We start from the raw sequence: 71,857 nt of genomic DNA on the forward strand, positions 1-71,857 counted from the left end.
TGTCTAGCATCCACCCAACTCCAACAGAGTTCATGAGCTGAGAAATGTTGTTATTCAGCTCTGTAACAATTCATGATACCAATAAAGTGCTGTTCTGTGCCTTGGATTTAGCTAACAGGAATTCCACATGCTAGCACTTAGTAGATTGTCATTGTTTCTTTTCAAAAGAAGCCTGTGAGCAGCAGAAATTGATTTCTGGGACAGTTAGGGTTGAATAGCTCTGAAGCAGATGCAGAGAAGAAGCTGTTGGCTACAAGGGAAGTTTGACATGTGGAAAGTTTCCAGGTTTTCAAAGGAAATGTAAGAGTTCAAGACCACAGTTTACTGCACCTGGATTCTTTATCCACCTGTCCCAACTAATCAAACAGTAAGAAAACTTCTGAGATAGGGGCTTGCCCTGGCCGAGCAGTTGCTAATCTGAATCCTGATAACATTCCTCTGTCCTGGTTCCTCAAACTTGGCTCTGTGCGGAGAATGCTGCTCTGTAGAAGTCACTGATACCCCCACCCAGGGGAATTAATTCTATCTATAATCATAAAAATGAATTGGAGAACAAAGTCGAAGGTGTTTCTTTTTGTTTGTTGTGAGGAGGGAAATTCCCACAGAGATAGCGGGCTGAGTTTTCTCCTTCACCTTGCACCACAAGAGAACTGCCTACTAAATCCCACATGGTAGTCCTGCCCTAGTTGCTCTCAGGGTCTGTGTGGATGATAATGGCTTCTTCAATTGTCAGCAGGAGCCTAGTTCAATTAGTAGCATTTTGCTTCTTGACACTGGCTAGGAGGCTCATGCAGGATGGTTCTCCTTCTAGGCTAAGCCAGAAAGCTGTGTAAGTACGCCTTTATTTTCATTTGTCTCCCAAACAGCTTCTATAGAAGTATGCTTTTCATATCAGAAATCACTTCTTATACAAGAACCACCATGAAGAATCTCAGCATGCTTTCAACACGCTCACTTGGGATGTGGTTCTACACTGACCACAGCAAAGAGCAGCACGAGACCCAAGGTCACAGAATCACAGAATCACCCGGGTTGGAAGGGACCTCAAGGATCATGTAGTTCCAACCCCCCTGCCTAACAGGGCCACCAAACACACACATTCAGATCAGGTTGCCCAGGACCCCGTCCAACCTGGCCTTAAACACATCCAAGGACGGGGCATCCACAACCTCCCTGGGCAGCCCGTTCCAGGGCCTAACCACTCTCCTTGTATAGAACTTCCCCCTAACATCCAACCTAAATTTTCCCTCCCTCAACTTGGATCCATTTCCCCTAGTCCTGCTGTTGTCAGCCCTTTTGAAGAGTTTACTCCCCTCGTGGGTGTAGGTTCCCTTCAGGTATTGATAGGCTGCAATGAGGTCACCCCGCAGCCTTCTCTTCTCCAGGCTGAACAAGCCCAACTCCCTCAGCCTGTCCTCATAGGGGAGGTGCTCCAGCCCCCTGATCATCTTAGTCGCCCTCCTCTGGACCCTTTCCAAAATCTCAATGTCTTTCTTGTACTGAGGGCTCCACACCTGGACACAGTACTCCAGATGGGGCCTCACAAGAGCCGAGTAGAGAGGGACGATCACCTCCCTGTCCCTGCTGACCACCCCTCTCCTGATGGAGCCCAGGATCCCATTTGCCTTTCTGGCCTAGGACTGGTGGCACAGCGAAGAGGGAGAGACTGAATCTGAGGAAGATCCCAGAAATCACCTTTCAAGAAGTTTCTATCCTGGGACAGCTGCTCACTAGCATGAGTTTTCCAATGCAGTGTTATCTACCACACCAAGACAGGTCAGACCAAGACACTTATGGTCTGATTTTCGGGTGGTGCTATGCGGAGCTAGGCAGTCAACTTGATGATCCTTGTGGATTCCTTCCAACTTGGAATATTCTACAATTCTATGACCTTTGATCCATTTAAAATCAGTTTGGTTTCATGATTCTCTGGTTTCTCGTGACTTGTAGTGACAATTTTCTCCCTTTGACAAATTTCAGTTCCATATTTGTGATGCAGGACTGCAAAAAACAGCTGGGTTTTATTCTGGGCCTTTTCTTCGGAGCGAGTTTGTCAATGCAAAACTCCCCAAAATCACCCGAACTCTTAAGTGTTACTTTATGTATTATGTACAGCTCCTGGTCATTCTCCTTCCACATCACAAGCTCTGTGAGGCAAAGGTTACTGTGTTCTCTGCGTTTGGGCAGCATGTGTTATATCTGCAGCTTGCCTTTTTTAAAATACAAAAAAATCCCAGGCACCTGAGGCAAGCAGCTGAAATACATGCTCACATGAGTGCGAGCTACTGGCAACTCCAATTTAAAACCAGCCAGGTTGATTGGAAACTGGCCAGATGGCAGCTCCTGCAAGCTAAAAGGATTAATTATTTGGGGATCATGCCTGGAGAGCAGGCGTGATGAATGCAATATATTATTCCTTGTCACGACTGTGTCAGCACTGGGAGATGAGGAGTGGCCTGGGATTCAATAGCAGCCATCTTTGCTCTCTCTGGAGAGACAGCAATTCTTTTAATAAGGCTCAGAAGACAACATAACCCTCATTTTCAGCCTGAAACTCTATGTGTGAACAGATATCTAACAGTCTTCACTTTCCTGCAATTACACTGATGTCATACAGCCTTATTTATTTTATGAAGTATTTCACAACTGTAGTGTTAATTAACTATTTTATTGAGTCTGTGTAATTAACCATGTAATGACTCAAACACCTACAAGACAACTTTGTTTTTTCCCCTCTTAACTTACCAGGTATGGCACTGTAGCTACTCCCGAACGGACATTTCACTGCATAGCCCTGCCTCTCACAGCCAAAGAAGCTGGCCAGCCAACCTCCAAGAGATTGTCCAGTATAATTAAGAGCCAATTTTCTAAAAGGAAAAATCCACTTAGGAGTTTGCTTGCAAGTGCCCCTAACAGAGCTTATCTGTTGCTATGGCTTCTGCTGTGCTGAATGGCAGTGGGGCTGTGGTGTCCTCCTCCAACCTTGGCCATGCTGAGGTTAGACTTGGGGAAATGAGACCTACTTCACACATCCAGTGGGGAAATTCCTCCAAAAACACCTTTTTGACTTTCAATCTATGTACCCTACGTCCAGGTAAAAAAGGAAAACCTCTGACAGGGCCTGTACTTCCCACCGTGCTGTGAGGGCCTGGATGCCCTTCCATCCAAGCACCACCAGTGACCACCTGATTTTAACAACCATGTCTCAGCACTGTTATTTCCAGCACAGTTTCCCTGGTCTGTGCCAGTGGAGAGACACCTCGTTTTTCTGTTTCAGACCCCAGCTGGCCAAACCATGCTGTGTTCTCCTCCTACGCACCAGTGTAGCGTGACAGACAGAGACCACATGTGGGGCATAGGGAGGATGGCAGTGGAAGGACATCTTGACTGACTCTGGCAATTGTGACGTTGCTGGGGGAACCTTGCAGAACAGCTGGATCCAGCTTCAGACCCCCGACCAATGGCACTGCTACCAGTCCCACTTTGATGAGATGCTTCATCTTTGCTGGGCTCAACCCCACAGAGCCCTGCCCTCAGCCCTTCTCCTTTTATTTTTGTGACTTCTTTGGTCTTAATCTGTAATTTTTCTGCTGTGGAGCTGGAGCCAATACGTAAAAAACAGAACAGGATTGTCCTCTAACGCCTCTCTGCAGTGAGGTTTCTCAGAACCCAGCTGGATTTTAGGAGCTTGCCTGCACTCAATGCTGTTTTCTCACCTGAAACCATAATAACCATAATCCTCTCTTTGTGTTCTCGCTCACTTCCATAGCAACCAATTCTGATGGCCCCAAGGATTAGAGCTTCAGGAAGGAAATAAACAGGGATGGAAGAAGAAATAAAAAAGCCCAGAAGAAATGCTTTGATCCTGGTTTTATTATGGTGGAACAAACGAGTTCAGATAAAATAAAGAGCACTGCTAGCCCTCAGCTGTTTTCCAGACAGTCACCAAGCTGTATGGCTGGCTGGTGGCAAAGTTGGGTTTGATTTTTCCTTTTCTGTGAATCACTGTGTTCTGGCCTCTTGCTGAGCCAAAGCAAGATGAGTAACACAAAGAGCCTGCTCACCTTGCTAGGCTGACCATCCACCTAAAACATCTCGTGTGTGCAAATGCACGTTCCTCCAGAAGGACTGCTTGTCAGGCGCTAGTGCACTACAAAATATTTTTGCAAATTCCCAGGATAATACAAATGGAGTAAGGAGAAGGAGATGGATAACGTGCTCAGCAAGATCACAGTGGATACTGGGAAAATGAACAGAAAAGCCTTCTGAACTTTTGGCCAGAATCAGTATAAGTAGCTGCATTAAAGAGAGACATTCAGAGCTCCTAGTAACATCTCATTTCCTCCAGTGATCAGCCAAATCAAACAACTCAAATATCTGCAGGCATAAAATACAGAATGGAGGACACTATGAGGGGAAAGATGTAGCATGAGCACTTAAGGCACAGCCAAAACATCTGCAGGAGATCACTGCCTTGAGAAGAAGGATGAGTACAAGAACCATAGGCGCATTCATAGAATCATGGAATCCTAGGATAGAATCATAAGAGCACAGAAAGGCTTAGTTTGGAAGGGACCTTAAAGATCATCTAGTTCCAACCCCTAGCCATGGGTAGGGTTGCCAACCACAGATCAGTCTGCCCCAGGCCTTATCCAACCCGGTCTTGAATGCTTGGGGCATCCACAGCTTCCCTGGACAGCCTGTTCCTGTGCCATTCCCCCATCACAGTCTCATGTTAACCTACAAGAGAAAAGTGGCAGCACTAGAGCATCTAGTGACCACCAACCCCAGTACTGGTGCAGAATTTGGTCAGAGTTGAGTCCCACATGTGTGGCCCCAGCCAGGAAGGATCATGCCTTCCCATCACCCCAAGTGCTGCCACCTGGAGCTGAATGCCACAAGTAACAAGAGATGGGGTGAAAGCAAGTGAAACCTTGAAAAGTTGGAAAGAGAACAATTTGCTTGTGTATGTTACTAATTATCTCCAAGGAGCTTAACAAAAACTCCAATCTCTAACCACCTTCAAGCATTCAAGGAATGACAAAGAGAAACTCAAAGCCGTGAACAGGGTTGGTGTGCTGAACTAATACATATTCACTAGCACTCACATGGAGGTTGCATCACTCAGATGTGCTTTGTTCTTCAGAGCCTGATCCAAGTCAGGTCATGCATAAGCTTTTTCTTTTAGCTCTGCTATGTGATAGAGGCTGGTGGTTACAAGCTCTGTTTACCAGGCTGTGTGGCTGAAATTGTTTCACTGATGGCTTTGGTGCTGTGCATTAGAAAGGATTAGTTTCTTTGTGCTCATGTGCACATGTACACAAAAAAAAAAAAAGAAAAAAAAAAAAAAAAAGGTTTTTCTTGCTGAGAACCTCTATGGGAAATATATAGAAGGAAGTATTTACAGGAAAATCTCAAGGGAACATTCTTCAGTCTTGGTTTTTCATATTTTGCTAGTCAATTATTTTTCCTAAGATGAAAGGAAAAGGAAAGAAAGACAAGGTGAAAGAAAAAGACAAAAAGGAGGTAGCAGACTTTGCTAGGATTTGTAGAGAGGAAAGCATGCAAACCCAGGGCTGCAGAACCGCATAAAAAGGAAACTGGAAGAGACATATCTAGACTGCCGCAGTCCCACACAGCAGGACATGAACTGCTGTACTGAAGATTTGACATGGCTCACATCTGTTGTGTCCCTCTACTTCCCCGTGCCTCCTTCCCACAAATAAATGCTTTTTCCATTCACCCTTCTCAGACCCTTTAATTACACAATGGCACAGGTTGAGAACCATTGGTCACGGAAATACAGCAAGCTTGCAATGCATTCAAAGAAAAGAAACAAAAGAAAACAAACAAAAAAGTAACTAAAGGTCTTCACACAAGTTTCTTCCTTAATTAGTGCCTTCAGCACTGCTATCATAATCATTAATGTGTTGCTGTGACTGCTCAGTCAGCCATGACTGACTCGGCACATTCCCACTCCTCTCCATGCTCCCTGAAGCCTTTGTGATTGCATCCCTCAGCTTCTGACCCTGCGGCCAAGGGAAGCAATCAAGGATGGATATATCTGCATGTTATGTATGCCAAAATGGATAATGTTGATATGCCCACACTATAGCAAATACCTGCAAGCCACACAAATCCCTGAAGCTGAAACCAAGCTGGCAATCTTAACCTTGGCTGTTTTTGCATATTACAGTTCCCAGTGAAGTAGATCCCTTCCTGCCTCTTCTACTCTAGCATGTATAGCTATGCTACCACAGCTGTGACCATCTAGGTGTTTAGTTTTGCTCTAAGTGGTCTCAGACAGTTGGACTAGATCTAAACATTTTTACAGATCTGCAATTGGGAGTGTTTTGTGCAAGCTGAGCCAATTCAGAGCTCTTGTTTCAAGCACACCCCACAAAAGCATTGGGTTGGCGCATGGGGGGCTGCAAGGTTTGAGGCCGAGACCAGTGGGGAGCATCTAGGGGAAAGAGGGTAGGGATCACAGGGGACAGCAGCACCTGCAAAGGAATCAGTGTCACCTGTCACTTAGTAAAGTAACACCTCTGCACGGCAGAGATGTGACTCTGCTTTACTGAGATGTCTTTTCCGCCTCTGTGGCAATGTAAAACATCTTCAAAGGGACACGAGACATTCCTGTTTGTTTTAAAACTAATGCCTGGGCTGCTAAGGTCTATAGTTCTGCACAAACATGAAGGCAATAACAATTCTTGTTGTGACGTGAAGTACTCGGGCTGTGGAATAAGGCCAAGTTTGTGTTGTTTGGGAAACCCCGTTATTATTACACTCCTTTTAAATTTCCTGACTTCCTGGTTGCTTGTCTTCCAACTTAAACTTTGCATTCTTTTTTCTTTTTCCCATCGCTTAATTATAGCTACTGAAAGGTGGAGGAGGAAAACATTAAAGAAACTTTAAATAGAGCATCAAAATTCCTTGCAAATAGTTGTTATTTTCCAGGTTTCCATGCGGCTTTAACAGTTTCACTCTCAAATATCATTGCAGATGCAATGAGATTTGCTCAGAATGAAAATGAGGTGGAAAAAATGCATCTGTGCAGCCAAATGCCTCCTTTCTGGCCCCCTCCAAAGTTCATAGGCACCTATCAGCCCATTTCAGTGGAAGTTGGACTATACTTCCAAGAGTGTGAGGTAATAAACACCAAGGAAAACAGGGTAGGACAGGGTCATCAAAACTGTTACGATAGGCATTAGATGAATAAGTAAGGAATTGATGTCATGTTCCTGCAGTCCTGTTCCTCACCAGTGTTCTGCAGAAAGAGTAAGTAACTAAATTAAGCAGAAGAACCTTTCGAAGGAATATGAAGGGGAACAAAATCCTGATGGCAAGGTCTGTCACGCTCCAAAACCGTCCCTCAAGGGAAGCAACGGACGCTTGAGTCATTCGAACAATAGACTGGAAAATATATAGTAGGGAATAAATCTGCGTTAGCAGAGGAACATCTCAGATGACCTAATAGGTTGTTTCCATCCATAAATCTGTGAATCTATGACAAGACCTTAGCCAGAAGAAGGCTGGGTAACATCAGAAACAGATACACCCATGTTATGTACATTGGAGCTTGGAGTGACCACAGTGACCTATGTGTTACGTGAATGACAACTCATTTTTGGAACATTTTAGTACCTCAATAGTTTTCCATTGCCCATAGATTCTGCATCTGTCTTATACGTGCATCTCACCATTCAGTTTATGTCATATTTACAGGGCAAAGGAAGGAGGCTTGGATATTTGTGCCTCTTAGTTGTTCTTCAGAGTTAAAATACTCACTCTGGGCTGAGAACACCAGCTGTTGGGAACTTCCAGCGTCTCTGTTTTTTTCTTCCAATGATTGACTTTTTGGGGGACTCCACCTAGGAATTTTTGTGGGAATAAAGTGCACAAAGGTCTATTGATCTTAATTTAGGAATGACGAAATGAAAGCCTTTCTCCCTTTACCAGAAAAAAAAAAAAAAAATAGTAAAGAAATAAATAAAGAAATAAAACAGATTAAATTATTTAAAACAGAGATCATCTTGGTTCATAGTAACACACACTAACTACATCTTTTAATACTCTTACTACCAGCATCATCTCTTCAAGGAGTTTAATTCTTAAAGAAACCATTCTCTTCTCCTCCCTGTAAAGCTCTGTTGTGTTTGACCCTCACACTCATTTAGTGGCATCGGGGAGCAAAATAGTTTTCATAGAATCAGAATATCCTGAGTTGGAAGGGACCAGCAAGGACCATCGAGTCCAACCATGAGCCCCACACAGCACCAACCAAAATCAGAGTTTCTGAGAGCACTGTCCGGACGCTTCTTGAGCTTCAGCACTTGGGACCATGCCCACTGCCCTGGGCAGCCTGTTCCATGTCCAGGGCCCTCTGGTGCAGAACCTTTCATATCTTCTTAAAAATAAATCTCTCTTAAAAATAAACCCATCTATGTACATGTCGATACAACATTTCTGACAGCTCAGCCAAAAGTCAATCCTCTAAACAGAAACGGGGGTTCAAACTGGGTGCTGGCTGCAATCCATCACGCTTCAGTAAAGGGCAGCAAGCTTGAGTTCTGCTTCCTCTGTCCTGGTGTAGCCTGCCAACAGGAAGAGCTCAGTCCTGCTGCCCACCAGGAGAAGTTTTCTGTGCTGTTAGCGAGTTCTGAAAAGCCTTATTAGCCCCTCATTACCGGCATGGCTGACAAAAGGTAATCATCAACAAAGCCATTTAAGCAAAGGAAGAGCTTCAGAGAGGGTCATTATGAGTTCTAGGAATATGATTTTGTGCAATACTGAGAAATCACACTGATTCAGGCTCTGAATGGACCACGCGCTGTTCAAAGCACACTGTGTACGTGTGCATTCACACACAAAGGCACACGTGTGCACGTGTGTGCCCTCTCCCAGTGCCTATCAGGTGGAAGAAGGGATGTTTGAGATAGTCTTTGGGTGCTGGTTTAAGCAGCATCCTGCAATGACTGTCCCTATTTCCCTGCACCACAATTGGTTCCTGATTGCCAGGATACAAACACTAACTTCCATCTTTGCCCCAGGGACAATGTGCAGAAGGATGAGGGCAGGGAATCATAGAATCATAGAAGGTTGGAAGGGTTGGATAGGGTTGGAAGGGACCTCAAGGATCATCAAGTTCCAAACCCCCTGTCACATGCGGGGCCAACAACCTTCATACCTAATGCTAGACAGGCTGCCCAGGGCCCCATCCAACCTGGCCTTGAACACCTCCAGGCATGGAGCATCCACAACCTCTCTGGGCAGCCTGTGCCAGCACCTCACCACTTTCTTGGTAATGAACTTTCCCCTGATACTCAACCTAAATCTTCCCTCCTTCAACTTAAAACCATTTCCCCTTGTCCTGCTCTTATCTATCCTTTCATAGAGTTGACTGTTTTTAGGCTCCCTTTAGGTACTGAAAGGTTGCAATGAAGTCACCCCGCAGCCTTCCTCTCTCCAGGATGAACAAGCCCAGCTCCCTCAGCCTATCTTCATAGGGGAGGTGCTCCAACCCTCTGATCATCTCAGTGGCCCTCCTCTGGACCCTCTCCAACAACTCTGTCTTTATTGTGTTGGGGGCCCCAGACCTGGACACAGTATTCCAAATGGGGCCTCACAAGGACAGAGTAGAGAGGGACAATCACCTCCCTGTCCCAGCTGGCCATCCTTCTTCTGCTGGAGTCTTTGTGGGACCTCTCCCATGTTCCCACTCCATCATAGCCCTGGCATGGACACTTGAGACCAGGAGGAGGAAGGCACCTCCTCTCTGAAAAGAAGAAAAGCTTTGCTTTAACACTGCAGCCCAGTCCTGTTTTGGTGATGCAACTGGGTTTGAGCACACAGGGAATGACTAGGGCAGTCTTGACACACAAGGTCTGCTGCTGAGTGCAATAAGGTACTGCTGTGATTTCCTCATGAACTTTGTGAACAGCTCACGTGGCAAAGAAGAAACTGGTAATGCTGGCAGCTTTTATACTTTTATTGGTGTTTTATTCCTCCAGCAAATAGCACATACCTGAAAGTATGATCTCAGACCTCAAACCCAGGTGAAGTCAGTTCAGCTCGCAGGGAGGCAAGCGTGGCTCTGGGGTTGGAGGCCACGTGCTGGCACATCGAGTTGTGGTGAGCTCTGGGGCAGCTGATGATCTGGCCATGTATCGGGCCACGTGAGCTGGACACCGGGAAAAGGCCAAACAGTTCACACTAGGGGAGAAAAAAAATACTTGTGCTTGCCCTACTGTTGCAAGAGTCGATGCTGAAGGCCACATCCTGCCCCAGGAACTGGTTAATCCTGCTCACTGAAGGGATGGATGCGCCCAGGGGCTTGGTTGCACTTAAGAGTTCAGCCAGCTGTTGGATCGTATCAGTGACTGTGGGCTGCTGAGGTGTCCTGTGCAGAGTGATGGGTTCACCCTAAGACCAAAAGGACACCTGGTCCTGGTCTGGGGCCCTCAGTACAAGAAGGATGCAGAGCTGTTGGAGCAGTCCAGAGGAGGGTCACAGAGATGATCGGAGGGCTTCAGCACCTCTCCGTCCCCCGCTGGTACTCTGGGGCAGACCTGGAGCTCCTCCTGCCTTCCCTCTGAAGAGGGCACTCACCTCCACATGTCAAACTCCTACCAACAGGTCCTCCTTCCAAGCAAAATTCAATGTGAAGAGTGAGAAGAGTGGCCTAATGTCACCTGGCCCCTTCAGACCTCCTGCTCCTCTCTGCTTCTCACCACTCCCGTGGGAACACCACCCACTGGACCACATAGCTGGGATGCCTGAGGCTCATCAGGTCTGCTGTTCGGTGATTTATAATCAAGAGCAGAGTAATTAAGAATTAAAGCTGCCTTTCTGTGTCAGAGCCATTACAAAGACACCACAGCAGCCTTTTGAAGCCATTTTACCCCTGCTAATGCAAAAAAGAAACCTTTTCCACTCCAGGACAAAGATTCATCATTTCACTCTCATATCTAATTGAATTCTAAGTGTTCAGACTCTTTCTTGCTGAGAGCTATTAACCCTCCTACCCCAAAATTGAGACCAATACCTCAGTTTTTCTCAGACCAAGCGCTACGAGGAAGGCAGCTTGGGCAATGCAACTGCCTGACCTGTCCAGCTTTGCAGTTAATTCGGTGGTTCTGCGTCCTTGTTCCTGCTGTGCTCACTTTCCATGAACAGAAAGCTAAAATGTTCATGGAAAATGCATTTTAAAGGCGTGTGCATAAGTGTTCCTGGAAATCTAATTTTATGTTTTCAGTAAAAGCATTTGCTACCATACAAGGGGTGAGCAGGAAAAACAAATAAGATGCTTAGTTCACCCCTGCACAACTATCTTCACTCAGTGCAAAGAACAGAAAGTGTGGCTATATATCCCAGCAAATAGAAGAGCTGCTTGCAGATGTTAGGCAAGCAGGACAAAGCTGCTAAAATCAGATGGTTTGCTTATTTACCTTTGTTTTCCATCTGGCATGAACATAGGTGTTTAAAGCTCGATTTTTTGCAAGATGCAGCTTGCCAGAGGAGATCTGTTTGTAAGTGCAGCAAGTGGCTGGGACATGGGCTGTGTGACAGTCCAGAGCACTGCATGCCTCCTGATGGTGTAGAAGAGCTCACCAAATCACAAGGCTCCTTTACCAGCAAAAGTGACATAAATGATCAGCAAGGATAGCAGTGAGCTCTTGGTTAGGAATTCTATGATCCTTCCTGGCTCTTGACTAAGACCATAGAATCATTTGAGTTGGAAGGGACATTTAAAGGTCATTTGGTCCAACTCCTCTGCAATGAACAGGGACACCTACAGCTAGAAGATATTTCAGTTGTCACAAAATAAGCCAAGGACTGTCAAAAAGCAGCTGACCGGTGTGAGTGAATAGGGAAGTACGGCACAGGAGAAGTAAAGATGAGACCTAGCCTGGTTTGGGAAAAGTTCTGTCAAAAACAATGCATCTAATTCTGCTGCCTCAGTGGCTGAAGAAACAAAGGATGAGATTGTCTGGCTGTGGAGGTCAGAGCTTTAATGTGCTGCTAATTGCATTTGTATCATAAAGCAGTGCTGCTGTATTCATTTTGATTTAGCAAAGCCAGCTCACATCACTGAGGAAGCAATCCATAAATTTAGTCTGCTTCTCTTTCAACACAGCAAAGGGAGAAAGGCCTTGCCATTTGGTCCCTCTGGTGACAGTCACAGGGCCCGAGGGAACGGCGTGGGGCTGTCAGGGGAAGGCAGCTGGGGGTCAGGGAAAGGGGCTGCACCACAGGCCGGTGGGTGGGGAACGGGATGCACAGGGCTGTGGGCACGGCCACCAGTGCTGGAGTTCAAGGAGCATCTGGACAGTGCTCTCAGACATAGGTTTGGGTTAGGGTAGTGCTGTGTGGAGCCCGGAGCTGGTCTTAATGATCCCTGTGTGTCCTTTCCTACTATATGATTCTGTGATCTTGTAAGTGCATGACGCAGGGACCATGGCACTGACCCAGGTACTCACTGATGTCCACCCTTGTTGGTCACTGCTTTGTTACCCACTTGCAAGGAGCAAAAAGGACAACATGGTCTGCATGGCTTGGTCAAGACTCATTCATCCATTTGAGGGTGGGCCACTCTGTCCCACACCGGTAGCTGGCTCCACAGGCAATGGGCTTCAGAAACTGTCCAAAACTGAAGTGTCAGTATAGCAGATCTGGGGATAAAGCAATAAAAATAACAGTAGCAGATCACTAAGAGCAGACACTTTCACTTGAGAACTCTGAGGGAACAAAGACTTGAAACCGCTGACCTATTCAGTACAATACCACAATAGCTGTTGAAATGGCGTGGCACCATGGGAGCTGAAGGTGAAACGTCACATTCATTTTTAAAAAGGGCTTTTAGAGGTCATCCAGAGACCTGTGGGCTGGAAAGCTGGGCGTCCGTAAAAGGCAAATGATACAAACTGTCACGAAGAGCAGAATAGCTGGATTTGCAGATAAATGTGATACAACAAGAGGGAGTACATTCTGCAGAGCAAGAGGTCGAGTATCAGCAGCCCATTAGTATCAAGACTTGGGCAACTTGGTGCAGTCATAAGTGATCCAATTGCAAGGAGATGCAATGAGCTCAGAAAATTGAATATAAAGTTAAGAAAATGACTTCTGCGGTACACCAGCAGTAAATACAAAGTGAGTGCCACAGAGAACACCAACCTTAGCCATAAAAAGTCCATCAGGGACTCTAAATCAACATGCCTGGCTGGAAAGCTCAGTGTCACTAAGTTTGCTGAAAACTCCAGCTCTCTGCTCAACAGTTGTCAGCAAGGCAAATAAGAGCTTTGGGGATTAGTGTAGAATGAGCAAGGAATACAAACAAGACCACTTCTGTGTTCATGCCCCAGAAACAGGGACAGCTCTGCACATTTCGAGGATGAAGAAGAATTGGTGAGGATACAGAAAACATTGCACAGAAACGTGCAGCGTTTCCATGGACAGACAAACTAAGTATAGCAGTATTCTTCTTGGTCACCTCACCTCTACAGTGATGGGATGGATACAAGAAGTCCCATCAGCTTATGAGCAGCATGCAGATGTGAACAGGAGAACTTTACTCTTTGTATCTTCTACAGCAAGAGAAAGGGAGCACAAGCCAATCTGTTGGACTGCAGGCCTAATACAAAAAGTCTTTCACACCATGGAAAATTGAATGATGATACTCATTGTCACAGGGCACTCTGGAGGCCAGAAATACAAAAGAATTCCAAAAAGGGTTAGCCAAATCCTTGGAGGCTTCACCCATCTGCAGCTGTTGAACACAGTGACTCAGATGCCAGTCAATTCCTTAAACTGCAGTTCACTTGCTACTGGGCTGGTAATACCATGGAGAGATTGCACTGTACTTGCCCTTATCCTAGGAGCCTGCCTCTAAAATGAGCTGAGTAGCTGTGCTTTTGGTCTGGGGCACTGACACTGCTTAATACGTTATATATGACATAAAATGTATATTAAGAAGCCAAAATATATTGCAGGTGATGGTCAAGTCTGTTTACCCTGTGTGAACATTTTGCCTTTGGCACACACTAATATCTGATGCCTTGGGAGAAAGGCATTTCTGTCCCAAAAATCTATCTATCGTGCCCCTGGCAGGCTGTACCAAAGACCAGCCCTTTCTTGATCTCGCACAGATGCACTGCGAAATCCATAAACCATGACAGTGGATTATCTTTATCATTGATTTAACTGTCACCGCTGAAAGTAGTTAGCAGCCATGAAATAAGCCAGCAGCCATACTTGAAGCAGTGTCCTCCTGGGGCACACATTTCCTTCTGTTAGTTCTTAAATTAATTCTCCTTCATTGCATGAGGTGTGCCTTATTCTCACTTTGCAGGATGAGTGAAATGGAAGCACCGATCGCTTTCCATCTCATGTACCAACATTTTGTGAGCTCAGCTGCTCTCCTTTCTGATACATCTCCTTTTCCAGCTGACACAGACCAGGATCATAGAATAATAGAGTCACAGATTGGCCTGGGTTGAAAAGGACCACAATGATCATGTAGTTTCTACCCTCCTGCTATGTGCAGGGCTGATAACCACCAGACCAGGCTGCCCAGAGCCACATCCAGCCTGGCCTTGAACGCCTCCATTCAAGGGAGCTGCATGGGGCATCCATAACCACCTTGGGCAACCTGTTCCAGTGTCACCACCCTCTGCATGAAAAACTTTCTGCACAGCCAGCAGGAAGGTGGTGGCTCTGGGATGGATCGTGCTTCACGTGGCAGTGGGCAGGAGGAGAGGGGCAGGGGAGCTTCTGTCTCCTGTGGCCGGATCACAATGGCACCAAAGATCTGGGCTTGCAACTTGTGCTCAACTTGCTCTATGAAAAAGTAGCCTGTGTTTTTCACTGCTACCAGCCTGGCATCTCCTGTCAGCTCCAAGCACTTCCTTTAAACAAACAAAAACCACAGAAAACAAAACAACAAGGTTTGGTCATTCACTTTAGGGGCTGTGTTAAAGCTCCACCTGAAAGAGGGGGAACAAAACATCAATTCCAGACAAGAAAAGAGAGGAAAACACTAGGTATGGAGTTGCATTGTGAGAAACGAAGCAAAGCAGTGCAACATCTGGAGAGAGATTGAGGACAAAACCAAACATGGTAAGCAGGATCAGAGTCAAATGTCAGAGGAAAGGCTGGAAGACGGTGACTAAAGCACTGAGAGTGAAACTATGTATACATGGAAACTGAGTCCAGAGTTCCACGTTTTCCTTGTTCTGATTTTCCCTGCCATTTCCAAGAAATCACGATGCTGTCAGATCCTTCTATACTCAAGGGTCAGTTATGTTGGCACAAGCTGATGGAATTGCGTTGATTTTTGTCCATTAAGAAGCAACATTCTAAGAACTCACAGAATTGCCGGGGTTTAAAATAGCCCTGAGAACCTTGTGAAAATAGCAGCTGGTGTAGTTCTTAAGCCGGGTCATAATAAAAGCAAGGCAGAAGTAATTAAAAGCATCTCTGTTGTTTTTCCATAGTTGTGAAAATCCTCACTTTGGATGCAGCCATGCAGAAAACACAACCCTAGGAAAACACATGCAGAACAGCCACCTCTCTGACAGTACCTGCGAGCTTCCTAACTCTGCTTTCTCACCTCCTGAGGGAGCAGACTGATCTTCTATTTAAGTCAGGAGGTTTTTCAGTTTTAGTCTGTTGAGTGCATCTGTGCTGTAGCCTGCAAGTAGGCAGCCTGCTGTGAAGGCAATGCAGGGCACAGCCTGGCTGCAGCAGGTACCCCTGCACTTGTCTTTGCAGCTGGAAGGAGAAATGCCATCACCCCCAGAACCTCTGCTTCCCTTGCTGTAGTTTTTTCCCCCTCAGTGCCTTAATCTGGCTGAGGCCTCTTTTAGATGAAGGTGACATGGATGGATTGCTCATCTGGTAATGACTAAACTATGCTTGACCATTTTCACTCCATAGACCTCTCTAGCTGTCAGATTTTATAACCCGATTACTACAGACTTGGGTTAGATTCAGACAGATTGCCTACCAGTGAAAGGCTCAATATCCCATTATCAGATTTTTGAGCCAGCCATTCCTCTTCATTTAGTACATAATAGGAGGTGCCAGTAATGTCCAGTGCCAGTAATGTCCTGTGGACTCAAGCTTTAAAATGAATCTTAACTACGCAGAGCTGGAGCTCCTGCTGCAGTGTAGAGAGCAGCAGGAGAAAGAACTCCATCCAACCATATGCAAGACAGCGATTTTAAAACATTTTTTATTTAAATATTAAATAAAACACAGACTAATCATTTTGGTGTACATCTCTCATTTTAACATAAGAAATAAAATGATTGTTCAGTCATGATAAAAAATAAACTATACATCTTAATTAAACCAATCATGTAGTGTCATTAAATACCCTATTGCATTGCAGTCTGCAGAACAGCACTGTCAAGATATCTACAAAACAAACAAAAAAACCACCAAAACCCAAACTTTTTAAAATGACCTCTTTCTGTTCCAGCAAGAAATCCAAAGAGGTTCTACAGCAATTGGAAAAAAAAAAAAAATACTATGAAAGTAAAGTGCTTGTCATTGCTTAGGACAGGAAACAAAAGAATCTGTGGCCTTTTGATCCATGGCATTTAAACAGAACAAACATCAAAGAGGAAAAAAAAAAATCTGTGTTTTCAGTCTGTGCGCTACCCCTTACAAAACTGAAGGCAAAGTTGCTGCTTCTTCTCACCCTCCTCTCCAGCCATCTCCATGTTCATTTGGTTGGGTTTTTTTTTTTTGTTATTGTTTGCTTTTTTTGTTTTTAAATCACTATAATTTAAAAGTGAGACTTTGGTGTTTTCTCTGCTGCAAGGCACCGCTCATTCAGATATTCTACTCAAGCAATTTTCTCTCATGTTGAAGCTTCCAGACCACGTAGCTGCAGCAGCAAACTGGAGATGCACCAGTATAGACACACTGATACTACACACAGATAAAGAGGTTGTTTATGGAGAGCCACAGACAGAGCCACGTGACATCTTCAGCCATTCCTACTCCCGTTAATTAATCTGGTCAATCTTTGGCTTTTTTTAATTAAAAAACAAACAAACAAAAAAAAAAAAACAAAAAACAGGTATCTATATTATTTGTAAATGCGTAATACTGCAGGTTGCACGAAGCCAAGGTAACTTGAAGGCACCCTGTGTCACACGAGGGAGATGGGTCCTTGAAGCATTTAGACAAAATGCAGCTATTTCCTGAATGCAACTTCCAGCTGAACTGGCTCACTGTTTGCTCACCTGCTTCCAAAGCTGGAACACCCTGCCCTACTCACTGCTGTAAGGGCATGGCTTGGGCTCCCCTCTACACCTAAGCACATCTTCTATTGACAGCAACAGAAGTCATGCTCTGCATTGGGAGGGAGGTGGGGCTATACCAGAAACACAATAGAAGCTTATTACAAAATATAAAAAATAACTAGTGTTACATAGTTTTCTGCTTCCTATTTATATACATATACAGCATTAAAAACCATACAAAAAAAAAAAAAAAACAAACCTACCTAATCCAAAACCTCATTTTGCTAATATGCTAAAAACAAACCAGCCAAAAACAAACACCCAAAGATTGTGCTGTTTTACTTGCTTTTAATACAGTTTTGTTCAGAAATAGCTGTACTCTGTTAAAGCAGAATTCTGTTCTAGCCTATTCCTTTTGTCTTTGTCAGTATATAATCATAACCTCAATATTGCACATTTCCCCAAGAGTCAGTTCTATTTGGACCCTGATAATGAAATGCATAAAAACATAATTAGCAGCGGAAATAACAATGTGCAGCGCTAAGAAATACCCTTCAGACAACTCTGTAGGCAATCTCCAGGAGGGCTTTTTAAAAGGGAAATGCTTCCCATCACCCCACCGGTAATAAGAGCTCCCTCCTCGGTGCCTCTGCAGGAATACAAACTCAGCATTTATCAAAAGAGACCAAAAGATTATTTAGACCAACAGAATACATGCATGTGTGCATGTGCTTACACACACACACACACACACACACACACACACACACACACACACACACCCCCCCAGCCCTGCAGAACACCAGACAGTCTGTAATTTAGATCCTGATATCAAAGGATGCATTTTCAAGAGATTACTTGCTTCTGTGCTAATTAGAATGCTGTTTGGTTGTTGGCTTTTCTTTTTCTTAAAAAAACAAAAAAAAAAAAACAAAAAAAAAAACAAGGTTTTCTAGCTGACATATCAAGCAGAAAGTTCACAGTTTTCATTTAAAGTATACATATCTGGGAGATGCGGAATGGGGATGTTGGTTCCTTTAAAACAAAATGAGTGTTAACAGGAGGAAAAAAAAAAAAACAACCCCACAAATGGCAATGCTTCCATTTTTGTCTTCTATGAATGCATAATGTTGCATGCCACTGGTTTTCTGTTTATTTTCTTTAAAAGAGGTAATCATCTTCACAAACCCATAAATGAATATTGTGAAAGAGGGAGGCTCTGGTCCCTTCTTTGAAAAGCCTCTCCCTGCTGTGTCACCACTACCGACAGCTGCTAATCTTGCATAACAGCAGAGCTGTATTGGTCTGACTTGAGTACAGTACCGAAGACTTCTTCCCCAACCACATCCCTCCCTGTCCCCACAAATGCCCCACCCATCTTCCCCCATCATTATTTTTCCTTTTAAAAAAAAAAAAAAAAAAAAAAGTTTCTATTCGTATTTGTTCAGTGCAAGAATAGTAGAAGCAAAAAGACATACATATTGCTTGTTTCAGTTCTATAAAGTTTCTAGCTTTCGGAGCCAGACAGCCTCTTCACATACTTCAAAATTTATTGCTTCTGAGAGTCACTCATCCACACAACACCAGCCAGCCACGGACCTATGCATGCCATGGAACAGCGGTGCAAGTTCTTTGTAAAAAGAGCAGCGTGAGCTGTAGCAGCCAGAGCTCTCATTTGACCAGGACAAACTTCCCTAGCTGGTTGGAAGTCAAGTCCTCCATCTCACAATCCCCGTGCTGCAAAGCGACAGCATCGTAGCTCGGAGACTGAGCAGAGAAACTCTGTTGCTGAGAGAAGGTGGTGCCGACCGGAGAGACGTTGCTGCTGATATACAGGTGAGTGTCTAGGAGGTGAGCTGCTGAGGACACCGGTGACACGCTGACACCAAAGAAATGAGGTTGGAGCAGTTGGCTGTTGCCAGCAAAGGCCAGCTCAAATGAGTTCTCTCTTTGTAGCTCTGACAACAGAAGAGAATTGGAGGCTTTGCGGGTACCTGCGTTATCAGAGGGGGGGAGGCCATTTGTCGCAGATGCTTGAGAAGTCTGGGGACAAGCTGGCTGGAGTAGCTGGTGATGCTGAAGCTGGAGTATTCTGAACAAAGTCCAAGGATGGAAGATGTTAACTCGCAATGCTAGAAAGGCTTCAAGTTTTCCTTCCCATATCTCCCCCCCCTACCTTTACTCCCAATTCTAACTTTCCCCTTCATTTCCTCCTTTCTGAGGAATCTCACCCTACCCAGACAGTACGATTAAAGTGACTGCCATGCCAGATCAGCATGTTTTCTCTTGGTTTTTCCCCACACTGAAGCTGGAAACTACCACTAGAATTTTATCTGGCCATAATTTGTCCAGCTAATAGTAGATGTTTTATAGACAACGTATGCAGATAGACCGGATGCTCTATTTTCCATCTTGCTTCTATGGGAATGAAGAGGTGCCATTGCACACGACATTTGAGGCCACTGGACTGTGCCTCTTTTGTGGGCTGTAACTTTTCCAAATTACAAGGTCTCATTTCCTTGCCATGGGACAATTACAGGAGGCAGAGGAGGAAAGAAATAATTCCCAAACCTAACAAAGAAAAACACAGCTTGCAATGGAGAAAAGTAATGTTTTCCCCCACATCACCAAACTGCTTCTCTGTCCAGTGACCTCCAAATACTTGGACATGGAGCTTTTTAAGCGGAAACGCATGTTCTATGTTACATGTGCCAGTGCAGGAACCCACAAAGAAAGCTAAACAGTTTATCTGCTGCCACACAGCAAAGCTGAGAGGAAAGTGACCAAACTCCCCAATCCATTTTGCTGCATTTACTCCTCCTCCTTTGCCCTTAACCAGAACAACCCCAAGGAAAATAGCAAAACTCCTCCAGGTCAGCTTCTCACCTCTGCTGTTGTAGCACTTCCTCCAGAAGGTTTCTTCCCTCTCTGTTGCTCCCACTGCTGCTATAGATGCAGGTGTTCGGCTGTGCGTGTTGGAAAGGGCTCATGGCACTCCTTGCTGCCCGAGATGAGGAGGACTGACACACCTGCCGAGCAAAGCCTTTGATTTTATTCAAGCCGAGAAACCCTTTGGCTCGAGCGTTCTTCCGCAGCTGCTGCCTAAAAGCCTTCAAGCCTGTGGGACATGAGGAGAAGAAATGCACTTTAATCCTTCTTAGCATTTGACTGAGAGCCTACTTTACAGATCAGCCTTTCTGGGCAGCTGCCTTCATTTACGTGAGCACTGCACTAGAAGAAACTGTGACCCTTCAGTTCACGTTTGCTTCTCTGCCTGATGGACAGAGTAAAATTGATGTGATGGAACAGGATTTGGGACAGCTGCACTCTTATTTAGATGGACATATACGGAGCAAAGGACAAAGCTGCTATAAAACACGATGAGCATTCCATATTTTAGGAGAAGGGTGGAGCTTGCCATCCCACTCACAGCAGCAGAAACATCTTCATGGGCATGCCAAAGCTGTATGCGACAGCCTCCCAATCTCAGCACCCTCCTCAGGAACCACAAATACATGAGGCAGAATATCCAGGCGGCCTCAGTGTAATCCCAACACAGGCAAGAAAGCTACCCTTTTCTAGTAGCAACTACAAGGGTGCTTTATTGCTGGGATATTGCAAGGAAGGAGTTACCTTGAGTTAATGAGGTATCAGATGCTCGTCTTCCTTCTTGGAAGCTGACAGGCAGGAGAGAAGCACCTCCCATGCAGCCCTGGGCTTGTAACACCGGAGCGTCAGACTGAGAAGCTAGGAAGGGTGATGTCATCCTAGCTGTGGCTGGGCTCCCCGTCATTACTTGACCTGCCAAACAGTTGCTCAGGGCCACTGAGCTGTCATTTGAAGATGAAGTAAGGCAGCTGTCTGAACTAGTTCCCTCTGTGGGGCTTGCTGAGGAGGAAATGACTATACCTGCAGAGGGGAAGGAAGGACAGAAAGAGCATTCCCAAGATGAGTACAGGAAGGAACAAACGTGACATCAGAGCATTCTGCCCACCTACACTGGCACTAATAAGCAGCTGCAAGTCAGAGAGATGTCCAGCAACTTACGCTGTCACAGGGCCTGACTCCAGTACATGGTCACTGACAAATAACCTATGCTGGGCTCCTGCCCAGCTGGCAGAGCTCTGCCAATAACTCTCAGACATGCAACATTTTCTAGCACAAAAGTTCCAACATAAGATACTTCTTTTGTGAGCATTTTTGTTTGCTTATTTAGTTCAAGGGGTCTGGATGTGTACCCAATACAGTTAGATACAGTTAGCCATGACTTTTTTTTCCCCAAGTCAAGCATACACACCATACACACAGTAAAACAGCGGAAACAAACAGAGAAGAGTTATGTCCTGCTTGTGAGAATGCCCCCTCTGAAAGATCTAGATGAAATATAACAGTACTGTGTCTCCTCCTGAAGGGCCATGCTTATTTATGAGAAGCCAGAACTAGAGGGAGCAGAGTAGAGACCTCTTCTCTGGGTTTTCCTACTTCAGTCAAGTTAAAATCAGCACATACCCTCAGGAATATTTCTGCTATGGCACACCTTCTCCATCATTTTCCTCTAACTAAGGACAACCTTCATTGCTCCCAGACTTACATGGAGGGGCATGCTGATAGAAGTGAGTGACTTCAGCCAGCGTGTGCCTCCGGCTGGTGTTGCTAGGGATGCGGATGGGGTGGTCATACGCCTTAATTTCATCTTCCAGCTCCTTCTCTTGCCTCACTTCTTCACTAATGGTGGTCTCCAGAAGGCTGCTGGGGGAGATGGAGCGATTTCGAAACAGCCCGTTGAAGTTGGGATCCACAGGAAAAAAAACAGGCTGCAAAACATGTCAATTCAGAGATTTATTTTCTCTATGTTTTGATGCTCTTCAGAGCCCTGTGCTGTGTCCTCAGAAGGCATACTGTTTGAGAAGCTACTACAACACCATGCCCAAGTGCCAAAAGATTCAAGGGAGAGAACAACTATCACGACCTCTATCTTTTTAAAATCAACAGAACAATTTAAAAATAAACAAAAAACCCACAACAGAAGAGGCAGTTACACACAGTTCAGCTTAGAACACCTACCTGTAATGGATTATTCACATCACAGTCCATTTCTGCCTGCAAAGATGGTTGAATCAGACTCTGAGGTTGCTGGTAAAGCAGAGATGATCGCAGGGTTTCACTAGTGAGACCGTCCTGAGGCATCTGAAGGCAGAGAGAGATGCACAGTAGCCATCACACACACTGCTGTTCCACGTGATTCTTCAAATATTGTAGGTTCAAGGAATTTTAGAGACACCTTCTGTGCCAGCCTTCTCCATGCACTTTCTATCAAAATTAACAAAGCTACTCTTTCAGTGCCAACATAAACACAAAGTATTTCTCTTAAGTCAGACTATTAAACCGCCAGGACAATTTGAAAAGGCACCCAAGCACAATTAAAAGGGGGTAGGGGCTAGGAAAAGTCAGAAGAAACACACAAACTGAATCATGGAGTATTTCTGAGGATCCTACAGGGCATATAACAAAAGAGTAACTGATCCGTGCCTGAGAAGGCAAATTTCCACGAGAAGCCTGAGAATCTGGCTCATTACTGACTTGCACCAGAGGCAAACTATTCTCTGGATCATGCTCTACAGACAGTTAGTACTCAATCAATCAGCATCCTGCTGAAGAATAGTAGCCTGTCCTATCAAAGGACACAATCGGTTCTCAGAAGCCTCAAAGCTGCAATCTTTTCTGCCATAGAAAGTGGCAGAAAAGAGCCCACAGATACACCCTCCCAGGTAAACAACGTCCTTCCTTACCTCAGCATTGCTGATCTCGGAGCTCCTTGGCCTTTGCTGACGGCCAGTTGCTGGACGACTCGATAGCTGGCTGCTTCGATACTCCTTGAGGCGCTCCAAGAGCAGGTAATAAATGGCAGCAAAGTGGTTGTAGCTGCTGTTCTGTAAAGACTAGAATACAAAGAACCCCAGTTACACATAACTCAAGATACGCAGCCACAACTCATTATTAAGACTTCATAATTGTGTACTCAAAAAAACAAGTAAAAACTCAGAAGGGCAGTGAAGATTCTACTACACTGTGAAACTGCATCAAGGCTAGTCACTGAACAATATACATGACTGCACCACTGGCATTCTGGTAGTCACTGAAAACACTTTGGAAGGACAAGCACTGCTCACCTCAACAGTTCTCTGCCTGTCAATGCCAAGCGTTTGCATGATCCCAAGGACCTGCTCATTGTAGTCACCCAGGTTGGAGTTGTAGTTTTGCATGGAGAAGGACAAGGACTGTTGCTGTCGAAGGGATGGGTCAGCTTGCATCCACTTGTGCTGCTTTATTTGGGAAATGGTTATTCGCTTTGTCGGGTCTACGACTAACATCCGTCGGATTAGTGTTTCACAGTCTAGATGACAAAGATAAACTCATGAGCAAGGAGTAAAAAGGCCAGTTCAGACCCAGGCATTTGCTAAGAAACTTTCCCACCACCAGGATTTGACGCCTGTGAAAACAGGAATTAAAAGTTTTCTGAACAGCTGATGCAGAGTCTGACTGCTAAATATCCAAACCAGCACAAGAGCAGTACATATTTCATAGAAGCAACGTGTCACTGAACAAAATGGCACTGTATTGGCTAAAAGTCGGTTTCAGTTTGCCCTCTACCTTGCAAGGGGGCTAATTTTGAGTGGATGTAGGTTTAACTATGGTACATCCACTTGAAATAGGTTAGGATTTACAAAGAACTACTGTACATGTTAAAATATGAACTCCTGGTCCAAGCATACTGCTTATTTGTTTACTGCCAGGGAATTAAAGCCATTCATAGCTAAAACTGATCAAGATCAGACTTTAGAAGATATTATTCCATTGAAGAGAGGCAGATTCATTTGTTTTCAAATCCTAATTGGAGAGAGCTGATAATGCCTCTCAGCTCCTCTTTCTCACCGGACTGTCCAAGTGCAAGCATTCAAGAAACAGTGCTAAGCTTCACTATTTCTGCTCTCCTTGGCAGCAAAGCCACACTGAAACGTACCCTTTCTGCATAGTTTGAATATCTCAGAACTACACCCACCTGAGCATTGCAGGCTAGTCTCATTAAAAGCTTGTTTTCTCTCTTTTGTGAGTGATTGTTTCTACAGCCAGGGCTTCAATTTTTGTAATCTAAAGCAATACTCTTAAGAAATGAAATGAGAGCTTTTTAGATACACCGTGAAGTAGACCTCAGAAAAAGAAACCACCTACAATCAGCCCCTGATCTTAAGTGCTGCCCTACAGAAATTACTGGACACAAAGACAAGGTGATTGCCAGCTGCAGAACCATCTGGACACTGCCTCAAGAAAGAACAGGACAGCTATTCCTTTACTCTCAGTTCCTTTTCTAACATTAAGAATCTGAAAACAAAGTACCTTCAGACATGAAGTATGGGATGCGGAACCGCCCCTCTAGCACTCTTTGCCTCAGAGTTGGCAAATTGGGTCCATCAAAAGGCAGAGAACCACAGACAAGGACATAGAGCACCACTCCAAGGCTCTGTCAACAGAGAACAGCACAGAGTATGAGTGATTCCAATAGAAACAACGGTTTTCAAAGCTCACAGTCCATAACAAAGTGTGAAATGGAATTCCAAAGGAATATCACACTCACCCATATGTCAAGGTGAGGTCCTTCATACTCCTTGCCTTCAAAAACTTCTGGAGCTGCATAGGGTGGGCTTCCACACCATGTGGAGAGTGGCTCTCCTGACTTGTAGAAGTTTCCAAAGCCAAAGTCTGGAAGGAAAGTAGAAGTCTGGTGTAAGACATCATTCAGCCACATGCAAACTGTTTAGAAGTAGCAGAAAACAGAGGGAAGGAAGCAGGTGTTCTGCTTTGCTTTCTGCATACCTATTTGAGCTATTCTCTTTTGTCTAGAGGATATATTCAGAGAAATATCAGTAACGTTCACTTTCAGTTACTCCAAACACATTTATGAGATTATGCTAAGGAGGCTGAATTTGACCACATGCCTAACGCCATTTATAGAGTAACCAGGCATTTCTCATTACCTGCTAATTTGATATTCATGTTAGCATCCAGCAGAAGGTTCTCTGTTTTGAGATCCCTGTGCACTATGTGGTGGCTGTGACAGTATTCCACTGCTGAAAGAATCTGCCAGAACTTCTTCCGCGCTTCGCTTTCGCTCAGGTGCCCATTGGAGGTCAGATGATCTGCAAGACAAAAGAGTCCCAAGAGTTAGAAATACCTGAAAAATGATTCTGTAGTCTTCCAGATGCTGCACTTGCTGTTTGACAGCTGACAACAGCGACTCTGGGTTTTTAATCCAAACAGATATTGCTCAGGAATGACAACAACATGGCCACCAGCTCTAAATCTAAAGAACTGCGAGGTATTGCCATGAGAACTTACCAAACATTTCTCCATTCTTAGCGAACTCAGTAACAATGTAAAGCATGTCCTTTGTCTCCATAACCTGCCAAGACACGAGAGGACATGCTTAAAGAAACACAGACCTCTGCAGTTACTTTCATTTCCCTAAAACTATTCTCAGATATATTGGTTCAGTTATTTATTTGCCACAGTAGCTGGCAGTAAAGACATCTAATTTTGCATTGCAGTGTTCCTTCCTAGCAAACTGGTAATGAAAAAGATAACCAATCAATGCTTCTGTGCCTACAACATACAATGGCTTCCCATGGTATTGTTCCTCTTACCATTATGATGCCACGTAATCTCCATAAGATAATTGACGAGCATTTCATGATTTTATATACTTCCCTGAATTCCCTTTTTGGTTAAAATATGCATGTGCAGGTTTCCAACTCATTGGACTTATTTTGAACACACAAGGACACAAAGCTCACTTAAAGCCATCTTTGTTTCACACCTAGCATGCACTCAGATCAGGAGATACCTGCAACTCAGACAATCAGCAAGTGTTACCAAACACCCCACTCCCATTTAGTGCTGGCTGGGGGCACAGCAAGCTTCCCATGCGAGTGAAAAAAGGTAGTTGTTGGTGTTACTGCAGTGCTTGAGGCACATCAACAGCTATCACTGGGCTGTTCAACATTCAACTACCAACCCTGTGCAAAACCATGCAAAACAGTAATTGTCAGAGGAAGCTGACACATCTTTGGAGGAAAAAAAAAAAAAAAGCAAAAGAAAACTGAGCATTTTGGAATTCATCTTCATTTACTAAGCCACATCTCTTAAATGTCACATTTCAGCTTTCAGAAATATAACCTTTCCCTGGAATAGGACTCACAGGGAATCAATATTTTGTTTGGGAAGCAGGAGGCTCGCAACATATTAACAATCAAACAAGAGTCGATACTACTTCAAAGGCTGCAATTTCCAGCTTCCTAACACATAACCCTTTTTGGATACTCTTGTCCTTCCCTCTACAAGTACACACAGACACAAAATGAAAACAAACAAGAAGGGAGCAAAGGAAGAGAGGTTCCCAGTTTAAAAAACCGAAGGAAAGTGTTCTGGGATAAATGCCAGCTGGATGAAATTAAGACGCCGTGCTGAAACTAAAACAATGATGAAATAATACAAGAACACACACCCTACGTTGGTATGTCATCTAATTCCATCCCTGCTTCTCAGCCTCCACCAAACAGGTAAAGTATCAGTTACAGCAACAAAGAGAAGAAAACTTTGCTGAAAAGAAATTATGGTCCACTACCAACGTCATTTGCTCAATCAAGTGAAGTGGTTCAACTAGATGGAATTTAACCTGCTTTTCTAACAGCTTCCAAACAGTATTTTCACCCACATCATTCCACCGAAATGAAATCAACAGAACTGTTAGAATGTTTTGGTATATCCTATGGGCAGCAATGACGTCAGACGGCAACGCAAAAATCATTTTTGTTCGGATGGTTTAATACTGTAAACAGCAAAGCAATTCACGCGTGTCAAGGTGTTGAAAAACAATGCCTTGCCTAAACACCTGTTCTACAGGCTCCTCAGCCTTACACGTTTCAAGCAAGGAGAATGTTAATTAAGCCAACCAACCCAACGGTAAGATAACAGCTTGACAGTTGTGCGCACAACAGCGCACACAATTTCAGACCTGCTGCTTCATTTCTTAATCCATTCCTCTCCCCCTCTGTCCTTCTGGCCAGGTGCAGAAAGACCGTGATGCCTCATCTTCTTAAATCCGCATGGCGTTATTTAAGATGATTAAGAGGAACATACACCAAACGCTAATTGGATCAAAGACTCCAAATTTGCAAGGCAGCCCTCGCTCACTAGGCAGCTGCCACTCTGCCTGCTGCACAACACCTTTGTGCAGAAGCTTACTTTTACTGTTCTAATACCCTCCAAAAGGCAAAAGCAAAAGCGCAGAAACTGAATGAATCCAAATCAGAATTCAACACCTTGAAACTCCACAAAGGAAAAGATCTTTTAAACTTATTTTCAAAACTATGCGAACTGGAACAGAATAACCAAAACGGGTCATTTCCTCATATATTCTACAATATTGATATTTCCAAGTCTTTTCTTTTTGAGTTTATTCATTGCTGAATTTGCGTTCACTTACGGCAAGCCCAGCTTTTGTGCCTGCTACTCTGCTGCCCTTAGAGAGTTTAAGTCCTTCTCATATCAAAAGCACGCGAGAAGCCCCAGTCTTCCAAACATACAGAAGAGGAGCTTGGAAGGCAAGTTAACTCTACAAGTTCTGACAACCTGTTCCTTGATCTGAAACAAACTTCAGTCTTTTTTCACTGTTCTGTCAAGAAACTGACAAGTGTACCAGAATGATAACTTTAAACGAACAAAACCCCCACTTCAAATGAACTTTAGTCTCCAAAAACTCTTTCAGTTCACATTCTCGCTGCAAACACTTCATGCAAAGCCAAATGCAAGAGGACAGGCATATCTCATCTGCATGCCGTGCTTCAAAGCTGACCTCTTACCTGATAGAGTTTGATAATGTGGGGGTGATTCAAAAGCTTCATTATCTGCACTTCTCTATAAATCTTCTCCAGATTGCTGGGGTCTAACCTTGTTTTGTCTATTATTTTTATCGCGACCTGCAGGTTAAAAAAAATAATAGTAATCACATCAAACAGCTGCTGGCATTACAAAGAAGGTACGCTTCTTACGATGGGGAGAGAAAGAGCACGACCCCAAAACACCATACGCAAAACCACGCACAAGCTCACAGCACACACATAAGGTGGACTTTAGATACGGTCTGGCCAAAGCTGATGGTGTTTTCCCGAGCTGCTCCAATCGCATGCAACACAACGAAGGGAACTACGGAAGGGCAGCGCTGGATGGAATTCGGTAAATCTTTTAATCCAGCGAAAAACACGTTCTTGTAAGGGAGTATTTATTTTTTTTTTTCTAGGAGAGGGCGATAGGGACACGCAGTGCTACACCGCTGCTGCACGGCCGCGGGGAAACGCTCTGCAAACGAACACGGCGAGTTCTTTGTTCTTGGAGCGAAGCAACGGGACGGGGTGGTCCCGCGGGGAGCCAACGGGGGACTCCAACACCCTCGTGGGACCCTCCTGACACGTGCAAAGACTTCAGGGGGTGCGAAGGTTCCCGCAGCTAGGACTCGCAGAGAGGGAGGCACTCGGCAGCGCTCTGCGAAAGGCGGGCTCCGCTTTATTTCTACGCTACATCTATACGTAAAGAGGAGAGAAACCCTCCAGCTCGGCCCCGTACCCACCTGCGTCTTGGTCACCCTGTGGCGGGCCAGCTTCACCACGGCGAAGTTGCCTTTCCCCAGGGTCCTCTCGATGTCGTAGAAGCCGACCCGCAGGGGCCGCGGCTGGGCTGCGCTGGAAGCCGGCACTGAGGCGTACTCTGACATGATCACCATGGTTCAGGCGGGCGGCGGGCGACAGGGCACCGCGCCGCGACTCACCACGGCGGCGGCAGCATCGGCGCCGCCCCCGGGCGCTCGCAGCTCGCACGGGGACGGCGCGGCGGATCCCCCGGAGCCCAGCTCTTCCCCTTCGGCCTCGGGCGGCCGCTCTGCAACCGCCTCTACCTGGCGGGCTCTCTGTCGCCGCCGCGATGCCGGTGGCGGGGTATGAGCGAGTGAGTGAGTGAGTGAGCGAGTGAGTGAAGGAGGGAGGGAGGGAGGGAAGGAGAGAGGGAGGAGGGAGCGTGCGCCGGGGGGCGGGAGGGCGGGAGCACGCGGGATGTCCCCCCGCCCCTCCGCCCCTCTCTCCGCCGCGCGGGGCCCCGCCCACCGCCGAAAGCCGAGAGCGGGGCCCATTGACGTCACTTTGACGCCAGAGAGACGCGCGCCCAGGCGCGAGGCTGAAGGAGAGCGAGACACCGCGCCGTTGCCAAGGAACGGGCGGCGCTGACGCGCGCGCTGATGGAGCCGTCGCCCCGGCGACGGGGGGGCGGTGACGTCAGGGCGGAGGGAGGCAGGGAGGGGGCACCTGGGTCTCCCGCACCCCCACCCCGTCCCCGCCCGAGGGGGGGGAGGAGGGGGGAAACGACTCTCTGCGCTCACGTGACGCCCTCCCGTCTCCCGCCGGGGTCGCCCCCTGCCGGCGCGCGCCTCGGCAGCTGTTAACCGCCTCCCCTCAGCGCCTCCCCTCCGCGCCCGCGATGCCGTGCCCGGAGCTCGACGGAGGCGGCGCCCCGTTTGGGGACCGGGACTCACGGGGTTGCCGTCCGCGGCTCTCTGGGAAAAATGTGGGTCCCCCGGCTGGGCACCAGCACGGAGGATGAAATGAAACAAAGAGCCCCTCCGTCTGCAGTCCTCTGGCCGATTATCGGCGCGGGCTGCCCAGGGAGGTGGCGGAGTCACCGTCCCTGGTGGCTTTCAGGATAGATGTGGCACTGAGTGACGCGGCTCAGAGCGCTCACAAGCACGGGCTGACATTTGGACTGGATGGTCTTCAAGAACTTCCCAGCTGTAATGATTCTGTGATCTGATACACCTGCAGGGCTGTCATCTAGGAACAAAACTTGGGAAGTGATTGCTTCTGCACGCTGAGGCTGTTCAAGGTTAAAACCGGACATCCAAAGACATTCCCCTCAAGGTCCATTGCCAGGCGCTGAGTGGCAGATACACTCTGTTAGAGCAAGTAGACGTTCTCTCTGCACACACATAGTGACCAAACTTTGTACATTACCACTCAAATTCCAGCTTCACCCTGAAAATAAGTCTTGAGTGGTGCCTGCCTGATCAACAGACGTTGATAACATCTGTTATTCAACTTAATCTTGGTGAGAGTCAGCCTAGGTTGTTCTTAGAGAAGTAGTGCTCCAGCTGGTGACTGGACCATACTGTCTTCTCCGCACTCCATCCTGGTGCATTCACTAGGGGCTCCCAATGCCACCTGGACTTGATGAGCTTGGAGGTCTTTTCTGACCTTAATGATTCCATGACTATGAGCGGACATAGTGGTGATAGGTTGGATAGATGATCTTAGAGTTCTTTCCCAACCTTTTCCAACCTTAGTGACTCTATAATTCTATGGTCTCCTGGCCAGGATATAGTTTGTCTTAGTCTGAAGTCTTTGTCTGATCACCACCCTCAGTGGCATTCAGGACAAGTATGCCGGTCTTCCATTCAGAGGCAACTGGATCTGTCAGGCTTCTTGAAATAAAGAGATGCACAGCATGGCTGCAATCAACATGATGGTTTTCACCTCTAGCTGATGATTTTCTGGAACTCGTGATGAGAGATGGAGAGATGATGGTTCTCCACTCCATGAGTGATGTATAGAGAGCTCAGGAGGGACTCACCTGAAGGACAAAAATTTATCGTCAGGTTTTATTTATGGGTTTATTTTGTTTTGTTTTGTTTTTAATTTACACTATGAAAATCCAGGGAGAAAAATGTGGTGGTGAGCTGCGTGTCATAAACATCCATGGGAGAGATCCAGCAGCACGTTTTAGTGAAGCAAACAGGATTTTGTCTGCTTCTCTTTTCAATGAATTATGTATATGTATGCAGCACCAGTGAGGAAGCACCTCAAGTACTGTTTTCAGTTTTGGGCCCCTCACTACAAGAATGACATAGAGGCCCTGCAGTGTGTCCAGAGAAGGGCAATGAAGCACTGGGGGATCTGGAGCACAAGTCTGATAGGGAGCAGCTGAAGGAACTGGGATTGTTCAGTCTGGAGAAGAGGAGGCTCAGGGGAGAACTTATTGCTCTCTACAACCACCTGAAAGGAGGCTGTGGTGAGGTGGGAAATGGCCTCTCCTCCCAGGCAACAGTGATAGGATGAGAGGGAATGGCCTCAGGTTGCACCAAGAGAAGTTTAAGATTAGATATTAGGAATAACTTATTCTCAAAAGGAGTGGTGAGGAAGTGGCACAGGCTGCCCGGGGAGGTGTGGAGTCATCATCCCTGGAGGTGTTAAAGAGCTGTGTGGATGTGGCACTGAGGTTTGCAGGCATGGTGGTTTCCAGCATTTCTGATTCTATGATTCTATATTGCTTTCATTACCTAAAGCTACCTGGGTGCTAGCCCTTTGAGAGGCCAGTTGTGCTGCAGGCTCCTTCATCTAGAAGCATGGAGACGTAACTTCTGAGCACCTGCAGGGCTTGAAATGGAGGTGGGAGAGACCTGTGGCTTACAGAGCTGTTGTCCAGCAGCATGAGGAAGGAGCTGCTAACGTGAAGGCAATAGTATGACCCAGGCAGGTCACGGGGCTGCTGTGCCGTTCTATGGGAGGAGGGAATAGCATAGAACAGGCTATTGCAACATTCAATTAGCACTTACATGGTGCTTGGTATAACTCACACGAAAAGCTGACTTATTATTATTATTATCAAGCTAACAGTGTATTCTCCATGGAGCTTATGAAGAGGAGGTGACGCACAAACAGCATATATAGTAGCAACTGCATGTGAACAGTGCCCCAGGAGTTATAAAGAAAAAATTACCTTAATAATGGTTCCTCTGCTGTGGTGGGATTTTGCTCCCTTTAATTATAGTTGCTGTTTTCATTTCAAATTGATTAAGTGTTTTAGTCTGGCAAACAGAACCAGTCTTTTTAGAAAGAACACACAAGAAGGACAGCCCCAGGTGGGAAAGAAACTTTTTTTTTTTTTCTTTTTAAAAGACTCATGATTTTTCTTCCTCCCAAATGGGAAGAAGCGACCGGGGATTTGGTGCTGTAAGACGCAGCAGTCACCTGTGCCATGGGACGGCCTGGAGACTGTAACACTGCATCAGAGGGTTACACTGAAGAGAATCCAGGGTTTAAATTATCTGCATTAGATGAAAGAGGCAAGAAAACCGGGAATCGTTCCTGTCTGCAGAAGGTATTTAAGTGGATCTACAGTCCCTAGCCCAGAGGACGGGGTACACGGAGCTTCTGCAGTGGAACGGGGGTACATATGGTTTTCAAGAGTAATCATGCTGATGTATGATTCATTGAGAAATAAAGACGTCCTGCATCTATCACACTCAGCAGCCTTTCAGTATTTAACTTCTATTTTCATGCATAACGGTCACGACAGTTTCCGTCGGTGCTGCTCAGAAGTTGCACAGTTTTGGTAGCATCATAATTAAGTTGTTTTTCTTCCACTTTTGCTATGAATCAATACTGTCTAGGCACTATGAACCTGTTACGTGAGCCCATTTTGCCATCCTAGAGACGCTAGTGCAAGGAAAGGCGATGCTTTTGCAATGCCTGCTTTAACACTTCTGCTGCCCTCTGGTGTTTTGGATAGCCTGAGTGAGGAATCATTTCTCAGAAACATCCGTGGTCGGCAGAGGTGTAATTATGGGGCTGGCTTGTACGTAAGGAGGGTAGGAAAACAAGCAAAGTGGACAGACACTTCCCAAAGTGTCTCCACAAGGATGTTCCTCTGAGTTCCCAAGAAAAGGGAGAGTCTGGGAGGACACAACTGCTCAGTTTTTCCATTGCAGTAGTCCTGTGCTCCCTCACTAAGGGTGGCATGGTCTACGGAGGGGAATATGTAAGACTTCCAGAACTCATCTCATAGATATTTCCAGCAATTCAGCTTTTAGTCATTTCACTCAGCATTTTCTATCAGTTTCAAAACAGACAACAATAGGAACTTTCTTCACTTGAGGAAATAAAAACAAACAGAGAAATGAAAGCAATCCTTTCTGCCTGTATCACTCTCCACAGTTACAGTTAGCCTGTTTTACCATTATAGGATAGGGGTGCTGCTTGCAGGATAGCTGTATTTTTCTTTTTTCTTTTTTCTTCTTTTTTTTCAGAAAACACCAGTTGATTATTTTGAAAATCTGGTTTCTTGGGCTATTTCCAGTGTCCTGTCGTTTACACGGTGTAATTGAGTAAAACCTTGCGGAAGTCAATAGAGTTGCTCCTGGTAACATCAGTGTGAATCTGGCCTAGAAAAACACAAAATGGAAGGTGCCAAATTCCAGACAGTATAGTCACATTTGAAGTAAAGGAGATGACATAATCAGCTAAAAGGTTTGTAGGCTTGTTTTAAAGACAAAGCGTTATCTTAGGAGGGGAAAAATAAGCATAAATATTTCTAATATAACTTCAAAGAGTCTTTGAATTTGAAAAAAAGTGTGGCTGCAGCCACAATTATAGCAAAAACACTCTTGACTTTCAAAGCTAGAATATTCTTACTGAGGCAACACAGTAGTACCCAGGAATATATTTCAAACTGCTTGAATGTCTCTGGTCAGAGTGTTGCATCACAGTTACATAATTACCACCACAACAATGAGCTTTTGCCATTAATGTTTATGACATTGCATTATTAATCAGGCATTTTACTGACCTAGTACATTGAGCTTGTCTTGTAGAACAAAGGTACGTGGGGCTCCTCTTCACCCTTCATCCTCGCCTAGGGCCATAAAACAGCTTTTTAAAGGCGCCAGGTATGTAGGGTTCTTTCCCAAAAAATAAAAAGCTACAAAATCCACCAGTAATACCAAGGCTTTGACTGTTCTTGTTTGCACTAAGGGAAGTACAAACACAGAACAAACAAGACAGTTGATGCCCTTGAGATTGTCTTTTATTGTCACTGGTTCCCTTCCGTATTCGTCGTGCTGATAGCGCTCCACTGTGCTGGGGCACGTGAACCTCACTGACGACTGGCTGCAAACAAATGAGACAGTTATGAAAAAAGAGAAGTGAGCCAGGTTATTTCCATCACCCGAGATAAATAAAATGCAAAAATGAAACAGTCAAAATTGTGTTAAGCAACGTATATGAGTTAGGGTTTTTTTCAGTTGTTTGAGCTTAATGATCAGAGGCAGTAACTCCTGCAAGTGAACACGCACCTTGTAATCTAATCATGCCCAATTAAATTGAGCTGGAAGTCATTTTATAATACGTGGGCTGTTTTTCAGGGATAGTGAGCATCCACCATTTCTGCTGATTTTAATGGAAACTGTTATTGCTCAGCATCTCTGAAAATGCATCTGCATCTCCTGCAAGGTAAAGCATGCATTCTGTCAAAGACTGTGACGTACATTTGTACATTTGTGTGTCCTGAGCCTGGGAAAACTGCTTTAACTGCAAAGCCATCTTTCACTCTCTAATTGAGTGACTGATGTTAATTTACAGCTGGTGCAACAATGCTGCATACATGCCAGGTGTCGTACAGTGTGTACAGCAGACAGCTGTTGCATGTTGGTGTTCACACAGGGTGGCCTTTCTGCAAGATCAGCACCTGCAGTTTAATGTCAGTCCCCTACTTCCTAGTGGCATGTGGGCAGGCAGGCTAGTCAGATGTAGTCGGCTCACCTTGTGCTGCTCTCAGGCTATGCCATTTTACCAGCAGCTTCTGTTGGGAACATGTCTTACTTCCGACTGCTCCCTGAAACACCATAGACACAGTGGTACCTCATGTATTGTTTTGTTTTTGGGGGGTTTTTAGGCCACACCTGACAGAGAAGCTTAGCAGTCTGAGATCTGCCAGAAGCTGCTGACTCAACATCCAAAATCAAATAGTAAGATTGTTTTTCACATAGCAAAAAAAAGCCCTGCTGGGACAAGCCACAGGGGCTGCCCCGCATAGGTCCTGAACTGTCATACAGGAGTCAGAAGCAGGTCACCCCATCATCCATGACTGGTGGTTTCACCACCTTGGGGCACTCCAACATGAGGCAGGGCTCTCAGTGGGAGCTCCGCATTCAAATAAGAGCCCGAACTGTTGAGGCCAAGTTCTCTTGTGCCCATCCTGCCATGTTTTGCCTGGGATCTTTCCTTTTTGGCATCTCTATAGACAGGCAACTCTGCAGGCCTGATGGACATGGTGGGAAACCAGCCCCTCCGTTCAGCTAGTTTGGGAACCCTCTTACAGGCAGGCCAGAGGACTGAAGATCATTTCCTGTGGCTTTATGGTTGCTGGGGCTGCCACAAAGTTTTTCTGCTCGGGCAAGGGCTGCCAGTTATTCTCCAGGCAGTGTGGATGCCCTCCCTAGGGACTGGGTGGCCACTGCACAGGCAGGAAGGTAACTCAGCCTCGTTCCTTGGGGCTGACCTTCACCAGCATCCTATTGCTTTTTACAGCTGTGGCATTGGATGCAACAGTGCCCCGGCAGTGCAGCTGTGGGTGATGTTGACACGCGCCCAAAAGGAAGCAGCTTGAGACAATGGGGTTCGTTGCACACGTGTTTTGTTTATAGCCACCAATGTTTGTTGTGCTGGAAATAGTGACCCAAATGTAATGGTTTCTATGTCCTCTCGCTCCATCCTCTGCTCTCCTCACTTGTGTGTGACTCATGCAGAAACCTACATACCCTTCCCAAGGGATAACATGAATGACAGCCCCCTCACATTTCCTCTATATTCATGCAGCAGCTCCTGAGATCCATTGCGCTCTTGCTGCAGTCTGAAGTGGAAAGGCAGTCGCTTTCCTGATGTCCCACATAATTGCTTTATCTGCTTGTGGCTGGCTGTACCTCTGCCCAGCAAGGGGCTATGCACTGCCTTTTTTGAAGAGGGTTTTAGCAGCATTTGGTCCACCATGTGCTGAAAAATCAAGAGCTTCTCCCTTCTCCCTTCCCCCCTCTACTTTGCTTGCTCTGAAAGAAAGCAGAAACAAAATCAAAGTCACCGTTGCAGCACTGTGCCTGTGGTACAGCTATCCCATGGGGAAAACCTGATATATCCACCTATTGTCTGAGCCACTACTGAGAAACCTTAGTGAATGAGCAAGTTACGATAACAGGTATCCTTCCGTACAGATTAACGCGGTATTTGCGTCCGATATTTCCTGCCATGCAGCACAGATTGTTTGTGCTGATGGACAAGTGAGAAACACAACTTTCCAAAGGGGGGAGAACTGCTGCAACATACCTTTACTGTCCTCCTCTGGAACAGCATATTAAATTCATTTTCCATCCAATGCTGTAAACACATTTTCTATAATTCCTACTATGTCAGATGCACTGTAATCTGTCCTTTCCTACGTCAGCCGCATTGTTGTAATCCCCCCCCACTCCGATGTCAGGAAAGCTGTAATCCTCCTCTTATGTTACATAGGAGCTGCTTCTCTGACATTTTCAATTGCATTCATCCAAAGGCAGGCAGAGCGGGGACGGAGAACAAAACACCAGTTTCTATACCATGAATGTAATGAGTTCTCTGGGGTTTTGAGTGTGCACGTGGGTGTTTGAAAGTGAGGTCAAACACGCTTTGCACACTTTGGAGCTTGCTTTTTCTAGTCACAGACCAGACAAAGATTACTACTGCTGCAGAACATGAGAAGTTCAGCAGAATTTTTGCATGACGTTGAATCATGCATCACACATCCTCACATGCTGGTTCTGCCTGTAGGCTGGGATGAAGGGGAAGACAATATATAGCACTTCACAGAACAAGAGGGTTAGCAAAGACCTTGCTTCATAAGCCCCAAATGGCAAAATGACTCCCATCAAGGAGTGGGGGAGGCGGGCTGGCTCACAGTCTGTGAGTGGGACACCAAGACAATCTATTTCCAAGTACGTACGCATATACGTTATGCCTCAGTCCCAGGGCTGAGTGAGAGTCTATGAACAATAACACACAAAAGGCAAATTTCTTACATGCAGTTCTTGGCACAAATCAACACACAGCTTCCGGAGAAGAATACAGGGCATATGGCATCTAAATATATGCGATCATGGGTGACAAAACATAGAAGAACTTTTTGGATGGAGTTGTTAGCATCCTGAAAATATCTTTCACAGGATGGATAGTGACAAGACAACTCAAAACCAGATGGTTCTACAGTGATTGTCTCAAAAGAGCTCTAACTTTGGGATAGAGTAAGCAGTTTGTGTTACTGGAGGAGACTGTGATGCTTGAATAGGAAGCCAGGTGTCTGTATGTGAGGTAGAAACACGCTTCTTGTTACATGACTGATAGAAGCAGAGAGAAGACAGCATTATCCTTATATTCAGCAGTGTGAGGCATCTTCAGAAGCTCTTCACATTGCACTTTCCAGATCAGTTTTGAGTTTCTTTCTGCTAATAACCATCACTTCTCAGAGAATCAGTGGCAAAGCTTTTATTTCCCTGATCAATGTATGCTTTTCTGATTGGCAAATGATGCCCAAGTTTTGTAGTACACACATGGAGAAAGACCCTTACAATTAGGTCTGTGATTACCGGTCTTGTGGATAACATAGACTGACATCTCAATTTAAAGAGATGCCTTTAATGAAGATGATTTTGGATCAGGCATCCTTTCGTTGGATGCTGTTTTCTTTATTAGTATTTTAGTTTTTCATACCATCAAGGTTATCTGATTATAAGAAATGCCACACTCTGTAAGTAGAGTATTTTAAGGAATAACGTTGCTAGATGCATAAAACATAGAGGGTCAGATGAGTAAGAGACCAAGTTATATAGCAATTCCCACTTCAAACCAGGGTGAGAAAATCAGGATCTGAATTCATTTGGAACTTCTGGACAGTGAGTTGCCTGCATGGTCCTGAGCTCTGCGGCATGGATTCTTCCAGCGAGCGTGATCCTGCTTTCAGAAGTCACTCATCCCACCAGGGGGTTTTGAGCTGAAAGCCTCTAAGTTCTGTCATTCACAAAGGAAGCAGGAAGGGCATGAAGAAAGAACACAAAATGGGTATTGATTTGCACTGGGTCCCACTGGGTCCCAGTCTTTCACAGAGTGGCAATAAAAACTAATCTGGTGGCTGAACCTTTTCTGAAGTCTCATTAGTTAATGACAGTAAGAGATAATGTATAAGAACATCAGTATAATTTCTAATTTGCTCTTTGACAGCACAAAAAAATTCCTATTGTATGTAATATCAAATATGGTGTAACCCGTGACTAAAGGCTTTAACCTACCAGTGATGTTGACTAATATTTTCCTCAGGCAAAAAGTAAATTTCTCAGCTTCAAAATCTAAGGGATAAGCCATTAAAGAGACATGCACCTTCTCTGTTAGTGCTGGAGGGTCCTTCTCTGGATGCTTTAAAGGAAGTGGAATCAGCTACCTCACAGAGCACACATTGAAGTGGATGAGCACAAGCTTGCAGTGTAGTACAAGCAAGTACAGGATACAGGAACTTGTCACCACGAGTGGAGTGAGGCTGTGGTGAAAACATCCATTACCGCATCTTCCCAGGACAGGAAGGTATTATAGAGCAGCCTACAGTAGGATCCCCTGTTTTCAGCATCTCCATTTTTATGCTCTTTTTCCTAAGCAGGAGGCTTGTTAAATAATACAGCAGCCACATGAGAGATTGTACTCCTGCAACAACCTTTATGAAAAGGAAATATTGATTTGGGAATTGGGGGCTAGGAAAAAATGCCAAGACCAAACCCACAGAATGAGCAATGAATATTACAGGCATGAACAGCAAAGCAGTTCACCAGTGACCCTGTGCTGGTCAGTACAGCCATTCACTAAGGAATTACTGGTGACAACAAACTATCAAGAACCAAGTGTCCAGTTTCAGAAACAGACAATCTCACTTGAAAACACTGCTAGTGGCAAATTGCCTGGGGCTGGAAGAGAGCACCAGCCTCCACAGTCACTCACAGCCAGTCCGGTGGCCCCAAGCTGTGCTGTAACCCCTGTACCAGTATCAGTTCAAGGGAGCACCACTGCTGAAAACCTCCCTGCATACAGTGTATGGCTGCAGGCTTCCTTGCCTTGGGGAGAGGACAGTGTTTCCCAACACTCCTCTTTTGCTTCAGCGATGCACCACCACTGCCCACATAATAGAGATGCTTACTTGGGATGGGGCAACTCACTCCCTCACCTCCACACACCACCCCTCCCCCCCCCCCCCAAAAAAAAAAAAAAAAATATTTTGGGAAGCTTTAGAAGAAAGGAAATCACCAGTGACCCTACTGGAAGCAGACACAGGTGTTGCTCTTGGGCTCCCTGCTCACTCAGGTGCCAGTGCCTCATGAGGCTGGATGGAGATCTGGGAGAGGAGGTCGCAATAGTTAGGCTGGAATGACAAAAAAAAAGAAAGCAAAAAGTAAAAGAAAGCACAAACTGTAATGTTTTCCCCCTTTCTGCGTATGGTTTTCAGTGCTTTATGGAAACTCTTAGATTTTCCTCCACCGTGAATACAAATTGCCCCTCAATTGCAAGCTTTTCCCTTTCATCGCCTTTTTCTCTCCACCTTCATTTCCCCATCTGTAAAGCTTGTAATGGCTCTGCCCATCCACAAGCAAACCAGATCCCTCAAACACTGTAATTATGTGCTAAATGCCATAATTCTGCCTGCTTGGAGGTCGACGGGCTTTCAGCCAAGGCATCACCTGGAGTGCAGAGGTAATAGAAGGCACACGCAGCCACCAAAGAGCAGAGTTTGGTGGTGTGGTCTTTGGTTTTCGGAAGCTGCAGTGCCTTTCTGCGTAAGCAGCCCCATGCAGTCAGCAATCAGCACATCTTCATTATTCACCCTGTGAAGTATATGAGGCGTTTGTGAATTTTGGCCGAGAGCGTACAAAGGATTTGGACAAGCCGCAGTAACACGCCGGTGATGCCCGCAGAGTGGATGCGGTGAGGCTGGCAGGGCTGGCTGCCCACCCACCAGCTTTGATTTTCTGCTCAGTGACCAGCGTTACATTTTGGCTGTAATTAATGTATGCACGAGGAGAAGGAAAAAAAAAAAAAAAAAAAAGGAAAGAAAGAAAAAAGGAAAAGGAAAAAAAAGGGAAGCTTTTGCATCTGCTCGGGGACCTAATCTTGCACAGTGGGAAAGTGCTGCAGAGGGTCAACTCGGAGCTCTTTTTTCTCTAGCAGGATCTGAATCCCGCAAGCATTCAGGTGCTTTTGGAAGCTGAAATTAATGAGCAGTTTCCCCGTTTACAGGAGCTGGTCCCCAAGGTCTGATCCACAGCCCAGAGAGCACACATGCTGATTCAACGGGCCTTGTGCAGACAGGGCTGACACCTCCTCCTTGCACACACAGCACTTTTAATGTCGACATTGTGTCAAACAGTGAGAATGAATGCTTCCCTAATAATTGCTCTCAGGGAGAAGTCACATTATAGTCAAGGCATCCCGCAGAAACATCGTGAGTCAGAGGAGAGGCAATTCTGCGACAATCATGCAGTTAGCTGGGGGCTGGGATGTGAAGAGCAGGCAGATCCCTATAGGATAGTAATTTGGGTTCTGTCATCCTTCATTTTCCTATTCTGCTGCTAAGGTGCTGTGGCTCTGAACCCCTGGCCAGGATTATTTCACTGTCCATGTCTGCACCCTTTGCATTCTTGGCTTGCATCAGACTTTGGTCCTTCTGACACCATCCTACAGGGTCAAGTCCTTCTGCGACAGGCAAAAGGAGCACTATAATGTTTTCAATAGCTCTTTAGGAGTCTGTTGACCCAGCTGTTGATGGAGATGCTGAAAATATACACACACATACATGTTGATGACATCCAAACACTGCTGAGCAATAACAGGCAGCAGGGCTAGAGTGGTACTCCTGCAGGACAGCAGGGCACTGTCTGATGGGCGGACACCTGGAATGGCTGGTTTTCTGTACCAGGTGAAGTTTGCTATGGGTTGGAAGTGTCAGACAGGTGGGCTCCTGCATTTAATCTCTCCCAGATGGAACGTCCTACGCCAGTGGTTGTGTCTCACAGGCAAAATTGTTAAGGGACTGTTGAGGTTTCATAAATATCGTATTACCAACTGGTACATTCAGTGTCCAGAGTTGCAAAAAGACAAGCTGGGGAATGGCAGCTCTCTGAGCATAGCGAGTGGTGCTGGCAGTCATTAAGGAGGATTCTTCGTACTTTTTATTTCTTTTCAGGCTGATAGCTTGTCTGCAAGAAAAATGCTCTCCATTAGCCATGGCCTGTGCAGATCCTGTTCAGCAGCCAACATGTCAAGGGGATCAGAAAGCCTTCAGAACTCAGCAGCAGCATTTTGTGCTTGGGGCACAGAGCTGGGGTATGGGAAACCCATCTGCTGCTCTGACTGCACAGTCTCTGGGTCTCCCACAGGCACCCTCAACTGAGGGCAGGAGGTGGTAGCACAATGACATGTTTTGTGAGAAGAGCCCAAAGCCAAAGGAAAGCGGACACATTGAGGTGTTGCTGAGGACCACGTGAGGCGCTTCATCCCATGCAAAGCTCATTTCTCTTTATTTTCACAGCCACAACCACAAGAGCAGCTGTCCCCCTCCATTCCAGCTGACTCCAGCTGGGGCATGGCAATTCCAGGCACATCTCAGACAGAGAGGAAACACGAGGGAGAGTAGACTTTATGGCTGTGACCCTTGAAGCTTGCAGCTTGTCTTACTGTCTGTGGCAGGTAGCTTTCTCTGAATGAATTGCTACACTGCAGCAACCTCTTGTGCTTGATAACAGAGGGAGCGTGTGTTTGTGACGAAACAAAAATTGAGAATAAAACTGATGGGAATATATTTTTTTAAGAAGTAAGTGATATGAGAAGTGAGTACAAGCATTTTCACAGGAACTAGCTGCTTCTTGCCATTGGGTCAGTGCCTTTGCCCCGCACATAAACAACGCTACATCTCACAAGGAAATCTGACTGTAGTGGGCTGCCTGAATGAGGAGATATTGCTATCCCAAGGCCCCAGAGAGGAACAAACAATATTGAGCAGGGAGCATAGGTGAAAGACAAGCTGTGTGAGGTGAGCTGGGGAACATGGATGAGTTGCTGGGTGGGTGAAATCCAGTCGCTTCATGGCCACAGAAGCTGCCTGCAGAGATGGGAAGTTGGAAGCATGTGCAGGATCTGGAACTGGAGAGAGTGGAAGGAGAGATGAGGCCCTGGTGCTCCCACATGAAAGGAAAGAGTGGGAGGAAAGCTGAGCTGAGCTGAGCTGTGGGCAGAAGGTTCTCAGCCCACTTCAAATGTCAGGGCAGAGGCTTAGCCAAATGTGGAAGGAAAGGGGAGGGCATGAGAGGGATGGGGAATGTAGGTTTGACAGGAGAGAAGAAACAGATGAGTTCAGCTGCCCTGCTCTGAATAAGCAGGTGAGAATGGGCTAGGATGAGGTTATAAATCAGTCCAGTTCTTGGCGGTCTATTAAGATGGCAGGGATTTGGGTAGAAGGGAGGCAGCACTGTAGAAACAGAGGAAGGAGAGGATTTAAAGATGTTACGTGCTTGTGTGGCCCCTCAGCCTGTGAGAGACAATCTGCTAATGCTGGAGATTTGATGGATGAGGTGAGCTGTGGCCAAGCTCAGCAGAGAGCTGAGAACTGGCTCCATTGTGCCCAACACAGAGCATAGTCTGGAGTGAGGAGACATAGCATGTGGTGGGAGGTATCCTGAAATCCCTGATAAGCACTGAGCACTGTGTGGTAGGAATGAGCAGCCTTTCAGGGCCCTCAGTGATAAACTGAAGAGAGATCAAACTGTGGTTGGAAAGGCTGGTTGGTCCTGATACAGGTTGCCTCAATCTTGAAAAGACTGAGGACCATACAGTCTGAACGGCCAGGCCTGAGGGCTGGGGCTTCTTAATGAAGGACTGGTCATAACCACCAGGTAACTGGGCAAGCATGAAATTGCACTGCAGTACCTTCTGTTGCCTTTTCCCACTGGTTTCCTCTGCCCCAGCTGCCCTGCAGACCCTAGCAGCTCAGGAGGAGAGGAGGTGTCATGGGCAGCCCTCTGTTTTCATCTGATGCCAGAGGAAGCTTCCTCTCATCTGTCACACTGGTGAGACCTGACACCATGCTCAGGTCTCACCTCCATCAGCTTCCGTGATCTCCATTCCCCCAGGCTCCCAAGAGGGTTTGAGCTCTCTTGGCATTTTGATATGGTCCTCACGTGTCCCATCTACCAAAGGAGGTTTCCCTGTGATGGGCTCCTTTGGGGAGCTGCACCCGCATGCAGTGCCTTGTCCTAGCAGAAGAGCAGAGGCTGCTGGCAATGCTACTTTTATCTTGAGCTACCTTCCTCTGCCTGCTCATCCCATCCCATCCCATCCCATCCCATCCCATCCCATCCCATCCCATCCCATCCCATCCCATCTCACCCCACCCCATCCCACCCCATCCCATCTTATCTTACATTTGGGATAGGAGCAGCCTTGGGAAGAACAGACTGTACAAAAGCAGCGGTTATATAAACATGATGCAGGAAAATAAAAAACAAAAAGCCACCATGAAAGCATCAACTGATGGGGCTGCAAAGGCCTGACCCAAGAAAGCACATCTCCATTGAGTCACACCAGTGGCCCAGCCTCCTGGTTCCTGTGCATGGGTGAGGTGTGATAAGCAGTAATGCAAGACTCAGGAAGGACAGTTTTGAAGAACTTACACACCTGGGCTTTCTTTGAGCTCTGGACCACATTTGTTCTCCAACACCTCCTACAGATTTCTGCTGCCAACTTGTCTGTCCCAGACTTTAATGGCAGGGGAAACAGGACAGCAATATAACCTGATCTGGTGGGGACAGGAAGTCCTCCTGCAGCGCTTTCAGCCATGCTGCTGTCAGCAAGCAATGATAATAGAAGGGAAGTTCTGGTTTTCCAGCAAGCAGTATTTTCCTAAGGTTTCCTGTCCCTTGTAAGTCACTGGGGGATTTTTCGGTGAATAGAATGAAATCCTAGTACAGAGATATAAAAAAAAAATGCATGCAGTGGCCAGGAAAGCTGCTTTATCAGCTTATAAGTTGTGATTTGGCTACAAGACCGTGATGGACTGTGAGAGCAGAGTTTTAAAGGCCAGATCTTCAAGTGGAACATACCACAGTGTGGCTCCTCAGTCTGAAAGATCTATAGTATTCAAAACAAAGCACTAATCTGGTATTATTTAGCCCACCACAGACTTAATTAAATCCTTGTGTCCATGAGAAGCACCTCAAGCTGAGTTTCAATGCTGAAGGACCCCAATCTCATCATGAGTTTGCATGTGGAGGTGCCTTTCACTATCTTACAGTGCATCATGGCTGCTCTCCGCTGCTGTCCCCTCCTTCCACATCCTCAGGCATCAGCCAGAAAATTGTTCTCAAACAGGCACCAAGAAAAAGCAAAGTTCTTGGCTTTAAAAATCCACAGCTTGTGTACAGCTGAAGAAATTCTCTCAGAGGCTACTATATCATCCCGGCCATCACACAGGAGGCATTTTCAAACCGCACTAATGGGCAGTGAGGTGCAGGCTCTAAGTGCTGTTTTGGACCTTCTGGAAAAGGTCAAGATCCTGTTTCACCTCCATTAATGTCACTCCAGTCACTTTCGATAATATTGAATATCAAAGGGGAAAAAAAATAAGATAAAAAAAATCTTAAAAGCTTTTCAAAAATACCACATTTTTAAAGGCAGTGGTATTTGATTTAAAGTGGTTTTAAAGAGAAAGAAAGCATGAAAGAACAAACCTTTCTTCTCCAGATTCCCAAATTCTGGGCTCGGAACCAGCTGGGACATAATTTGGTGTCTATTAGACACTGTGGCAACTAGAGCTGCCCATGGTAGCGCTGATGTACAATCACAGAATGATTTGGGTTGGAAGGGAGCTCAAAGCCACCCACCTCAACCCCTGCCATGGTCAGGTTTGTCCCCCACCAGCTCAGCTGCCCAGGGCCCCATCCAACCTGGCCTTGAGCACCTCCAGGGATGGGGCACCACAGCTTCTCAGGGCAGCTGTGCCAGAGCCTCATTAACCTCTCAAAAATTTCTCCCTGCTGTGGCCAGAGGAGATGAAGGTGTCCCCTGTCTGTCCTCGCTTCTGAAGCAGCACAGAGTGAACAGAACAAGAGTTGGGCTCTGCCATTGCCATGGTGTCTCGCTGGATCAAATAAAGCTTGTGAGCATTGGTTAATGGCCAGAAGGAAAAGAAATGGCAGTCATAAGCTCTGAGAGACAGAAAGTGCTTTCCGTCATGCACAAATGCCGCACCACATTTACAGCCCTTGGCCAGCCTTGTTCAGACGACTCCAAACTGATGACAAAAATGAATGCCACGCTGTTTTTTAATGCTTCCCTCAAAGGATTATCTAGCAACAAACACTGCACTCAAAAAAAGTGCTGCAGTTGCAGTTTGAGATTTATTTTAACTCTTCAGGAAAACAAAATCTCTGAATCAAAACAAGAAGAGCCACGAAGGAGTGTGGGAAATTTCTCCCTAAATAAACGTGAGGTGACATCGCTTTGCTCCCTTTGCCCTGACCAGGCTGCTCGGATGCCGTTCAGAGAGGAGAGAGGATGTGTGGTCTAATGAGTAACACAGGATTTGGCTACAGGACCGTGAGTTGAGGAGCATCCCTGGCAGATCATTAATCGCCTGTGACTTACTCATGGTTAAATGGGGGGCAGCAGCTCAGGAACACACTGAGCATTTAATCCATCAGGGTTTGGTCACTGCTCTCAAAGCACAGCACAGGAACAAGCCACTTCCCAAGTGCTTCTGGGCACAGAGGAACCAGTCTGTACTTTCCATGTCCCCCCATGCATTGAGGACGTGGCAGCAGGGTTGGGAGTCAGTCTCCACTGCATGGAGAGCCAAGTGGGATGTTTTCAGGCATCTCGGACTGGAGAAAGATTAACTATTATTACTAGATAAGGCATTTTCCATCCAAATATGACATTTGAAAAAAATAGCCCATTACTAAATAAGCATTTCTGAGAAGCCTGAGAGAAAATAAAGCTTCCCCCTTTGCCTTCTTTCAAGAATGAAACAAAAAATTGTTGAAATTGGATGGCTGCCAGCAGGGCTGAAATTTCACTTTCCAGCAGTCTCTGTGGCCACCGTGCCCCAAGGGTATGGAGGGGTATGCAGCTGGGCTGTACCACTGCCCTGGGGGCTCTTGGATGCAGCACTAAGCAAGGAGGCAGCTTTACCAATGGCTTCCTTTCTTCTGGAGGGCTGCCCGCCCATCTAGCCCATATCTGGCTGAGGTGGCCCCATTTTTGTGTGCACGCACCCCTTGGGCGTGGGGCTGGGATCTCACTGTCAAGCATCCTCTGCAACATGCAGCTGGGCAGTCCTGCAGGCTGTTAAAGCAGAGAGAAACTTCTCCTTGAGAGAGTGTCCTGCATGCTGAGGATGAGGCAAGGCAAAGTGGATGCTCAGCTGCTATGGGCAATTTTACAGCCACAATTCTTCTTTGCACCATCAGGCACTGTAACCATGTGTGGGCTGATGCACAATAAATGCCAGGGCTGCATTCTCCACCTTTGCCAGTACAAGTGCATCACCTTCCAGTATTGCAGTGCTGTGTCCGTGTCAATTCCTGCTCCAGCTGACGTCTGACGAAAGGCTTCTCTGATAACCCCGAAGGTCAGCACAAGGCCTAGGTAGAAAACACTGGCAGGGAGAATGCTTGGTCATTCAATTGCTACAGCCCTCAGCACTCACAAATGTGGGGCTGGAAGGAAATTAGTTGAGAAATATGAGGTCTTGCAGAGAGCTGCAATAGCAGCAGGGGAAGCACTCTCAGTGCAAAGGTCCTGCACAAAGAGCGGTCCTCATGGCACCATGCATGCACCCAGCAGGGACTTATGATATCCCTGGGAGCTGGCTGCACAGCCTGGCTTCCCTCGTGATTTCTGAGAGCTTTGGGCTGGCTCCAGCTGTCTGCAGACTCGTAGGCAGCCCCACATGCAAAAAACATCTCCAGAGTTGTCTGTCAAGGGAGGTGACGCAGCTTCTGCATATTTAACATGTCCTAGTGAGCAAAGGGGAAAAACAGTTCAGTGACAGGCAGCTGTTCTTGGTATTAGTACCTCTGACAAAAATGTCCCAGTTCTTCATTTCTCAGTTCCTTCCTTCTCTTGCAGCTCTATGCTAGCAAACTTGCCCACCTTTTCTGTTTCCACCTCTTCTAGCTGAAGGATTGCCGAGCACCTCAGGGGAGAGGAGATGCTGGGAGTTCTTCTGGAAGGAGTATTCTCGTGGTAGGGATGTACCAGAAGCACAAACTCATATCTGCAGTATGTATTCATATACACATACATACATACATACATATATATATATATACACATATAAAAGGTAATCAAGCATGCAGCTGCCCTTTCCTTCTGCTATAAGTTCACCCCTTCCACAGTGCCTCCTACAAATCACCCTGCATCCTTTATCTCAGCTCACCCCCTCCCTCTCTTAGCCTCGGGCTCAGATGCTTAAGCACTGTTGAGTACAGCTCCTGTTCCCCAGCAGTCTGCAGAGGCCACCCTTGGCTTGCCTCCTCAGTCATGAATGCTGAGAGATGCTCACCAGGCTACTCTGAGACAGCCAAAATGCTTTTAAAGGTGTTGGAGAAGTATCAACCTGCAGTTTGCTGAGGACACACAGCCTTCAGAGCTTTGAGACACAGAAGTGGTTGCATAAAGCCCCTTCCCAAACCCCAAGACAACGAGCTGTGCTGTTCCTAAAGGTGCTGCCAGTTTGCCCATCAGTGCCAGGGACATTTCACACACACAGCAGAAGACATCCCTGCCTCCATGCTGGAGGTGTTCCCAAAGCGTGCGGGAGGCAGCACCCAAAGTCACATCCTACCCCTCGGGTAACCTGCCCAGGATGGGTAATCCCACTGGAGACACTGCAAGAAGCAGCCTGCCACGCTCCTGGGAACAGCCCACGTTCCCACAGTGCCCATGGCAGCTCTACAAAGCCATTCCTGGGGAAGTTAGGGACAGACTGAAGCCTCTATTGTGTATTGAGTAAGCTCTCGCATTTGCTTATCACGACAACGTCTGAGCCCCTTCCTGTAATGCATTTCAGCTATCTGATGAACATTTATCATGTTTGTTCCTTCATCCTCTACCCCAAAAGATAAGGGAGAGCCCGCCTGATTGCTCAGACACTGTTCACTAGATATGAGAATGGAACATAGCACTCTAGGGAAGTCATGAAGAGGAACTACTCATGGTCCATTGAAAGCTGAGAAGAGAAACATGAACCCTTAAAAAAGGTTTGTCAGTTGGGTGGGTATCTCTGCAAACTGGGACATTGTTACACCCATGCAGAGCACCAGAGCAGATTTACACTTTCCATTTTTTGGCAGTGATTCTTGGAACTATTCTGGAAGAGCTTTTCCTGAGTGTCCCCACATGTCAGCACCCCTGTTCCTAACCATAACCCTAAACCTGTCCCAGGGTGCGTTCGTGACTCAGCTCACCCATTTCAATCAAGGTATCCAGGAACAAATTCCGTGCTTTAAAATCACAGCTGTCATTAACACCAGAGAGATTTTATGTTTAAAAAAAAAATGTTCTGAAACTCTTAATCATCTACATAAGTGAAAATGTGGATTATTTTCAGCATCTCATTGCAGGCTCAGGGGTATTAAGTCGTACCACAGGTTGGGAGCAAGAGCCAAGCTTTAAGCTTAGGCACACGCAGAGGAGTGAGAGGCACTTACCTTCCATCAGTTAACAAAGGGACTGCCACTCCTATGCAAAGTGCTTTGTAAGAAAGGAAAGAATGGTTGAAATATAACTTCATCTCCGTTCTGCGTACTTCATGAAACCAACACACTGACAGATGCCTTCTGAGAAGCCGTGAAATGGGATGACCCAAAGCTTACAGGAATACGCTGTGCAGCAGGGCCTCTCCATCAGCCAGCAGCTGGGGGCTGGATGAGGGAACGGCTTAGTCACCATTAGGGGAACCCGGAGCTGAAACCTTCTCCTCCTGTTGCAACAGAGAAGCCGTTGTTTTTTTCTTGCCCACCACTTATGTCACCGTGTGCTTGTGGCGGACAACTCTCCCCCACTTCCCAGCAAGTTTTCCATGCCACTGAGTCAGACCATTGATATCCCCGTGGGGAGGAGACAAAAAATGAGCATTTCTCTGGGGACTAAGTGGCTGAACAGCCACTGTGGCACAAGGGGGGATATGCTCCGGGAGGCTGAGATTTGGGGCATGCTGCAGCCTCTGGCTGAAATCGCAGTTCTTTACAAGGAGCAAAGAGGGATCCTCTAGGAGCCTGACTCAATGGCCTTGAGGCAAATACCTTTCATCAGAGACCAGCCTGAAAGGTCCTTGAGATCAAAGGAGGCTTGTACTGATCCCAGTGTGCTTTTACTCAGAGATTAAGGTTTCATATGCTAAGGATAGGTCAGACCTGTCAAAGCATTCCTGGCAGCAGCATCCTCATATCCAAGGGTTTGAGAAGTTAGACCTCGAGTTAAAAGGATTTAAACCCATGTCTCCCATCCCACATGACACTGCAGAGCACGCTGGGGTTCAAAGGGATGATCTCATTCCCTCCTGCTGAAGCTGTTCCACTTCACATAGATTAATTAAGTATTGATGCAAGTATTGATTACTCCTGTGCTACGTATTGGAAAACTTATCCTCAGCCTTTGGTGGGCATTTTTCCATCCCTCTATAATTAGATACCCTGGCAGATACTCTTACTCCAGTGGAGGTGATGCTGGACTGTCACGGCATCCTGTAGGTCAGGACTTGGGCTCGTAAGCAAGGTGGTGAAAGGAGGTAAAGGAGGAAGGCACTGCCTGGGAGGGTCAGCAGCCAGTGCAGTGCCATCAGCAGAGTCCAAATCAAGGACTGCAGCTGCAGGCTTGCATTGGAGAGCAGTAAGAGCCCAAGAGAGGCAGATCCTCTGTGTGCATTCCTGTGCATTGGAAATCACTGACTGGGAGCAGAAGGATCCTGGATAGGGTGTTCCTAAGGAGAAGGCTCCTCTGGCACTGTGATTCTGAGAGTGATTTCTTTCAAGCTGCAGGATGGCCTCCAGTGTGCAGATACAGGCAGCAGTGCAAAGGACTGTCAAGTGCTTGCAGAGAGCATTGAATACCAGCCAGAGAGCTGGTGGAGTCACCATCCCTGGAGATGTTCAAGAGCCATGGAGATGTGGCACTGAGGGATGTGGTCTGTGGGCATGATGGTGGTAGGATGACCTTAGAGGTGGTAGGTGATCTTAGAGGTTGTTCCAACCTTAATGATTCTACAATTCTATGATTCTATGTTTATGAAGCCATCATGTTAGCCACATCTGCAGTGGGAATGTGGATACACCTGGTGTGTGGTTTCTTCAGTTTCTTCTGGTCCTTCCCAGGTTTTGCTCTGAATCACAGGTGTAAAATCACAGAGCCATTTTCAGCAGAAACTTTTGCCTCTCATATCAAAGCAGTCTACAAATGCAATGATTTCATACTTACGAGGCAAAACTAAAAGGGAAATGCTGTTTTGTTTAAAATAGTTACCGGGACTTTTGGTCAGAAGTAGATTTTCCAAGGACACTGCAAGTAAGGTACATCGATACTGGAGGTGAATCTGCCTAGCCTGCTCCTGGACGGTGGCGGTAACCTGAACCGAGGTTCTGCCCCACTGTCACTGATAAGCTCTTGGGTTTTTGAGAACGTTCGCAGGGCAGTGTACCAACACCACTCACTGGCATAGGATGCTTTCTGTTCAGAAATAGGAAGTGAACAATAGATCAGATAAGAGCTGTCACATGTTATCCATAAACAGTGAAAACAGAACTTAAAAATCAAATAGGACAGGTTTTCGTAACATAATGTAACCTGAAGCTCTACTGTTTGTCAATACGGGCGTTCTTGACTATTGATGCTGGAGGAAACAACTGAAATAGCTTGCTATTTATCAGCCACTTTGCAGGGTGAATATTTGCACATTCCAGAGCTTTGTTTTCTGTTTTCTTTTTTTCCCCGAAATCAACTGAAAAGTGCATGATTTCTCACTAACAGCATTGCCGGTTTCTGTGATTCTGCCAGAATCAATAGATTCCAGCAATGCCTTTGATGTGGAGATGTGTTAGTGAAGCAAACTGACTGTGGTCTGTTTTTAATGCTTTCAGTGTGCATGTTCTCACTGGTGAAGAGTGGAGAGAGGGAGATAAAACAAGAACACAAAACGCACTTCACATGACACCTTATCCTACCCAGAAGCAGAGGAGCACTTACACCTCACAGTTTGTCTTTGAATGGTGCTTCTGTCAACAGTTTAAAGTAACATTGCCTAAAGTGGCATTTATCTTTGGGGCTATCTATCAGATTCCTTTCTAATTTTGTTACGTGCGTGTTCCTTGCTGTTTATGCCGTACATGGCTAAAGGGGATCTTTGTTGCTCCTCCTGTGGGTTACGGCAAGGTCAGGACTTAGCACTGTACATCCTTTCACCTCCTGAATGTCGGACATTCAGTCTCAAAGACTCTGTCACAGAAGGGGAAAGGCACCTACAAGGATGCCTTCTCTGCCGGCTGCCCATAAGGTTACCTTCTGCACACAAAGCTGGCCATGCTGGAAGGCTTTTCTGGAAGCCTGCCCCGAGCTCTGCTGTGCAAGAATGAGGTTGTGTATGGTTGCAGGCAGAAACAAGTTTCTTCCTGCTTTAGGCTGAGGTTTAAAGCTTGGTTAGAGGGATTTATCCTCACATTGACCTGTCACTGGGCCTTCTGAAGAGCCGAGGCAACTGAGGCTCTGGGACAGCCTGGTGATGGGTCCAGGCATGGCCAAGGGTTGCATGAGGCATCTGTCAACCCACTGCCCAATGTTCTTGCTCCCATAAGCATACAGGACTGTCTCTTTTGCTGAACTACACAGTAGCTGCACAGAAATAATCTACACTGCTTCACTTTACTGCATTTCAATCTTCCACTAAATCCAGAAGGTGAATCCCCGCTTAGGTGGTCAGTGCATGAGAGTTGATTTACCTAAGGTTATGGAGGGGAGACTTGTGATTTAGGTAATCATTATTTTCTTTGTTCTGTCCTGTCAGCCAAACTTAGGTGACGAACAACATCTAGCAGTTCTAGTGCAGTATAGTGTCAAGGAGGCTGTCCTTCCTCCCAGGGAAGGAGAAAGGCTCACACAACCTCCCTGTGGCTACCAGTAAGAGCAGTAAGGTGCCTTAGGAGGCAATGTCCTGTCTCCTGCTGCTGTTTGAGGGAGAAGGCCTTGGTCTTAGTAACAACAGCCCCAGCCAAGCTGGGGAACAGCTAGGTAGAGGTAGAGCAAGCCCACTCTTTGTCCAACGTACACAGAGCTGTGTCTCTGTAGTCATTTCACCTCCAGTAAAAATGCTGTCATCTGGCTCTGAGATTCAAAAAGCTAAAAATTAAGTTGCACCAATGGCAGTTTCCCTGTTTAGTGATCCGATGGGAATTACGAGTCAGAGAAATATCAATCCTCTATCGGGAGACAGAGGAATAACCAGGCCCAACATAAGGTCTGAATAAACAAACTAAGAGAAAAGAGAAACATCATGCATGGCCAAAAACCTGAATGTTCCTCAGCAATCAGAGCTTCTCTACCTCCTTGAAGGACTGTGAGAGACTGATTGATTCCTCTGGCTGCTAGAGAGCGGGTGAAGGGAGAGCACTCTTAATTCCTCTGACCCCAAGTGCTGAGCAGTCATGATTTGAATCTCATGAATTTCAGGAGGAGCCTGACAGAAACAAAGGGCTCCTTTGCTGTCTACAATGCATGAACAGCTGTTCAAGAAGAGAAGGAGTGGGTGAGTCTGCCATAAAAGTCATCCCTAGATTTTTGGGAATTTCTGGCAGTTGATTCACTTTCTATACTGCAGCTGTCCGAGCAAGGCTGAATGCAAATGCACACTCCCCTATCTCACATAGAAACCTGGAAATATGATAGAAAAGGCAAAATTAACACTAGCTTACCCGAATTGAATTTAATGAAGTTAATCCTTCTGATTTACTCCCTTGAAGCCAGGAGAATAATCAAAACCTTCATACAGAATCAATTTGGCCATGTTATAGTTTTGTAACAACAGAACAGATAAATGAATACCCATAAAACCAGGGATGAATGTCTGTGAGTGAAGGAACAACTTTATGCAGAAACAGTCAAGTGCTGGGTTGGTTTACAACCGTGAACCAAAAGAGACAACATCATCATTGGCAGCACCTCTCCAACAGAGATCTTCTGGTCTGACACGTTTCACATTTGCACTAAGGTCAGCTGGAACAAATAAATGACTGGCATTATTGGCCAAATAGCAAGTGAGCTTGGATATCCCCAACCCATATCCACCTGCATAGGATAAAATCCCCAGCAATTTCATTCCTAAGTGCTGTAGGCTCCAAAAGCTTGTAAGAGCCCCTGAAATCTGGCAGCGGCCAGTTTCAAAAAAGAAAAAATGCTCTGGAATGTGCCCCAACAAAATGGAATGGCCATTATTTTGTGTTTATCTTTAGGAGATCTATTTATCCACATGTTCTGGGGAGGAATAGCAGCCTTTATCCTACATGAACAGTATCAGAAGGTTTTTCTCAGACTTTTGAAATGTCTATGTGCCTGCTGGTGTGCATACGCGGGTGTGTAATCGTGCCTTTGTTCAGAGCGGGATATAGAGCAAGGCACATCTCTTTTAAGGACAAGGTCACTCATGAAGGACTTTTTTATCTTTCCTTGACCACAGTAAACATTTAAGGACTGTGAGAACTGTCTTCACAACTTCTGTGCCTGGAGAGGACACAGTTCAGGAAGAACAATTGCAAGGGAGAATTGCCCCTGTGGACAGCCTTGCCCCACCGGCGCTCCTTCCTACTGCTATGCCAGTGGGCAAATCTCTGCTGCGGCAACTCTGTGGGAAGTGGCTTTTGTTACCTCCTCCATCCTCCAGGAGAGCCAAGGCAGCATTTTATTGCAGCCATGTGCAGCTGAGGGGGATGGCTTTCTGTGGGAACTCTGAGGAGGATGGGCTCAAACACTGTGCCGCTGCATGCTTGGGGCTTGTAGGAAGGAGAGCGATGGGAATCAATAAACAGAGCAAGAGGATGAACGCATGTGTTCGTGCTCCCTGGAAATCCCCAGGCTGCCAGTGCAGCCTGCCTAGGGAAGAGTTAAAAGCAGCGCCTGGAAAGTTTGGCCAGATGACTTCCTGATGGAGTTTATACAAGTATAGCGTGCGCAAGGACGTATGTGCCTACGTGCCACTTCTCCCGGAGCAGCCTGAGCTGAGCAGAGGGAGGAAAGAAAATAATGAAAACATTGCAGATGGGACCAGCCTGAGAATAAGCGCCTGATGAGTGTGCAGGGTCTCTTATCACAGCCCTCTCATCACAAACACACCTGACAAATGTGAATGGTGCCTCCCCTGGCAAACAGCACAAGCATGGGAACAGAGGGAGGGGAGAGGCCGGAAGGAATGCTGGCACAGGATATTCACAGCACCCCACACCAACTGCCAGTTGTTCAGCTCTCAGGACAGCCCCAGCAGTCAGGAAGACCATGCGCTCATTTGCAGTTGCTCGGATGCCAAGATGATGCAGGGGTGGTGGTGGGGTGGTGCCAGGATGATGCCAAGGACATGTGGGGGTGATGCCTGTGGGTGCAGTCTGGACATGTGATATTATTCAGGTACATACATGGGAGTTGGTGTCATATAACACAGCCTGAATCAGTAAAACACTGATACTGGATTGTTAGCCTGGGTTGTACAAACCCATGCAGGACACTGGTACTCCGCCTGTCCACTTTTCTCCCACAGCTATACATGTGCCACCTAGATGACAAACCCACAGGGTTACCTTGGTACTTTCAACTCCTGAGGCAGAGCTGCCATGAGGGAAAAGGTCTTGCATCTGCACAGAACCTTAATTCTTCCCACTACAGTTCCTTTTAGGGAAGAGTTTTCTGAGATATCTGGAGATGGCTTCAGTCTCCTAGTAGCTGGCTACCCTACACCTCTTTCAGCCCAGGCTCCTGGTACTGCCTGTGGCAGCAGGAATTAGCTGTCTCAGCCAAGGGAATAGTAGTTCACGCAGTGATTTATGACACACATTTTGTAGCTCCGTACTCCAATTTTGGTTTAGGGTTAAGACTTCAATACTGCAGCTCTGTGGAAGAGGAGGTCTCATCTAAGATATCTCAGCACAAGTATTAGGGCAGCACAAAGCTGACCCAGGACCCAAGGTGACTTTTGGCCAGGGGAGCCTCAACTGCCTCAAGACTGAGTCTGTATTGCAGTGAGCTGCATGGCAGCCTTCACCACCTCCCAGAAAAAGGGAGCAAGGAGTTAGGGACAAACCAAGGACTGTGTGCAATGGCCTGGTTGATGAACTGGCCTGTTCTAGGCAGGTCAGCAAGAAGGCAAGCTCTGAATTTTGCAGCAGATCAACCTTACTCTTAATTATGTCATTCCTCTTGAGCATGTCATTTCTCCTGCTTCAGAGCAGGGTGAGAGGGCACAGTCTATGAAAAGATTAAGTGTCAGTCCCTTTAGGGATGCTTAGTCAGTGAACTCGTGCTTCTCTGCTTCTCATTACATACTTTCAACCTGCTGTCATTCAACAATCTTGTGGAAGATGTACAAGTTTGTGCTGTCTCAGAAACGTTTGCTTGTTCATTGCAGCTTTACCTGGAGGTGATGCTTTGTGCAGAGTGAATCTCTCACTGATACCACAGCTAATTGCGTCAGGAGGTCCAAGGGAAGGTTTTCCAAAGTGCTACCACTGAAATCTAGCCTGCTATCCCAGAGTCAAGACAAGCTACTGACAGACTCAATGTTATCACCAGTAACTAAAAAGCTGCAGATATAGTTTAGACAATGACAAGAGGCACAAATTTAAAAAAGAAAACAACAGAACACAATTCCTTTCCCAAGTGCTGTGCTTACAAAGGAAAGTAAGACATGTAAATAGTAGAAATTCACTAAGACATCAATTTCTTTCAGATCACAGTGCTATTACTGAATCCTATTATTTGATCATCTAGACTCTGGAAGTCATGCTATTTTATTTGTACACCTCCCTCTTGTGTTTTGTTTTTGTGTTTTTTTTTTTTTATTGGGCCCATGAATTTATTATCTTTGACTAAAGTAATTACAAATCCTAAATTCTTGGCTTCAATTTTCTGGAAGGCATTTTGACTTATTCTCTCTGTTTTCTGGATATTCCCACCTATCAACCTTCTATTAAAGCTGCTGTCATATCAATCTTGTTTCTCTATCACCTCTCAAACAAACTGTTTTTTGTTACAGTACAGAGTGCAGATAAGAGAATTAAGAGGAAGAAACGTTGCTGTTCTGCATTGGTAGCAAGAAGCTTGCTGAGGATGTGAAGCCAGGGAGATAATTCTTGCTGCAGCAGCAGATTCAGAACTGTTTTTAGACCTCTTTGTATTTCCCTCTCTCTAAAGGCTAGCACAGACTCAAATCAGGATAATCAGGACTAAGGTGAAGTGGGATACTGGAAAATAAGTGATTTCACCTTAACACAGGAATTTCACACCAAATTGCCTCCGACTTGATCTGAGCTATTAAAGAACAGAGCTGCTTACCTGTGTGTGGTAAGTGTGTGGCATCGGGCGCTCAGCCTGCACTGTGCCGTAACCAGCAGAGTCCCTGCCCTGGGCTGCTGCCGAGGCACAGTACTGGGAGCACAGAGCGTGGCACAGACCTGTAGCCCAGCAACCACAGCAGTGGCCCTGTTTGAGTGGGAAGGATGGGCAGCCCCAAACACTGCAGGAATTCAGACCAGATTTATTGCTATGAATCCAATCAATCTTTCCTAAGAAACAAGCTCCCTTTTCAAAGAGAAAAGTGACTTCAGGTCAAATAATTTCATCCAAAGAAACATAAAATAAAGAATAGTTCAAGTTAGATGGCATCCTGCGTGGTTTACCGGCAGTCTCTTGGTCTGGGGGAGGGATGCAATTTCCTGCACAGTTCAAAGGCCAGCAAGCACTGCCACCACACCACATGGTCATGAATCGACACCAGGTCACATTACATGGGAGCATGCCAGACAAAAAAGGTCATACCCTCCATCCCCGCTTGCCGCAGTGACAGAGTAGGTTTCTCTACATGGCACTGTGTCTGCTTTGTTCTGAAGAATGCCTGCCCAGGCTCAGCTGTCCCCCACACAGGGCAGATGTCACCTGAGTCCCCTGCAGCAGCTGTGTCCCAGCTGGTAATCTCTGTGCAGGCAGCAGGGCTTATTTCTTAGAAAGAGGAAGAACGCAATGCTCCGAGTATGGCTGGCCAGCACTGGTTGTTTCACAAATGCCAGACCCACGTGAACTGCCTGCGGATGGAGAATGGCCACTGACATCCCCTACAGGACTTCTCCTGTGTACTTCTCCCAGGGACTGGCACAGTGGCAGTATCTGGCAGTGCCTCCGCAGAGACAACCAGTCACATTTGTGTCCTTCCTACCTGGTTCAAATGGCTGTACCCTTGCAGGCACCAGCTCTCTGTGAGACAAATCCATTAACCTATGGTTTTAGCGGGGGCTAATTTTGCCCTACTGGATGATGCTTTGCTGTTGGGCAGCAAGGACATTTGGTAGAGCCCAGGGCTGTCCTTGTCCCCACCATACTCTGATGAGCAACTGGCTGTGTGACTTGCAACTCAAATGCCTCAGTTTCCCCCTCTGTATCTAAAAGGGAGCAGAATTTGAAAAGGCACCTTCCCTTTTCTTTATGAAGTTCTTTGATACAGAGATCTAAAGAACAACACAAGAGCTAACGTTGACCTATACTTTCCTTTACTGCATCCAGACCTATTTAGCGCCTATTTATGGCAACCTGGTCATTAGCACTATAAGAACCAGCTCAGAACAAAGAAAGCTTTAAACCACTGAATTGGGGTGTGCCGAGCTGTCAGAACAGCTATTGTACATTACTTTCCTCCTTGCCCTATCAAAAGACAAAAGCTTCATTTGATGATTGAAGACAGAGAGAAACCAGAATAGTGATGGGATCTCCTGCAAAACATGGAACTCCACATTTCCTAAAACCCACATTTCTCCTTTTCCAGCTCACTGCTCACTTTCCTTAGACCTCTCCACATGGGGAACAGAGCAGGGCTCTTCCAGTCAGTCCTGGGCTGTTATTCCTGCAATATCAGAAAAGCTTGTGATTTGGGCTTCTTGTTGTTGCTGTTGTTGCTCTGTTTTCAGATAAATGGCTGAGCAGGCAGTTGATGTGAGATATGGACAGCCTCTTTGTCATGCAGGGAGCTGCTGCCACTTGCTGGCATCCTGTCATGTACAAGCAAAAAGGATTTCTCAGTCTGCATTTCTTCCTTTGGAAGGTTTTAAGGGTGAAAACACCTTGAAAAGATATGATGACCTTTAAGGTCCCTTCCAACCTAAGCCATTCTATGATTCTGTAATTCTATGATCTGCTTCTGAGTCTGGTGGTTTCAGTATCCCTCACAGCTCTCTTAACACCCTCCTATTGCACATTTCCTTTTATTTTCTCCCTGTCCCTGTTCCTGGACCAGGGCCGCTAAGGTCTAGCTCTAGACCAGAAGACAAGATGCTTTTGCTTCACTGAAACCCAGAAATGATGAGAAGCTCCATGGTTAGCCAGATCTTTCATAACTCTCCCTCTGACCTAAAATCAGGCTGGGCTGGGATATTCACATTCTGGTACAACCAACATATGAGATTGCCTCAGAAAGAAAATAATTATAATCATATTGTGAAAACATAGTGTTCTGGTGATTTTCCACTTTGAGGAAAACTTTTTTGATAGCACCTTGATAGCCCCTGAAAACACAGGCATGACACCCACTGTACATACTCTACGCATGTGTTTTGTCAGTACATCACTTTTTGTCTTTCACTCAACTCCACTTCAAAATGTGCATCTGGTCTATGTTGCGTGCAGTGTAGCAAACTAGAATCATAGAATCACAAAGTTGGAAAGGATTTACAACATCATCTAGTCCAACAGTCCTCTTATCATCATTACTACCCACTAAGCTACTAAACCGCAAACCAAGCACCTCATCCAGACACCTCCTGAACACCAGCAGGGATGGTGACTCCACCACTTCCCTGGGTAGGCCATTCCAATGCCTGACCACTCTTTGAGAGAAAAGGTTTTGCTTATATCTAATCTAAATCTCCCCTGGTGCAACTTGTGGCCATTTACTTAGGTCCTAGCTCCAGTCTTGACCAGTCTTAGACACGTAGCCATTAATTCTGTTTAAAAAATGCTGTGGGAGACATGGGCTTGGTGATGATTTCCAGTTTGGCTATAATAGAAATGGAAATCCTTCTCAAGCAGGCTCCAGATTGAGCTAGTGGTTACAGCAAGGAGGGAAATTTAAATATGCAAGACTGGATCTCTCACAGAACAAGCACTTTACTTCAGGTGCCAGACCCTGGAGATGCTGTGCTGTCTGAAAAGATCTCTTCTGGAATGCATGTTTCTTGAGAGAAGAGGCTCAGAGAGACCTTATGGTTGACACAGATAAACTAGGAGTGGATGAATTTCTTCCAAAAAGTGCATCACAAAGTAGCTGGGGAAAACTCTTCCACACAGGAAGAGAAGCTGTGCTGTAAAGCATGTAAACTCAAGGAACACTTACACTGAGAAAGTCCTGTTTGTTGACCATTCTGTTAGATGGAGATGAGATAAGGCTTAATTAGTATTGTCCAGTTACGCTTTCTAGGTTCAATGCTTGACAGAGAGATAAAAATGACTGCAGAAAGTCACAGGCTTGCTCCAGAGATGTCAAAGGAAGAGAAAGCAATTCCGCTGCTAACTCAAAGGGGCTTTTTTACAAAACAGCTCTTACTAGAGACTTGTTATCAGGTCTGTGCTCACAGCCTTTTTTTCTTGACAGATCAAGCTAACCAACAGATTATAAAATGTATCACCCTTGGGAAAGCGTTGGAAACAAATGCGCTCCTTTAGGAACTCAAATATCTATTTTCTGTATTAATTTGCAAGTACTTAGCAACATGCTGGATTTGGTCTTATAGTCTCAGTAAAATATCAATTCCTTCACCTCTGTGTTCACAGAATACAACAACTTTGCAAATATCTTAGCAGAGCCTTTGAGGGATAGGTATTAATGGCTGCCCAGTTCATAAAATCTTATCAAAACCTTGTGAACTTCCAAGCAGATACTAATGGAGCAAATTAACAGATGACAAGGCCTTCTTGCCTTCCACCCAGTCTCCAAACACGATACCATCTTCTGGGTCAGAGCAGCAAGTCCTGTTTTTGTACACTGATCAATCACATTCCTGATTAACTTGGGGTTCAAATTCTTTCCCCCAGCCCCATTAGGAGTCAAATCTCAGCTGATCCTATCACTATAGACAGCCAAATCTTTTGTGAGGTTAATTGGCAGCAAAATGGAGAAGAGGTGGGCTGAAACCAGGATGGTGGCAGATGGATGGAATCATAGGAGTAGTAGAAATGACTGCCTTGGGCTCCCCAAACCTGCAGAAGTAGGACTGAATCAGACAACCAGCAGTAACAGAAAAGTATCTTGAAGGCAGTGTGAAACATCTCAGAATTGTGAGCCAGAGCAGGCAACGTGGAGGTGAGAAAGAGAGCTGGACGTATCCAAATGGAGAAGCAGTTTGTTTTGTCACAGAGAGCACATAGCAAACCACCCAGCCCTGAGGTCAGTGAGGCAAAATTCAGCAAAGAGAAGACAAGCACAAGGAGAAGAGAAGCCAGCTGACATCCAGGGCCTGGTGCTGCTGTCACAACGTCAGCAGAAGCAGAGCCAAAATGATATTAAATCCACAGAAGCGTCTTAAAAATAGCACCTTCCTGGCCAAAATGTGACATGGCAGGGGGTCAGCTGCAGGCCTGCTCTCAAAACCCAGCCAGGCTGACCCTGTGTGCACACGTTCTAGCAGACAGAGCAGAGCAGGAGCTGGTTATACCTCACATGCTTTCTTGTCTGTTTTCCTACAGAAACAGAGCACTCTCTGTGTTCCTGTTCCCTCTTGTCCTACCACTATCTGCCCACATATAAAAAGTCAATCTCCACCTTGTTTGTAAACTCCCTCCAAGCACTGGAAGGTCACAGTGAGGTCTCCCCGCAGCCTTCACTTCTCCAGGCTGAACAAGCCCAGCTGCCTCAACCTGTCTCCATAGAAAAGGTGCTCCAGCTCTCTGATCACCTTTGGCATGATCAGTCTTCCGGATCCACTCCAACAGCTTCACTCCTTCTTGTGCTGATTGCCCCCAGCCTGGATGCAGTACTCCAGGTGGGGCCTCATGAAGGCAGAGCAGAGGAGGACAATCCTCTCCCTCTCCCTGCTGGCCACCATCTTTTTGCCACCTTAAACTTACTGTTTATCAAGTGACAGACACTCGGGTTCTCACGGCAGTGCAAGATGAGGAAGAAAGAGGCAGAGAGGGGTGTTCCGTCATGAGGAAAATCTCTGCCCAATCTTATGTCTAACACACTGAGTCCAATTGAGCACTGGACACACTTTCTTGCTGATAAGGCGTTTGGGAGACATACTCTTTTTAATGATACAAAGCAAGCTCTCCTTTTGTATGCATGTATATCAAATTATGCCTTCCAGTCAGGTCAGTGCTTGTACTGGGGCACTGCCCTGACCCCTAACCATGGTGCCTTGTGGATCTGCACACACCTGCCTGCCCTTTCCCTGTGGGGAAGGGCCCTTCCATGCCTCCCAAAGTGCAACACCCAGATGAGTGGGAGCAGTTTCACAGGAGTGCTCTCCTCCTGCTTTCTGGCTGTTCAGTGCTAACAATCAGTTTGCAGAAAAATAGCAGAACAGAAACGGAAAGCTTAACACAACAATCACACGCCTGGTAGCAGGCCAAATGCTGACAGAGAAGAAGCCTAAAGAGGCTTGTTAACATACTAAAATAATGTAATTTTTCCCCACTGGCATATCCATAGATGCCTTCTGCCACAACAGGTCAGAAAAGATTTATTGCCAGGTCTGAAACACAAAGGGTAGGAAATTCTAGCTGGGATGCTGGAGATGCTGGGATGCTGGAGGAAAACACAGTAAGCAGCAGTAAACTGATGTGCTGGTGGTAAGAATAAGTGTTTTGGGGCTTTTCTCATTGCTGAAACCACTTCTGGTGACAACAGATCTTCCAATGCAACTTGCAGTATGCAGTTGTTTGTTACAGCACCAGCACATCTTGTACCAGTCTGCAGATCCTCGAGAGAGCCTTGAAAAGCAGTAGAAATAGTCTTGCAAGGAAGGCAGGATCAGGGAACGAATATCTTAGCACTGATCTCTTCACTGCTCTGGCAGCAGCACTAGGAAACTAAGGATCACAATACAGAGAACAAGGATGTTAATTCTGCCTAAATAACAGACTGCATTTCCTCTCCCCGGCTGTTCTGGGGAGCTAATTACACAGATTCTCAAATCAAAGAAATATAAAACAGTCTGCAAATGATTGTAATGTTGATGTGCTGGCAGTCTAAACCATGACATATGGTCCTCCAGTATGCCATTCCAGAGAACAGGCTCACAAGCAACGCTCATTACGCAAAATAATGTCGTAAATAAGAGAAAGAGGCTGATTTTAGAAACGTGCTTGAGGTAGCCTCCCCGTTTAGCCCCAGAAGAAGACAGTCGGCATTTTGCAGAGCTGCTGCCAGTCCGGTGGCAGGGTCACAAAAATATGTCTCTTGAAGGAGAGGGAAGGTGAATCACGCCCGGCCAGGATCCCTGCCCAGCAGATACCCATCCACACAAACTTTGCTAAGTTTTCAGCACCCCTTTTGTCTGAGCACTGTGTATGCCAGACCCATTTCGAGGGCTGGCACATGACTTTGGAAAGCACAGAAGTGAACTTCCCTGTGCAAAGGTTAAGGACAGATCTGATTTATTTTCTTCTTCCCTCTGGGGATACGCAGTTCAGCTGCTGGACAGCATAGAGCACATCCCTACACCAAGCAGTACTGAGACCACGGTTTTTTGCCTAGAAAAGAGGTAGCTTCTCTGCCTCCATCCTCAGCCCAGTGCAGCCAGCCCTCTTCCTCTCCCATCAGGACGGCATGTCACCATTAGAGCAGGGCAGTAGGGAAAAGGCAAGAGAGAGCACGATCAGCTCCTCCTTTGAAGTAATAATTTTGCTACTGGAAGCCTTGGGCAATGGGTTATTTTTACACGTCTAACATCTGCCCTGGGCACAAGTCATTTCATGTAGGGTTTATTATTCCGGGAAAGAAAAAAGGGGAAAGGGCCATCACATTTGCCTTTATTGCTCACTGAAATCCCACATTCTGGAGTGCCAAAGGACCCAGATTGCCTTCACCTCACCCTGTCTCTGTTTGGCCTTCAAACAGGCAAATATCATTCCAGTAACTGCATAAAGGAAAGCTCGAAGAGTCCACCGGAGCCTCTTGGGAAGGAGGCAGCAGATAAACAGGATTAGGGAATTTAGCATAGCTCAACCTGCCAATTTCTGCAAAAAGGAAATGTAGGCAGTGCCTGCAGTCCTGATTCAGAGGAGAAGCCTTTGAAATGCCTGCCAGGCCAGACATGTTAAGATACAAGCTGCTTTTCCTCCATCTTGCAGTGTGCTGCAGGGAACAGCCCTCCTCTGCGGAACTTACCCTGTGCCCAGCATGGGTCATGGTACTCAGCTTCCCACCCCAGGAAAGCCTCCTCAGGGAACCCAGCAATTGGGCCTAGTTCTGCACCGCTAGCTCCAGCTTCAGCCCTAATTGAAATGTGGAAGTCAGCTGCAAGAGGTTCTCCTGTGGACCACAATGAAAAATTTCACCAAGGAAAGGTTTCCCAGGAAAATCTTCCTTTCTTCACCTCCCTCTTCTTTTCTTTCTTTTTTTTTTTTTTTTTTTTTAATAAAAGGAAAATAATTGGAAAGTTTGGCTTTTGACATTTCTTTGGAGAAGGTATTTGGCTTTTCTGGTGGAAAAACCTAGTTTTGAACCATCCATCCCAGAGGTAGTTATTGCACAGAGGAAAAGGGATGTGTTCCAATTAACTCTGACACCTGATTCCTAAGCAGCTGGTATATTCTACAGTGCTTAAGACTCCCCCATGCAGGAATACAATATTCAGGGGCCACTCAAGCAGCGTGCAATTCTGTATTCCAAAATCCCACTCACCAAGGAGGAGTGGACCACAATCATAGAAACGTTAAGGTTTGAAAGACCACTAAGATCACCAAGTGCAACAGGCAACCCACCACTACCATGCCACTAATCATGTTCCTCAGCACTGCATCCCCACATTTCTTGAACACCTGCAAGGATGCTGACTCTACCACCCGCCTGAGCAGCCTGTTCTGCACTGTTATGCACTGAGAGTAGAGAAGCCACCAATATCTCTCACAGAAGAGCCATCATTGCCCCCTTTCACTGCTTTTTTTCCGTGTGATCTCTGTGAGCAGAGACCCTGTCGCCTCCTCAGGCCCAAGGGGAGAACACTAGGAGAAAGGGCAGGAGCACTGGAAAAACAAGTTGTTGCTGCATCATCAGCTCCGTGGTGGTCAAGCATGGCGTCACCGCATGACTGTGTTGGTAATGCTCTGGATTATCAGTAGCAGACGTGTCTTTCTGGCTCAGTTGGATATGGTGCCTTAAAGCACAGAGCAGGATTTGCGCAATTTAGTGGAACTAGGGAAAGGAGGGGGAGGAGAAAATCAGCGCAGAAATGCCCCCAGCCTCAGTGCTCCTCTGTGGCAGGCCCATAGGGGTGTTGCAGCAGAGACAAGAATGCTGTTGACAGGAGGGCAACTCTTCCTAGTAAATCCTGCTGGGGATCCCCCCTGGGGCTCAGTGGCACTCTGTGCTGGAAGGGCAGTGTGTCAGGGCTTGTGTGACGCTGGCTTTCCCCAGCTCCAGGCTGGGGCGACCATTCCCATTGTTGCAGGATAGCCCAGCCTGCAGGCCTTGCTCCTGCAGGGCTAAGCCAAACCCCAGAAGCCATGAAGACAAAAAAGTCTGCACTCACACAACATTTATCTCTCACTGAGTTCAGCTTACGTTAAGAAAACTAAGATTTTAATCCATTTACACCATTTTAGAATTATTTGTTTGCAGGTAAAGAGAAAAGGTTTTGTCAAGGCTGGTCTGGACAGCTTTTTTTTTAATGCTTTCTCTGCTCCTGCACAAATGGCATTCACCACTGGCCAGTTATACTGGCAAAGAATTAAGTAAGGAATCACTTTTGGTTTCCCTGCATCTGATCTGAATTTTCTCTCTTTTACAGTGTGTGATATTTGTTCTCTCCCTCAGGGTACTCTCGTCCTTGGATGAGATTTCAGTGATGTTCTTAAATGCTGTTTGGACAGACTTCCAGTGAGACACAGACAGCTGAAAGCTTGCTTTTTCAGCATGTGAGGTTGGACCATTTGGCACATGGCACACCACTGAGCAGACATGGGGAGAAGCTGCTTCTTGAGTGGTAGTCAGGTTTCCAATGCGGTGCACACCCTCCCAGCTCTCCTGGACCTGGATAGCTTCAGGTAGTCTGCTGTGTTGGCCCACTTCACAGTGCCCAAGGTACAGCCACATTACTCACCTTCATGCCCTTCCTAGTGGTCGTCACAGACACATTTGCCCCACAGTGTGTTCAGCCAGTCCCTGTCGGCAGTCAGGAGCTGTCAGGAATGTTCTGCTGGATAAGCAGAACTTGGCAGCACCCAACATGGCCTGGGCTGGGAGGGAGGTGGGAGACATAGGGATGAAGAAGGATGACGACCGCAATGATATGGTTGAATGAGATGCCCATGCATCTTGGCAGCCACCGTGACTGCTAGCAAGTCAAGATGTGACCACACTGGTGATTAAGCTGAACTGTATCCTGTGTTGTCCTGTGCACTGATTCAATTGTATGCTAAATGGTCACAAACCTGAAGCTCTACCCAAGATCAAGTCCTTGAAAAGAAACTCAGTTCCCTTTCGTAGACTATCTCTCTCAGGTATAATGTGTATCAAGTTAGATCTATGCAGATATTGCTCAGAACAGGCAAGAGAAGCTGCAAGTGAAGAAAAACTGTCAAATGAATGTTAAAAAAATATCCCACAGCAATCCAAACTGATAGCTGAACTGCTATAAAAGGTGAAATTAAACAGGTCAGTCTGAAGAGATGTGCCATTTTATGCCAGATAAAGGAGCTAGCTTCTCGTCTGCTAGACTGTTTCATTCTTTGCTCTTCCAAGAATCTATCTCTCTGCTAGTAATGATGTCAAATAAATCTTCTCTAAAATGTAAAAATGTTTATGATTATACTTACTGACCCGTTTCTTTATTAAATGAGGACAGTAGGTTGATGCCCTGATATTTACTAATGGGTTACTCCCATCTAACCTTTTCTTATTCATCTAGATCATCTGTTTTCATTTCATCATACAATAGCTGCCAATAAAATTAAGTCAATTAAATTAAAGGTCTATTATGTTCCTTGATATCAGGCTGAGACCTTTTTTTTCCCCCTCAGTCAATGCTCTGAGAAGATTTCTGATAGGGCAGCTGGGAAATCTGGAGCAGATTCTCATCTGTTGTAAATTGGTTTAGCTTTTCTGAAATCAATAGAGTGGCATCAGCTTACTCCAGATGAGGGCCCCAATCCTTATATGTATGGGGAAGCCTCAAGCCTGCAGATGGAGCAAAGATTTAGATCTGGAATCACTCCTTCATGCAAACTTAAAGACCTCATACACATATAACAAGCTCTGTGGTTATGTATAGCATTATGCATATGTACAGAAGCCAGGTATATTGTGCAGTTACACCATGCTCTCTTCCCTATCTAAATACCCCTATTTCAGTATAAAATATGACCTTTTAGATTTCATTTTAAATGTGAGCTAATCCCAAGAGACATAATTGAAATTAATGTGAGACTCTAATGTCATGTAGTAGTGTCTGCTTGAAGCTGCCTGCTTTGCTACTCTGATATAAAACACTCTACTACACATTTTTGTTCCAGACGAGACAAGATCTTAATATCTCTGTGATTATTTAAATAAAAGGCAAACAGAAGAGGAATGTTCTACATCCTAACAAAATCCTCAGCTCTAGCCTTGAAATGCTATTCAAATATCTTAAGAACTATTACTAGACTATAAATGGTCTTCATTTACAGACAACCCATTCGTTTTCCCACATCTTTGAAGGTGGCTTCTCACCCCTGGGCCAGGCTTCCAGAAATATTTTTGTGGAAATAGATCTGTTTCTTGGAAAACTTCTTTTAGCTAGAACATCCTGAATGAGAAGGCTAAGCTTACCATGGGATAAGTGTTTTGTAAAGGACTAAAGATGCTCCTAGACAGGATGTGTTAGCGAAGGGGCTGAACTCTTATGAATATCCCTTTTGTGACTTACTGGTTGATGTGGCCCCTGGTTCTGTCTCTTCTTTTTGCCTGAAGTGCCTCTGGGGTATATGATCAAAACTTGATGGGGAATGTCCTCTCATGTGGTGGGGCAGCAGCAGATGCCTCCAGTCAGCCAGCAGGAGATGCTAAGTCACAGCCTGGATCTCTGACCCATCCAAGGGAGCGCCTTGGGGCAAATATGTCTCAAAGGAGACATGTAAATCCACTTGTACCTCCTCAGCAGTTGCTGAGGAGTGATTAGTAAACCACAAATGGGACCAGGGTCACAGCTTTATGAGGTCTGGGGTCTGCTGCATGAGGCTGAGCTCTCAGCCACCACAAAGCCTTAGACCACAGCCTCCAGCAGCAGATGTGTGGCCTGCCTTGCGGAAACCCTGTGCTGTGGCAATCACAGTGGGTTGCAGGGATGGGGCAGCTCCTTCTCCACGCATGGGTGAGTGGCAGCCACATGAGCTAAAGGCCACGTGTTGGCATGTGGTCAGGGCAAAGAGGAGGAGCTGGCAGAGCTGCTGGGGACTATTTCGAGAAGACTTCCTGCAAGGTGCTGGATTTCAGTCCCATAGCCTCTTGGTGGAGTGAATGACACAACTGGGAATGGCCAAGTTGTTTCCTGCAGTCTTTTTCCATAAAGTGGGAAGGAGACCTATGTGCCTTTCAACGGCCCTGTGGGCCACGCTGTGGGTCTTTAAGGCCTACGATATCCCAATTAACCCTTTAGATGGTGTAGAGGAGTGAGCTTGCTCAGATCTCCCCAAGAAACATCTTTCTTCTGGAGTTTTAGTGTCTTCTCCACAGTGATAAATAAGGACCGTAGATCTTCTCTGTAAAATTCTTATGAGGCTAGTGAAAATTTCAGTAAACATAGCCAAGACACTGCTGTCTAACTCAGATCACAGTCTTGGATTCTTTTTTCAGCTTGAAAGTGGTGCGCCTCTCTTAATATTCTCTCTGAATGTTCTGTCAGAATTCATCCCCAAACCCGTAACTCATATCAGTACTGCTACTATATTTTAATCTCTACCCCTCTGCTAGCCATCATCCTGAGAAGCCAGCACACACCTGGGAAGTATTTTGTCTTCCTACAGACTTGATGGCAAAGTCAGTGCGGTCCCCACCAAGTCTAGACAAACTCTGCTGTGAAAGAAAGGTACATAAAGACCTGGAGACCTTTCGCAGAGATTGAGAGGAGATAAAATGCTTACCCAAAAACCTTAGAGCAAACTGGGGAGTTAAGATTGAACAGCTTTGTGTGTGTTTCCAAGTGAGAGACTTGTAAGCAAAGCTTTAACTCTCTGCCGTCACAAATTCAAACAGTGAAATGGTTCCTAACCCTAATTAACTCAAAATGTTAAAAAAGCTTTGAAGCACAGAAAGGCTCTCAATTAGGCAAACCTACAGAGCAGACCAGAAGCTTCCCTATTCAAACTTCAATATGTTTTACTTGATTCAGGCATTGTATAAAGTACATGAAACGTCACACAAGATCCAGCAATCTGTTTTGCTCCTGGAACACATTCTTCTAGGATGAAAGTTTTAAAATCATCCACTGTAATTCAAACTGATAAGAAAATCCCAGCTTCTCTTCAGACCCAAGGGATGTGAAGATTGATCTAAGAGATATGGTCCCACAGTCTAAATAAGAGGGACTGACTGAGGGGGATGAGGATGAAAGTTACAATGTCTCTTGAAGGCAGTTGCCAAGGGGAGGAGATAAGAAGTTAGGATCAGGCCTTCCTCTGAGCTGATCTCTGCCATCAAGCAGGGGGTTGGTGGGAGATACCCCGTAGAAGCTTCTTGTTACCACCATCCTCACTCAGGTTCGAGACTGGCTAAGAAATTTGAACACTCTCTTTCCTCAAAGGATCTAATCACTCATTTATGGGTTTCCAACTCTTAACAGTCTCTGAAACTATGCGAACAAGAATTGGCTGCTCACTGCTTCTTAATGACCCTGATAGGTGTGGTTTCATCTGCTCTGTATAGAACTTAATTTGTTGAATAATCATAGCTACACTAAAAGAAAGGTATACATGTCATCAATTTCAAGAACTCTAAAGGTGAAATTCCTCCCAGGAGATCCACACTTCTCCTGTAATTGTCACTGGATTTATATTGTTATATAACTCCAATTGTTAATGTTCATCAGGAAAACTTTATCATTACTAACATATTGGGCAGGTTCTCTGTTCACTCACACCTTTGTAACACAAAGATTTTGATGAAACTCTTAGATAGTGATTCTCTCAGTAGACTTATACCACTAAAAAAAAAAACACCAGCATTTTCCATCTGCAGTGCCCACTATATATTGGTTATAATGACTTCCACAGAGGTGCCCCATGCAGGAGTAAAGAAGCTGAGCTCAGATGCCTGGATTTTACCAAAGCAACACACAGCCTTACCCCCACTTCCAGTTGCTCAGCACCTTGAGATGCCTTTACTACCTTACAGCTTACAAAAGCAAATAGTGTCAGCCACAGTGATGCCACAGGTAGCTACTACTTCTCATCACATGCAGACCCAGCGAAGAGAGCCCGGTACCAGTGAGACAGACTGTAGAGGACATGCTAGTAACTGGTGTGCTCACAAGAGGAAGAGTTTTTGACTGGTAGAATTGGCAGTGGAAACAGCATGGAGCTACGCCAGGGAAGGGGCAGCTGAGGGTTAGAGAAAGGTTCTGCACCAGAGGGTGGTGGGCATGGAACAGGCTGCACAGGGCTGTGGGCACAGCCATCAGTGCCAGAGTTCAGGAGGAGTTTGGCCATTGCTCTCAGACATAGGGTTTGATGTTGGGTTGTGCTATGCAGAGCCTGGAGTTGGACTCCATGATCATTGTGGGTCCTTTCCAGCTCAGGATATGATTCTGTGATCTCCAAATCTGCCTTAAGTTTCTGATTAACTCACAATTGTGTGTTTTGGGAGGAAATAAGAAGATAAAAGTAGAAATGTTCTTAACAAGATAATCTTCAATTATAGTTCAATTATATCAACCTTTGCCATCCTGTGATCTTTTCCTTAAAGAATCACTGGTTCTAGATCAAGGCGTCTTAGCAAGAGCTAGCGCTCCCTTTAACAAAAATGAAATGTTGCTGTGATGAGGATTACTCTGAGGCTGTGGAAGGAAGAGTACTGTGCTCAGAGTATCCGGGGTGGTGTGCTTGTCCATGAGGCTGCCCAAAAGGTTTCCTAATGGAGGACATCTGCAGTGCTAACTCATGTATGTGTAGGAGCAAGCCTCTGCTGCTGCCAATGGCCAGACAGCAAAAAACATACGAAAAAGATGTGTCCCAAGTATATCCCATACAGGAGGTGGGATTTGATGATGTAATAAAGGAAACCTGTACTGAAAGTGCACACTGGGAGAGTCCTAGCCCAGGCTGGTGGGCACAAGCTATTCCTTGCTGGAAACTATGGAGCTGCATAGCACCCACATAGCATGTGACATGCATCCACAGCTCTCACACACAGCACTTCTGCTCTAGGAGCCTGTCCACCTCCAGGCAGCACCCCTTGTGTTCCAAGGAATGATCCTGCAGGACATCCCTGGTGTCTCCACCACGCTTTCCTCAGGAAGATCGCTGAGCAGCTTCCATGAAGACTTTCCCCTGGAAGAGTGGAAAACCACCAGCCGCTGTCAGCAAGGCAGCTCAGTTACTGTAAGAGAAAAGGATGAGAAGATAATGCATGGATAGGGGTGGTCTACAGTGAGAGAAAACGGTGGTCACTTTATAGTCTGCTTTCTCAAAGAGGAGTTATTTACAACTGTATCCACTGTGCAGTGATGCAATGGCGCCTTTCAGAGTTCAATGTGTCTCAGCCCACTGCTAACAGCTGGGACACAGTTCTGTGTCAACAGTTGCTGGATCTCCTCTCTAAGAAGTATACCAGACACCTGGAGTGCTTTTTTTTTCTTTTTTTTTTTTTTAACCATCTTATTTGCTAGTGTAAACGGGAATTCCACTGCATAAATCCAGGAGCAAAAGGCAACAGCACAAAAATCAAATAATGAAGGGCTCACAGAGTCATGAGACCTGGCAGCACTGCGCAGATTTGTCTGTACATTACTAACACAGAGTAACTGGGAGAGATTCAGCCAGCCCCCACCTGGCAGACTCAAGGATACACACAGTGCCTCGTAAAGCTCAGAGCAGAGAACAAGTGAAGAGGTAGCACTGGCCAATTCCCCACAGATAGAGAAGTATAGCACAGGAGTCTTTTGGATCTAGTTGCTCACGGTGAGGGATCTTGCTTCC

General features: G+C 45.9%; 1 protein-coding gene across 1 annotated transcript; it reads right to left on the minus strand.

The window, feature by feature from the left end:
• Positions 1–16,216: 16,216 nt before the first annotated feature.
• On the minus strand, positions 16,217–29,110 carry SIK1 (salt inducible kinase 1). The gene is made up of 13 exons (XM_042810728.1): positions 28,936–29,110; positions 28,172–28,288; positions 25,650–25,713; positions 25,289–25,450; positions 24,889–25,013; positions 24,651–24,774; positions 23,426–23,649; positions 23,045–23,194; positions 22,320–22,442; positions 21,847–22,069; positions 20,889–21,164; positions 20,142–20,373; positions 16,217–19,347 (listed from the first exon to the last, which is right to left on the minus strand). Exons 1-13 carry the CDS (start codon positions 29,086–29,088, stop codon positions 18,927–18,929), a joined length of 2,394 nt encoding a protein of 797 aa, XP_042666662.1. The 5' UTR covers positions 29,089–29,110; the 3' UTR covers positions 16,217–18,926.
• Positions 29,111–71,857: the final 42,747 nt, after the last annotated feature.

Source organism: Centrocercus urophasianus, unplaced genomic scaffold (assembly GCF_019232065.1).
Source record: "Centrocercus urophasianus isolate 14NV4802_14NV808 unplaced genomic scaffold, USGS_Curo_1.0 seq_12, whole genome shotgun sequence".
Lineage (NCBI taxonomy): Eukaryota > Metazoa > Chordata > Aves > Galliformes > Phasianidae > Centrocercus > Centrocercus urophasianus.

What these genes read in the sequence shown, in the direction of transcription:
- SIK1 (XM_042810728.1), bottom strand. Translation starts at nt 29,088, where the DNA reads ATGGTGATCATGTCAGAGTACGCCTCAGTGCCGGCTTCCAGCGCAGCC. An exon ending in CCGAGATCAGCAATGCTGAG is followed by an intron (nt 22,443 to 23,044) that starts GTAAGGAAGGAC and finishes CTCTGCCTTCAG; the next exon opens with ATGCCTCAGGACGGTCTCAC. An exon ending in GAAGTGCTACAACAGCAGAG is followed by an intron (nt 19,348 to 20,141) that starts GTGAGAAGCTGA and finishes GACTTTGTTCAG; the next exon opens with AATACTCCAGCTTCAGCATC.